Raw genomic sequence first — 70,708 nt, 5'->3', positions numbered from 1 at the left:
GACTCTTTGAAACTTTGCTTTGTTCTGATGAGTCATTGTGTCAGTTCCATAAAATGACAAATACCAAGCACACAGTCTCTAATGCAAGTGTTTATTCGTGATATAGACACAATTCAAGCTATTCCAGATTTTTACATTCTTTACAAATAACCACCCAAAGCCCTTTCACCTCCATATGCAATCCACAGCATCAGGAAAGCCAGAGGCCCTTGCCTTGCTATGGTGCCTCAGGGTTCGTATCAAGTCCCAAAGGAGCCAAGTTGGGAAAAGATCATTTGGCGGCATTCAGGGGACCCTGGAGATGAAAAATCACAACACTGATCTCCCTCCTGATACAAAATGCAGAACAATTCAAAATGAAGAGGAGCCAGTCATGGGCTTGGCATGTCACTAAAAGGAGAAGAGGGGTATCCAAGAGACTCCCATTTGCGTCTTTCACACCGCAGTGATTTCAGTGAGTGGAAACCGTTGACTGGGGAGCCCTTTCACCTCCCGCCAAGCGTCTCCCTCCATCCCCAGCTTCCGCTTTGCCAAACGTGGCCCTTCCTGCCAGCATTGGCCTTTGTCGGTTGACAGCAATCCCATTTTGATATCCCGTCTTCTTGGAATATGCAAAAAAAAATCATGTGTCCAAACAGAGCAAGGATGGGCTTCATCACGGAAGGTGTGTGAATGCCTCCAGAGAGAAAGCCACCGGGAGGTGCCTGCCTTGGAGGAGCACCGGGGAGAAGATGCTCTCTGAGTCCCGCTGACTTTGGAAGCATCTTTGGCCGTTCTCCATCTCAATGGATGCTGGGACTCCCAGCGCTGTGGTATTGGGGGGGGCACTCCCGAGAGGGCAGGCAGAGAGAGCTGGGAGGGGAGAGACTCGGACTGCTGGCATCCGAGGCTGTGACTCACTCATCTGGCGCTTCGACCTGGCCTGATTATTGTTCATCCAGATTCTGGCTGTCTTTGATCTCTACTTAATGAAGCCCATTTCTCTATATTACTCTGTGTATTACTACTACTAAGGATATTTATATACCTCTTTTCAACAAAAGGTGTCTAAGTGGATTGCACAGAGAATTATAAATTATAAAAAATAAAGAAGGATCCCAGTCCCCAAAGGGCTCACAATCCAAAAAGAAACAGGAGGTAAACACCAGCAGCCGCCACTGGAGGGATGCTGTGCGGGGGATGGATAGGGCCAGTTGCTCTCCGCTGCGATATGCAACAGCTGCGGCCCAACTCACTGTGCATCGCTTGCATCATGCAATTGCTCTGCAGCCAGAGGGGACAGTGTAGTTTCCTCTGGGCTGGTGGGGCTAGCTAGGAGTTTCTCTTCTCCTTCCTGTTCCTGGGCTCTGTTTCCTGTGTGTGAGTCGGTCGGTTCTATTCTGATCTCCCCAAGTGCCTCTTTGGTTGGTCTCCCAAGGAAAGTGAGCTTAAGCCTTTCTCTGGGGCTTGTTCTGGAAACCAGGCAGACAGCTCACTTTCTTGCTGCTGCAACACTCTCCCCCAGCTCAGGAAGGAGAACCACCCATTGGGAAAGGCCCCTCCCTCTTTCCCATCCTGGTAAGAAGCCGAGGGGGGTGGGGGGAGATGGCCCGTCTCCTGCAGTCAGGTTTCCCCCACTCGCCTTCCTGCGGTCTCCCTGGGGATGACCGTGGCACCGATCCTGCACGCCATTCAGCTGCCTGCTCTTCTGCAGCATGTGGGTGGCACTCCCAGGCCTGGAGTGGAATCCTACATTTTGTGGCTGTCAGTTTCAGGGGAGGCCCCCGGGTTCGAGTATGGTGAGAGAGGGAGGGAAATGTCTCTCCGTCCACTCCTTCCACACCATGCATGGAGGATTGAAATGAATGGGCTGAAGAGAGGGATGAGTAACTTGTCTCTCTGCTTCCAGTGATGCTCAGTGGTGAACCTCATGATGTCATAATGTAGCCTGTAGCCTGTCTGGTGTCACAGTGGAGGGTGGGATTTGTAGTCAAAGCTAATCCCTGGCAACTCCCTTGTGGCGGTAGCTGGAATTCCACCATGATGATAGAAAACCTAGCAATCTGGAGATTAGGTTTCCCCATTTCTCACCTTCCCTGAAAGACTGATGTGTTATTGGTCAATGCAGTTTTGATCCTTCAGTTACAGATCAGACGTTGAACCTTTCAGGCTCGGAAATGAGAGAAGTGGCCAAGCCTGGACCCAAGGTCTCATCGGCCTCAACGTAGGAAAGAGGGCCCATTCAAAATCTTGGCCAGCTTCAGGAAGCTGGTGAGTCAATCAGAAGCAAACCCCACTGAGAACTAAGCGCGCTGGGGCAACCTTTCCCTGCACTCATCCTCTTTGCTGAAGCCTGTGGGCTTTCTCATGCATGCCCAGGGGGTCTTGGCCTGTGTGCTGTTGGAATTGGGGGTGGGCAGGTGGACATTGGACCCTCCCCTTTACTGCTATGTGGCCGCCCCCATCTCCCACCCTCCACCCTTTGAGCAGCCCCTGCCTGCCTCCACTGTCTCTGCCCCTCGCCATCACTGCAGCCTCCCCTCGCGCTCCCCGGGATCATGCAGGAAGCTCTGCCCCTCCAGCACTGGTCTGCCCATACTGGTAGCAGCAGCTTCTCCTTTTCCAGGGCAAGGTGGCCACCCCCATCTCCCACCGGGGCCAGGAAAACCCATGGCTCCGTCACGGATGGCGTGTCTTCTCTGCAGAAGGGGCCAGGGTCCATCCCGGGCATCTTCCATGAAAGGGTTTCAGGAAGCAGGCCCCAGAAGGACTTGGCTTGGCCTGAGAGCCACTGCCAGACAGAGCAGTCAGTGCTGTGCTTGCGGGACCAATGGCCAGCAGAAAGATCACCCATGCCTTGGGAGAGGCACTTCTGGGAGTGAACTCAGACAGGTGTTCATATCCCAGAGGAGGAAGTTGTCTTCTTATGGGGCTTGTCCAAGCAGTGGTAAACTTCAGGATCTAGAGAGGAACCTAGGAAGCTGCCTCATCCCGATTCATCCGTCAAGCTGCTCGGACGGGCAGTGGCTCTCCAAGGTTGCAGGCAGGAGTCTCTCCGAGCCCTGGGTGGAGGAGATGCTGCCGCCATTTATTTTCTATAGATATTATTTTGTTTTTAAAAATTTGATTTAAACCACCATGAATACCTCCCCACCCTTTTCCAGACTCTTCTAGTATTATAAATCAAAAGGAGTCATTCTGGTGCTATTTATTTATGTATGTATTTATCTATCATATTTCTATACTGCCTGATATGTACATCTCTAGGTGGTGTACAAAATTCAACACAATATTTAAAAATCAGCACAGGTGAAAATACACAAAACAATCAAAGCAGTAACATAAAACAGAAATAAAAGCAGTAGCATAAAACAATTATGAAAACAAATTATTAAAAGAATTGTATGTACATTTCATGTACTTCTCTCCAAATGTGCATGGTGACCCTGAAATCCTTAATCCCTACTACCAGTTCCCAGTACCTATTCTGGGAAGCAGAGTTTCAGGGAGGTCCCAGGTTCGATCCCTGGAAATGGGCAGAATCCTGTCCAGTCTTGCACAGGGATCCAAGAGGGCATATGTGCCATTTGGAAGGCAGGACAGAGTTGCATGAGGGGGCATCAGAAGAGGAGGGGGCAGCTTCCAATCCGAAGATGAGGGCAGAGGCGTCTCTTCAGGCAGTTAAGGGGGATCTTGACCCACCCCCACATTTTCCCTTCACACAGCCCTGGACTCAATGGGACACAGCAGGAGCCAGCAATAAGGAAAGAAAGAAGTGTTTGTGTGTGGGGGGGGCTTGTCTAAAGCAGAGGGGAGCCTTGGCCTGGGGGTTGTTGGAATTGGGGGTGGGCAGGCACAGATTGGTGTCCCCCCGTCTGTCCTGTCCCAGTCCCAGCTGCAAAGCACCATGTCTACCTCGTGAGCAGCCCCTGCCCCCACTGTCTCTGCCCCTCGCCATCACTGCAGCCTCCCCCTGCACTACCAATGATGTGGCAAGCACTTCCGCTCCAGTAATGGTGAGCCTCGAAAAGCAGCAGCGACTCCTTTCCCCATGGGGCCATCCCCAAGCATCCGATGGACACCAGGCTGGAAACTGAGGCTGCTGCTTAGCGTCGTCTCCCATCCACTCTCTTCGTCAAGCCATGTGGGCCCTCGAAGGTAGACCTCAGAAGGGCCTTGGCGCTCGTGAAAGTGGGGAGGGGTTGGCGCCCCCCCCCCGGTTGTTCTGGAGTCCAGAGCACAGAAGGACCCCTCGGCACGCCTGTCTTCTTCTTCCTTAATCCAGGGGACTCTGCGGAGGCCAGTTCTGCCGCCGCCACCCAGACTGGGACCAGCAGCACCACCCCACTACAGCTTCTGCCTCCAGTGACAGCTCCAGCCCCGCCCGGCACAGTGGACGCAGCCATTAGCACCTACGATGTGGTAAGCACCCAACCTCCAGCGCTGTTTCACCTAGACTGGAAGTAGAGCCTCTTCTCCCCCCCGCCCCGTCCCACAAAGGACCCTTGCAGGCTTTGAATGTGGCCTATGGGGAGGGGAAAGAGAACGCTCCGCCCCTTGTGCTACTTGCAGGCTTCACAAGGAGGGTGGGCAGAGAAACCCTTCTGCAGAAGCAGTTGCGGAGGCTCAAAGATATTGAAATCCAGCCTAGAAAAGCCCATTGCTAGAGGCAGCAACGCAGGCAAGATACTGATGTGTTTTAGAAAACCAAAGTAACTCCATTTTACTTAGAATACCTCACTCTAACTTAAAGTAACCCCAGCCCAGCTCAGGCCAGCTCAAGGACACGGCCTCACATGATTATCTCTCTCCACTTAATTGTATCTAAAGAAACTTGGTTCTCACCGTTCTTTGCTGACAGTTAAAGAAAACAGGATGTAACCAAATAAGGGGTGATCACCAGATGAACAATGAATCTTTCGCATGCGTACTAGATACTTAGTCCACCATTTTGTTGCCAAGTATACTATGTCTAGGGTGTCAACATCATTCAGATTGTCTGCATAAATGTAAGATGCACCTATAACCAATTTGTATTTCAATGCAGAGCAATAGCCATTGATTTACCTTGCTGGCTGCAGCAGCAAATAAAATTGCCTCTAATTGATCCCCACTGAGTCTGTTTGATTGGCTAAAAGGCGGACCCAGGGACGAATCGGTATTCACATCAATTTGGTGCCGTGACAGTCGGATGTGACTCTGGGTGGACAGTCTGACCCGTCACGGGACAGTGAGATCCAGCGCGCCCCACAGCTTTTGTCTGTGGAGGATTCTCATGGGCCCGGGATGCACCAGTCGTCACAATGCGCCACATCTGGGAATTGAGGCAAGAGTGAATGAAAGTGTGAACAGAGAGAGTGAGTGAGTAAGAGAGTGAAATCCAAAGACGTCTTTTGGTTCTCCTCAGGTGAAGAGGGGCAAAGGGGGGGGGAAGCCCAGGGAGGGGCAATTTTCAGCCCGAGAAAAGGGGGGAAATCCTACAGCCGAAGAAGGGCTGCCCACGCAGGGGCAAATTAAGCCAAAATCCCGAGGGGGGGGGCAATTTAAGCCAAAAAGTCCAAGCAGGGGCGGTTTAATCTTTCAGCTCGAGGAGGGGGAAAGAGAGAGAGAGAGAAGAAAAACAAACAAACAAAAAACAACAACCCCACAGCCGAAGTAGGGCTGCCAGGGAAGGAAATAAGCAGCCTAAGCCCGAGCAATTCAAAGGGGGGGCTATGGGTAGCAGAAATAGCAAGTACACAAAATCTGAACGGATTTCATGTACACCTTTGGAGCGTGTGTTGAAAAATTGGGTGATTATCATGGGAGCAAAGAGTGCTCTTAGAAAACATGTTTTGAAATGCCTTCGTATGAAAGTTTGGCCACTATGAACTCGAGTCGGAGGCCTCCTGACTCCAAAAATAACATCCTTTTGCACTTGCCTCTGTTTTAGAAGTGTTAAGGAAGGAAGAATGATTGTCTTTGGCAAAAATCATTTCTCTCTCTGTGTTCTGTTTCCAAGTTGCTTCCAAGCTTTGCCCGTGTGTTGCAAACAGTCTGCAAACAGTCTCTGCCACTGTCCTGTTGTAACCAAGCCAAAAGATAACACTGTTCTAGCTGCAAAAGTTTCTCTGAACAAAAGGCTGCTTTTGTTCTCTTTTTCTTCTTTTCTATCTCTCTTCAACTACTTCAGTTGGAAAAGAGGAAAGAAAATGGAGTTCTGAAGGAATGCATATGGGAATTGCAGACAAAAGGGGGGAAAAAACCTAGAAGGAAATACGTAAAAGGATTTTGGTTGGAGGTTGTTAACAACAACAAAAAGAAAAATGCTTGAAAAGCACCAGTAAGTTATAAGATTGTGATGTGGAAAGGTAATATAGAATTACAGGTTGTTTTTATGGATGGCTGTGATAAGTTTGTTCTATTTAAGCTACTTTCTTAACTGAGTTTATGGCTAACAGATTGAAAATGTTATAAAATTCCTTGTGACTCATATGGAGTTTTCTTTGTTTAGTCCTTTGTTCTGTGAAATACACAAGACAATCGTGTGTGTGTGTGTGTGTGTGTGTCTGTGCATGTTTCTGAGGGGGAGCCCAAAGCTCTGGTTCTGTATAGGAATTCAACCCACATCAATTTTATAGCTCATCTCTGTGAAGATGAGGTTTCTGTTGTATTTATTCTGTTTATTCTGTTGTATTTGTGAATGTATTTATACTAGTGACATGTTTGTGTTTTTTTCCTTTCTGTAAACTGTTCCAGACCAAACTTGCTCTGACATTGAATTCCAAAATTCACAGTTATTATATTAATTGAACATAAAATTGGTCATGGCCTGAGCAACACAGGGAACTTTCAGCGGTCAGCTGGCCAACTGAGGGCTGAATCTTCCCACCTCTGCAAAAGTGCTGCTTATGGCTAAATGCATTAGGCATGAGAGCAAGCTCTATTTCATTCATTCTTATATCGAGTTAATTGTGATATTTCTGCCACTACCGAGTATCATAAGCCTTTAGATGTTATGTTTACTGATTTCCTTGAGATGGTCTCTTACCATTTTCCGTGAGCTCAAAACTCTAAACCGGAAGTTTCCCTTTCAAATTCTTGCTCACAACTGAGCTGATCCCTGATGAACAAGGATAACTCCGCCCATTTCCAGATGGGAGGGGGAAAGAGGTTCTCTGTAAAGCAGTTTGTGTTCCAGCCAGATTAATTGTGGGTGAGAAGGAAAAATGGATTTTAAGATAAATGAGTCTAATTGTATTACTGTCATGTTTTTGCAAAATCTATGCAATATTCCTGCTAGCTGAATTTGATGTAAACTGAGAACTAATGATCAAATGGTCTAAGGTTCAAAAAAATTTTTTTAATTTGTCTCACCACCAGCCCTGCTTTGCCTTCACAGCAGCTGAATCTTAAAATCCCAGACATGAGATTTGATGAAAGGAATTTTGTTTTGCCAATCCTGCAAGTGGCAAGGAGTTCCAAAGCACCGGTTTGCAATTCACCTTGGAAATTTCCCAGCTAAAAGGGATTAGTCTGGGGCAGTAGATGGCTGACTCCCTCACACATGACCGAATATCATGTGACTTTGGTGGGGAATTCTGGGGTTTCCATGGCTATTCTTAATCCAGCTACTTTACTTCCTTTTGAGACTAGAGAAGACCAAGAACGTGATTGCTTGCAAGCTGTGGACTGCATCTATGCCAAGCCGTCCTGATCTTAAAGATCAACCTCTCCAAAATGCAGACATTGATTTGTACACAGATGGAGGCAGCTTCGTGTAAGATGGACAACGTAAGCTGGCTATGGAGAAGTGACTGACCATGCTCTTTCTCCAGGTATCTCAGTCAGCACAGCTTGCAGAGCTCATCACCTTCAAGGTAATTTTTACACAACTCATGGGGCCACTTGGAAAGAAAGAAGATTTTTAACAGTGGGAAACAAGGAAGTAAAATATGGGACACAGATATCAGAACTCTAGAATGCTGTTACACTACTAGAAGAGGTTGCAGTCATCCATAGCAGAGGTCACCAGAGGGAAATGACCCAGTGACAAAGGGTAATTGGATGGCAGATGCTGCAGTTAAAACCGCTGCTCCTTCCATTCCTGTTTCCAAGCAACTTTGATTCCTGTGCTAACCATCTTGGCACAACCCCCCCCCCCCATATTCAGAAAAAGGACATTGACTTTGCACCACAGCAGGGGGCGCATTTAGAAGAGGATGGCTGGTAAAGAACAGCAGATGGATGTGGAATTCTTGCAGAACCAATCCTTTGGTTTTTCCTAGTCAATACAAAGACACTTTTGTGCCTCTTGGATGTACCCTTTTGCAGAACATGTGGCAACAGCCTGTGTAATTTGTGTAGTAAACAATCCTACTTTACCAAGGTATAGTAGTATCTCACTGGACATACCAAGTCAGGTAATGCCCAAGCTGTGGGTAAACAGAGGGCAGGGATTGACTGTGGGCTATCTTTTTCCTTGTCTCGAGAGGTTGTTTTCGCTTTACAGAAATGTCAAACCCAAACTTGAATCCATCAGTGACTGGTTAATTATGAGGCTAAAGATGGAGAACGGGGACACCACAACTATCTACACGTTACTGACGATGAAGTCAGTTATACTGGATGGAGATTGATTGCCCTGACAAAGGACTGTAAGTATGATTGTCAGCCAGCGTGGTGCAGTGGTTAGAGTGCTGGAACAGGACCGGGAAAACCCAAGTCCAAATCCTCATTCAGCCAAGACACTTGCTGGGCGACACAGAGCCTACAACTCAAATGATTTGGCCTGCCTCACAGGGTTGTTGTAAAGAGGAAGAACAGGATGCAGAAGAGAATGTGAGATGCCACATGGAAACTGGACTTTGTTAGCAGTGACTGTGATTGACCTGAAAGGCTTTAATGCCTCCTCTAAACCCCCAACTCACAAGGGAGGTGAAAAATGTGAATGCCTTTTTCTTTTTGACTTTATTGCCTTGCTTTTGCCCAGGATTGCTGTTTTGTTCTCGTGATCAGAAACCAGCCTACAACACAAGCCAGCCAGCCTCCAAGAAGCACCGGCTCCCACACACAGCCTCCCGCCTGGCCACCAAGCCTCAAATGAAGACATCACCCCCTGTTCTGATCTTCAGGGAAAGGGGGGCCCAAGGCAAACAGGGAAACAAAAATATAAATTGTGGGGGGGGGGGGGAATTGCCAAAAGACCAAATTGAATTAGCCTCAGGTTTTGTCCATCCTTTGTATTATTTGCCTTGAAAACTTGACTATTCCTTTTGTGCTAATGGTTGGCACCCAGAGACTTAGTCTCAGGATGCTGTCCCTACATGGGGGGGGGGGGGAGGGAGGGAATTGGCAACTCACTTGCCTGTCTTTCTCTCAAGTAAACAGGTTTGCAACCAACAGTGCCTTGAATTGTCTTTCCAAGAAGGATTGGTCCTCCCCAGATGGAAGGAATACCTGGATCCATCGCCAGAATGTGATCCCAAGGGAGTCTCCATCAACAGTGACCCAGGAAAACTAACCAGCAGCAGCAGCAGCTACCCGGGGGCAGTCCCTATCTGCATTTCCAACCCAACCCAATGGTGACAGAACGTCCATCTACTACCCTGTCCTGTGTTCGAGGAAGAAGGCCTAATGCACAGTTCATCTTCCTGCTCCTAAGTGCTGTAGGAGAGGAATAGACAACAAACAAGCAAGCCAATTTGTTCACTTTTCTCTGGAGTCATACATGCAACAGCACTTCCCCAAGCTGTAAAGCCCTGGAACCATCCTACCTGGGTAAGATACCTTGCCAAAGACACTATTTCAAATTCTGCCAAAGACACGATTTCAGATTGCCCACAAGGGGAGGGAGTCAAGGCTCCCACACACATGAACATTTGAGCTTGTCTGTGGACACTAGCCAAACAAGCCAAAACAACACGGATCAGGATAGCCAAAATCCTGCAACGTTTTACAAGAGCATTTGGTTCTCAACTGAAGGACTAAAATATATTTTTCCTTACCAAGGACTTTTAGATTTTGAATTCTAAAGCTCTCCATGGCTTCCTTTTTGGCCATGACAGACTTTAGAGGACACTAAGGGGGGTGGGAGTTGATGATTTGCACCACTTTCTTATATTACTTTCTTGTAGTGACTATGTGCTATCATGATGTTGAAAACCTTGCTATCTCCTGTGCTGTAAGATCATGGGCCTCACATGCTTGCTCTCCAGTCATTTCCTTATTTGTTTCACTTATATATTGTGCCAATCATCTCATTGTTTCAACCAGAGCATTTACCTGCAAGTCTGCACCTATCCCCAAGTGACTGATCCCTTTGTGATCTAAGACATTAAGCTGGCCTAAGCTTTACCTGCAATTTTATAGACACTTGTATTAATCAGTGTGATTATACATGACTTGTCATCGCTATCGCTTTCCACAAACTGATAATCCACTAATCACCAGAAGCACCTGGTTCCACAATGCAAGACTGTTATTGATACTTTATTTGGGATAAAGATGGTTTAAAATCATCTTGCTTGCTAGAAGTTGTATAATCTTTATATGTACACTTTGCTGCTATGTGTAAAACTTTTTATCTATATCAAATCATGCCAGATATGGGTCGTTAAGGATGTGTGTGTGATGTATAGAATTATATAATTATGTTTGTAGCTCTAGAATATTGTATGCAATGTGCCTGCCATAGCACATACCATTTCTGTAAAAACTATGCTTAATGCATCACAAATGTTTAAGGCATCCCAAAACCACATGTGTCCCAAACCCTTTAGCCACACGAAACACAGAGTTCCATCTAAGAGTTTGTGTTAAAAAGGAGCTATTATTAATATTTCCAAACAGTTAGAACTTTCATCTAACTAATATGGAGAGCCTATGGATTTATAGGCACAGAAGATAATTCTAGTTATAGCATGTATTTTCTTTGTATTGATAATCAACATGTTGCTGCTTATAATGCATTCCAGCTTTAATCCAAATGTTTATGAGAACCTTTAAACCTTGCCACAATGTAAGACCCATACATATAGCTGTACCTTTACAAACCTTAATTAAGGCATCCTGAAGATTCAGGATGATGCAGTGTTTAAGGGGGGAATTGATGAGTTTTAGAAAACCAAAGTAACTCCATTTCACTTAGAATACCTCACTCTAACTTAAAGTAACCCCAGCCCAGCTCAGGCCAGCCCAAGGACACGGCCTCACATGATTATCTCTCTCCACTAAATTGTATCTAAAGAAACTTGGTTCTCACCGTTCTTTGCTGACAGTTAAAGAAAACAGGATGTAACCAATTAAGGGGTGATCACCAGATGAACAATGAATCTTTCACATGCGTACTAGATACTTAGTCCACCATTTTGTTGCCAAGAATACTATGTCTAGGGTGTCAACATCATTCAGATTGTCTGTATAAATGTAAGATGCACCTATAACCAATTTGTATTTCAATGCAGAGCAATAGCCATTGATTTACCTTGCTGGCTGCAGCAGCAAATAAAATTGCCTCTAATTGATCCCCACTGAGTCTGTTTGATTGGCTAAAAGGCGGACCCAGGGACGAATCGGTATTCACATCAATACCATGAGGGCAACCACCGCAGATTCCAGTTCAGGATTCTCCATAACAAGCAAATCGACAATCAAATCAAGCCCTCTGGACCTACTGCTGCTGTAAATACTGTGAACAGATTGCAGCAGAAGGTATTTTTCACAGCGCTTAGGTCAAACGCATCTCCGTTATAGCAACAGCATATCAACACAAGTAGGAATAGACGTAAACAAACAAACAGTCGGTTTGCACAAGTAAAGACTTGGATATATAAGAAGAAGAACTATATGTAACAATATATCCCGGGCATGAGCATGGCTTGAGAAATGAAGAAGGTTTCACATCAATCCTAGACTTGGGACAAACTCAGTTTCTCACTCTTTTTGCTTCACAGCCACAAAGACCACCTTGGAGGGCATTGATCGACCACCTCCTCAGGCTGATCCTTTCTGTGCAAGTAAAGCAGGTTTCGTTCTGGAAAGACTTGTGTGCTTGCCCAGGCTCAAAGGTATTGAAATCCAGCCCTACCTGTTGCCAGTGGTAGAAACACAGACAAGTTACCATTACAGCAACCACCACCCATTACAGTTCAGGATTCTCCGTCATAACCAAACAGACCATCCAATACTGCAACAACTCTGTATCAGCTGAACAAAGTGCATTTCTGCCCTAGTCAACCTTGATTAAGAAGCAGAAGGGAAAACCCTCCTGCAGAAGCAAATCCTCTCTGGAGCTTCTGCTGCTTGAGATCTTGGGAGCAGATCACAGCTGGAGGAGTTTCCACAATGCTTAGTCCAAATGCAGTTGCACTGTAGCAACAGAGCAATACAAGTAGGAATAGAAAATAACAAACTAATCAAGCAAATAACTGCGGCCAGCTTTTCCTCAGTCTGACCCTGCAAAGGAGAGAGGAGGAAAGGAATCAGTCCCTGCGGCTGGCCAGGGCTTGTTTTGAAATAATGACATGGGAAGACCAGGCTTCTGATTGGCCACACGATTTAACGCCGGGTGGACCAAGACTGTGTCTGTCGAAATGCGTCTGGCCCAAGACACTGGATTGTCACAGCATCTCCTTCCGCTGCGCCACATCACAGGAGCCCAATCTACATGTGCTACAGAACACTTCATTCCTTTGATAGAGACAGTTGTCAACCCCTTTGAAGCGCAGGACTCCCGTGTCGCAGGGGCATCCCCTCTCAGTGGTGGGGGCCTTTCTGTCTCTGCCTTCTGATACAGCTGAGGGGAGGGCATGGCATGCAGCAAGGAACTGAAGAACACGGCCTCAGGCAGGTCAGGACCTTGCAGATCTCCGGGCAGGGACACCAGAGCAGGAGTGGTGTTGCTCCAGCCATGTTGACAAGCCCAATGCAGGCTTTGATCTCCCACCGGCTAGTTAGGGTGGTTGTGCAGCAACCTTCCAGGAAGGCTTTGCTGATGCTCGGCATGTCAGCCACCGTCTGGGGAAACGCATGTTGCATCCTCTGGGTGCCGAGCCTGTTCTGAATCTTTCTGTCTCAGGTACGAAAGCACTGCGTGTCCGGGTGGACTATCACAGTTTACGTAAGCGTCCCTCTAAAAAAACTGAACATCGGATGCCAGGACCTGTTTACGTAAGTTTTATGCAAGCGTCACATTCCCTCCAGCAGAAGAATGGGGGTCAGAACCCATGGGGGGGTGGGCCGCATCCTTGGGCCATGGAGGGATGGAAGATCTTTCTCACATTCCCTTTGTGCAAGGGGTCCCACTGATGTGGGACTGTCAGTTACTGAGGTTTGGGGACTTCCTAACTCTGAGTCAGGGATAGGAGGACAGTGACTTGGAAACTATTCCTCCTCCTCCCCCCCCCACTTTTGGGCATCACAGCTGTGCCAGGGCACAGCAAGGAAAGCAACAGAAGGATGCTGTGGAGAGAGCCATTGACACATCTGGCACTGTCCATCTTGCATCAGTTTGTTACCTGGGAGAACCCCAGTTACCACAAACCAGACGAACAAGGATGATTGAAGGAAGCAATAGTCATCATTTCTTGAACCCAAACCAGCGCTGGTGGCTTTTCCTGGCGCCTCGCGGCCTACCAGGAAAAAACGCGCCAAATACCCAGTGCCTTGGGATTTTATACCTTGGCATTGTTAAACAGCTGGGCATCACCATTCAGCCCGAGGGACCAATTAGTTTATTACATTTACACATGTGTTTGCCTTGAGGCTGGACTTTGCCTTAAGTTTTGGTTCCTCAGCAGACAGATAAGCAAATTAAGAGAAGATACATCTACATTCCAAGAAACAGAACAGTTACAGTCTGAAATAAGCCTATCATTCGACACCTATGCTAATGCAGTTTGCAACATCCGTACCCACTTCCCCCACCCTGTCTGTCCTTGGTAGATAAGAGACTCAACAGTTTCCACAGTAGAGAACAATAAGGAATTTTCCATTCCACAAGTTGGTCCGAATAGACCCCCTCAGTGGAAAACTTTCCAGGGTGAAGTACTCCTCAGTCTTAGGACAGCGATGGGGTCCATCCGTGCAGAGCATGACGGATAGGGTGATCGAATATTCACCCATGCATTTAATAGATGGGATAAGATAATTCTCCAGAATGTTCTCTTCAGCTCTAATCAATGCATTGGTCAGTATTCTTTTCTAAGTCGGCACTTGTGATCCTTTCAGGGCAGCATTTCAAACTCGTGATCAAATGGGTCGGCTAGTGGGGTAGTGTATGCAGGCACCGCTAGTAAAGGGTGCACCTTGAAGTACAGCTCAGCCCCCAGATGCTGCTGCAGGCCTGTGTTAAGGGCCCTATTCAAGAAGCCAACACTTGTGTGCACCTTGTGAAGTTTCAATGGATAACACACCACAGAGCTGTCCTCATGGCTATTAGTTGGTGGGACAAGCTCCCAGCCTCTTTCAGGAGCTCTGCACCCTCCCAAGCGCCAATCACATACCAGTCAAAAACCTCATCAGAGAAGAGGGAAAGGAATGCATGGGAGGCGTGTGCAGACTCTGACAGTGTCATCCTACTTTCCCGGAGCATAGGAGGAGCAAAGTTGGAGGAAATGCCTTCAGAGTATCAGGAGGAATCCAGAGCTCAGAGCAGTGACCTTGACTCTGTTCCAAGCAGGGGCCATTGGGGCAGAAACCCTTCAGCCTGAGAGCCATTCCCCACTGTGCTGACCTTGGCATGGCCCTGCTCTTTTCTCAGTGCCGGCAGGGCCCTTTCAGAGAGAAGGAGCCCTCTCGGAAGAGCTCTCTGGGAAGGCTGAAGTTCCAGCATGCCTGCCAACATAGAACAGGGGCTCAAGGGGGTTCCTTTTTCCTTAGGGGAGCACACACACATATAAACACTGCGGCCTGTGCAGATGGCAGCACTGCACAGTGGGTATGGTCATCCACACATATGGGTCCAGGGGGACTGTGCAGAGTTTTTGGCTTGGGCTGAAGCTGCGCACAGGCCCAGCAAATAATTTGTCAGGGTTAGGGCTAGACAATCACATAAGGTGAAGGAGCCTGCTGCTGAAGAACACTGCTTCAGGCAGCTCTGAGGGGAGCAAGATTCGGGCAGGAAGATCAGGACCTTGGATAGCTCCAGACAGGAACAGTCCAACTGGTGGGGGACACCAGAGCAGGGTAGACGTTGCTTCAGCAATGTCGAGAAGCCCACTGCCGGCTTCCATCTCTTGCTGGCTAGTTAGAGTGGCCGGCTAGCACAACAGTTGTGCCCTTGTGCCGCATCTTTCCACCAGTGCTCTCCTGCTGCTCGGAATGTCAGCCACCATCTGAGGAAATGCATTTCCAGCCCTCTGGGTACCGAGCCTGTGCAGAAACTTTCTCTTGCAGGTGGAAGAGCTTTGGCTTACTGAGTGTCTGTCACAGGGTGACTGTTACTTTAAATGTAGACAATGGCAAAAAGAAAAACCTGCCCATCACAGGAGGAGACCTCTCAGCGTACGTTCAATGAAATCTTATCTTCCTTACCGAAGAGGAATGGGGGCCGGAACCCGAGGGAGGGGGGCTGCATCTGGCACTGTCCATCTAGCATCAGTTGGTTCGCATGTCCGCCCGCCCAGGAAGCCTTTCCAGTCTTTGGTGATCCTCTGGTAATCCTGACCAGAGCAGGGTAGAGGTTGCCTCAGCAATGTGGACAAGCCCACTGCAGGCTTAGACATCTTGCTGGCTAGTTAGGGTGGCTGTCTAGCACAACAGTTTTGCATTTGTGCAGCATCTTTCCAGCAGCACTCTGCTGATGCTCCGGATAGCAGCCACAGTCTGAGATCATGAATCTTCATCCCTCCGGGTACTGAGCCTGTGCTGAACCTTTCTCTTGCAGGTCCAAGAGCCTTGGCTCGCTCCAGGACTGTGTGGATTTCTCCCTTAGCGTGAGTGCTGGCTACAAGAATTTCCCTGTGGCATAATGAGACCTATGCTCGTACGTACACAACAGTTTTTCCATATACTGAGTGGCAGTATACCATTGGTCCACCTAGCTCAGTATTGTCTACACAGAGTGGCAGCGGCTTCTCCAAAGTTGATTTTTCAGCATCATTCTAATAGCACTCTGCAGTTCTGGATGTCAGCCACCATCTGTGGAAATGCATTTTTGGTCCTCGGGGTACTGAGCCTGTGCTGAACCTTTCTGCCTCAGATCCAAGAGCCTCAACTCACCCCAAGACTGCGTAGATCTTGCCATGGGAGTGAGCATCACTTAAGGAATCTGAACATCTCATGCCAACACCTATCCATATGCATTTTATGCAAGGCTTAAGTCTCCTATAGAAGAGGAATGGGGGTTGGAACCGAGGGGTGGACTGCATTCTTGGGCCATGTAGGGAGTGCTAGATCTTTCCCCATTGCACTTGTGCAAGGGGGTTCTGGTAGAGTGTCTGTGAAGGTTCAATAGACAACACACTACAGAGCTGTACTCATCATGGCCATTAGCTTGCTAGGACAAGCTCCCAGCCAGTCTCAGGAGCTGTGCGCCCTCCCACTATGGAGTCACGTATGCATCAAAAATTAGATCTGAGAAGAGGGAAATGAACCCGGGGGAGGTGGGCACAGACTCTGGCAGGGCCATGCTACCCAGCACACTCAGCCAGCAAATAACCCAGATCGGAGGAAATGCCTTTAAAGCCTGTGTCCGCCTCCCACGGGACCCTCCCCTCCGACGACCCAGCCCTCAACTCACACGCTAGTTGGGGAACACCAAAACCCCCAAGGAGAACAGGATTCCTGTACCATTCAGTCTCTGATTTGGACTGTGAAAACAGCAGTCCTGAGAGAACGTTGAGTATTCCCATGATGGAGCTGAGATTTCAGAAGTGGGTCTGTGTCCTTTTCTTGATGTCTTTGACAGAAAGTGCGGAAAGGCAGGATTGTGTTGGCCACTACTAGACCTGTTGTCATTTACCTTCTCACCATGGGTATTTGCAAAAAACTCCACCGAAGAATGGGGCAGACAAAGCAGCTCATCCCACAGAATACTGCAAGCCATAGAGGTAGTGTTTGGGAAATGATGCCGTTGTTAACATCGCGGAGCTGGGGAGGACCAGCAGAGCTTCAAGAGAGCTGTTCTCATGGCCATCAACTGGGTCGGACAAGCTCTCAGCCAGTCCCAAGTCCCAGTCATGTAGGAATCATCAGAGAAGAGGGGGAGACACCCGTGGGAGGCAGGCACAGACTCTGCAAGTTTCACCCTACTCAGCCAAACTTCACTAACAGCTTGCATATAAGATCCAAGAAGTGCTCGGCATTTGAGTTATTAATCTCTCAAATTCTGCCAAATCTCTGAGAATACCACCTTGCTTTTGTATTTCCTTCTGTGCTATGCTCTTGATTGGTGAATCTTGAAACCAGCCTCCACTGCAAACTCCAGCACTTTCCACAACCAAGGCCGAACGGACCCGACCCTACTTTGTGGTAAGCACCCTCCCTTTCAAGGGAATCCTGGGCTCTCTACTCCTGTGGGATGGCACTTGGAATTACCCCCCCCCATATCCCCCTATTTCTCCAGCAGAACGCCTGTTTCCGGGTTTCAAGGGTTGTTGCAGTGGTGGTGGTGGTGGTGGTGGTGATGAGAACAACAACGATGAATTACATGTGTAAACCTGACTCTGACTTGGCTGGCAAATGGCTCTTTTGTTCCATCAGGAGACAGACCCTAACCACCCCAATCTGTCCTGTGGGCCAAACCAGAGAGCAGTGCTCTTGCAGCAGGTGGGCCGAGAAAAAGTCCTGAGGCGCTTCTGCAAGCTGGCACAAACACACCACCTCCACCCTGTGGGAAGAACTGCCCCTCCAGCACGGGTGAGCCTAGACTGGGTAGAGTACTAGCAACTTCTCTTTTACAAGCCAACGTGTCCATCCTCATGTTCCACCATGGCCTGGGAAGCTCACGGCTGCCTGGTAGATCCCAGTAGACCCTCTTCAAACCTTTCTTCCTGCCCTTGTATCCATCCAGGAGAACCTATCTCCAGTTTGTATATAAGACCCAAGAAGTGCTTGGCACTTGAGTTATGAATCTTTCAAATTCTGCCAAATCTCTGAGAATATCACCTTGCTTTTGTTTTTCCTTCTGTACTGTGCTCTTGATTGGTGAATCTTGAAAACAGCCTCCACTGCAAAGTGTCACTTTCGTGTGTTCCACCAGGGTCCCAAAACCCAACATGTCTGCCTTACCTGTGGCCTCGACCCCACAACTGCATTCCCTAAAAAGAAAGGAAGGTTTGAGACATTGGAACGCTTTTGGAAGCGGAATGAGGTGAGGAAATCAGAATCACGCGGGCCCCAAACGGAGTACTAAGTTCTCTGGGAGAAACTTTTCCCTGCGCTCTGCCTCTTTGCTGAAGCGTGTGGGTATCTAAGGCAGGCCCCAGTAGGGCCTTGGCACTCTGGAAAGTGGGGAGGAGGTGAGAGCTGGTCTGGTGGGCGCCTCGGGGACACCTTGCCCCCTTGGAAGAGGACAGCAGTTCTTTCCAAGCAGAAGTGCAGATTGCTGCATTTTCAAAGTCTGCATGCCTTGGTGAAGACCAGGGAGTAAGTGTGGAGGAAGCGCCTCTTGGGAAGTGTCGCCTCGGTGTGCAGCAGCTGTGAAAAAGACAATTTCCATGCAAAGGATCACCAGGACGGGGACTGAGAACAGAGCTGCTAATATCATCACCCCTTGAGACATCCACATTTGGAGTCATACTCTGTACAGTTCTGGTCACCATATCTCTCAGAGGACATTCCGGAGGTATGAAAGGTGCAGAAGAGGAAACCGAGAGGATCAGGGGGCTGGAGCACCTCCCTTATGTGGCTCAGTTTCCACATCTGGGGCTTTTTAGTTGAGGGGAGAAGGCAACGAAGGGGAGCCACGATCGAGGTTTATCAAATGATGCCTGGTGTCCAGAACGTGGAGAGTGAGAAGAATTTCTTCCTCTCCCATTAGACTGGAACCAGTGGCCATCTCATGAAAATGATTGCCAAGTCATTCAGGACCAGCAGAAGGGAGTCCTTTTGGACACAGTGTATCATGAATCTAGGGAATTCTCTGCCACGGGATGCGGTGCTGGCCACCAGCTTGGAGGGCTTTAAAGGGGACTCTGGCCATTTCACAGAGGACAGTCCTATCCATGGCCACTAGTCTGGACAGCTGTAGGCCACCTCCAGGCTCAGAGGCAGGATGCCCCGGAGTAGCAGTTGCAGGGGAGCCACGGCAGGGGAAGGGGCAGGCCTTCACCTCTGGCCTGGGGGCTTCCCAGAGGCTGTAGATGGCCAGTGTGGGAAACATGAGGCAAGACAGGATAGCATGTCTTTCCTGAAGGATCTCCTCTGAAAAAGGGCAGGGTCAGGGAAGACCTCCTCCTTGTGCAGCCATTAAAACTTATCTTCACTCATCAATCCTTTGTCTGGGATGACATCCTCATGTCTCTCTCTTTTCTACCTTTAGAAGAAGAGCAGGAAGAGGAAAAGGCCATATGATCCAGGAGAAGGCCCAAGGTAACTTTGTTTGAAGCGCAGGAGAGGCCGGGTACGTTCCAAGGAGATCAGGGGAGAGTCCTCCGAGAAGTGTGTTGTGTGCTGCCTTCAGCTCTTCCGCCACACTCATCTCCTCTGGAAGCAACTCTTTGGATCAGTGGACCGTGGCTGTGCTTCCCATGAGAGCTTTCCTGATGTGTAAATCTCCACCTTGAAAGGAAGGCTGGGGTGGGGTGGGGGATCTGAAGCACAGCCGGAGCTTTGGTCCTCCCAGACCAGGACTGGCATCAATGACTAGCAGCAGCTCTGCAGACAGCAAAAATAACTTGGCCCAGGGCAGAAATCTCTTGTGGGGTCCTCCGCGATGCATCAAGATGGTTCATGCCCTCCGGCATCCGGATGAGTCTCCCTTTCTGGCCTGGGGTTCTGGTGTGGCCTCTCCCTGATCCACCTTTTGTCCACAAGGGGGAAACGTTCTCGGATGGGGGAGCATTTGTTCACCTGAGCAGAGCCCACCCTGCGCCATGGGAAGGGGTACAGGTTGGTCAACTCCATGGAGATGTGGGAACTAGGCCTGAGGCCGGGCCTGAAAGCCATGGGGCTGCGATGGGTGCTTTCCTGGATCTGAACGGGCGGAAGCCTGCAGAGCAAACCCTGGCCAGCCGCAGGGCCTGATTCCTTTCCTCCTCTCTCTTTTGCAGGATCAAACGGAGGAGAAGCTGGCCATCGTGACATTTGTACTTCACTTAACTATTTTCATTATATTATTTAGTATTATTTGCTTAATTTATGATTGCGTAGGAATGAGATATATAAAAACTTGTGCGAACCTACTCTTTGTGTATGTATTTGTGTTCTTACTTGTATTGATTTGCTGCTGCAAAAATGCAAATGCATTTGACCACCTCAGCCCTGTGGAAACACCTCCTGCTGGGGTCTCTTCCCCATATTTAAGGCACCTGTAGGTCCAGAGCAATTGCTCCTGTGGAAGGGTTTTTCCTTGTCTTTCTTCATCCTAGTTGGCCATCAGTCTCTTTTAGAATCTCTTTAGCGTTTCCCTCAGAGGTTGACAAGCTGCCTTGATGACGATCTTCTTTGATGCCCCTTATCATGGGCTTGTCTGTTGGAAAACTGAAGAGCAGATCTGAGTCGTGCAGAAATGCACTTGGCCCTGCTGAGACAGAACTGTTGCCTGGGATATGTTATTACATATATTTCTTCTTCGTATATATATCCAAGTCTTAACTGGTACAAACCTACTGTTTGTTCCTTTGTTGACATCTACTCCTACTTGTATCGATATGCTGTTGCTATAATGGAACTGCATCTGACCTGACCACTATTCATTATCGTTGTTGTTGATGTTCTTGAATACAATCCATGACTAAAAAAACATTTCCTTCCAGTATCTGTCTCATAGGAACATAGGAAGCTGCCATATACTGAGTCAGACCATTGGTCCATCTAGCTCAGGATTGTCTACACAGATTGGCAGCGGCTTCTCCAAGGTTGCAGAAATCTCTCTCAGCCCTATCTTGGAGAAGCCAGGGAGGGAACTTGATACCTTCTGCTCTTCCCAGAGCGGCTCCATCCCCTGAGGGGAATCTCTTGCAGTGCTCACACTTCTAGTCTCCCTTTCATATGCATTCAGGGCGGACTTAGGGGACAAGTCATGCTTGCTACCACAAGACCAGCTTTCCTCTCCTCTCTCCTTTGAGGCTTATTGTACAATATGTCACCAAGGCCATACAAAACATTCTTCCAGGGGACTGACACCATGCAGCCCTTCTGGTTTGGAGTTGGGGGGAGCTTTCTTCCACCCTGGCTACTGTTTGAAAATGCCAAACAGCTTGTTAGCACTTCGCCCCTTGCACGCCCACACTGGAGCACTTTGGCATCAGATGCTTTTCTTCCCCTCTTCTCTTTTCAGGGCCAAAACAAAGACCCCCAAATCTCAGCACCCAGTCTTTGGCAGAGTCAGGCTCAGGTGCATTCTCTCCTTCAGAAAAGGTCCCAACTGTCACATTGAGAAGCCCTGAAAAGCAGTGCAGAGGAGGCAGGCAGGGCTGTCCCTGGCTGGGCTGTGGGGCTGTAGGGCTGTGGGGCTGTAGGAGCGAGTGGGACCTGGCTGGGCTGTGGGGCTGTAGGCTGTGGGGCTGTAGGAGCGATTGGGACCTCCTTCTCTAGCTTTGCTAGGCCCCGGAGAAAGGCAGTTTTCAGAAGCCCCTATGAGGAAGCAAGATTCAACGCTTTAAAAATTCATGCCAGCCAATCTTAACAATGCATAGCCAACCCACTACTCTGTTGCCCTGCTAAAAAGCAGGATTTCCACCTCCTTGTTCTCCTGCAGCCAATACTGAGAGCCCGAGCAGTGGCATAGTGAGAGTTCTGGGGGAGACCAGGGGAGACCTGGGTTCAAATCTTCCTCTACTCAGCCCTAATACTCACGGGGTGATCTTTGGCCAGATACTCAGTCTCTCTCATCCTAACCTACCTCACAGGATTGTTGCCAGAATAGAAGTGGGGAGGCAGAACCGTGCACACCATCCTGACGGAAGGGCAGGATATCAGTGGCATGACAAAATACATGCCTGTGGACATCCCAGATACCTATTTATGTTCAGTATTAGCCACATTGCGACCTCCAATGGAAGTATCGCTTGGGTGGTCAGTGCCAAAACAGAAGGAAAAGTCACCTACTTGCAATCAATTTAGGCGAAATACAGTATATGTCCCCCAATTGGGATTTCAAACTAGACAGCAGATTGGCAGACACACCAACATTCCGTCTCGCCCAGCACCGCCCAGCTCTGACTGGCAGCAGTTTCTCTTTCCGAAAGCACTGACTCTTGGTTCTTTTCCCTAGTTCCCTTTTCTTGATCTAAAATTGCTTCTCAAGCTTCGATGAGCCCTGTGGGGCATAGAAATATCGTTTCAGCAGCAGCACTATTACATATCTGTTTCGGAAAGAGATGCAATGCTCCTCATGGAGGCACAACTGGGACACCTGTGGGCAAGGTGGATTCAAGATAACCAGCAGATACGTCTCACCAGACTCTGAAGGAAAAGAAGCCAGATGGGGGCTACTCCTCCAAACTGCCCCAATGTAACTCCCTGGAGCGGAATGTTCATGGACTCTAGGCAATTGACAGGCAACTAGCTGGGCAGAGCTCATGGGGCTCAGTGGCAAAGAGGGGAAGAGGAGGCTGTAACTGAAAGAGCAGGCAATGTCTCCGCTTGCAGAATACTCCCTCACAGCAGTCACAACCCCTTCTGCTTCTGAGGGGAAAGGGGGTCTCAAACTTCCTCCTTGCACAGCCTCAAGGCATACCAGGGATATGCTGCAACCTTTTCTTGCGGACCTATACTTGCAAGAATCGATTTGGCATAACAAGTCCTTCCAGAAACTGGGGCCCATCCATGCTTGCTGTGTGAGATGGGTGTGGCACAATATTGACCCGGAAGGAGGAAGGGGCGGAGCTCAGGGGAAGATCACCGCTTGGGTCGGCTGGAAAAGACTCCTGCCTGAAATCTTGGAGAGCTGCTGCCAGTCAGGAAGGAAAAGACTGAGCTGGAAGGACCACTGGTCTGATAGGGCCACTTCCTAGGGATGAGTAGACAGGTCCAAGCCTGGAGAAACCCTGTTTGCTGAGAAGGGTGAAGGAGCTGTTGTCTAGACTGAGGGAGAGAAACACAATGCCTCCTCTACACCCATCTGCCCAGGGTCATCACTCCTACCCAACCTGCATTTCAAGTTGAAGAGAGTTCCAGGAATCACCACCACCAGGTGGCTATTTCACCACCAGACAGATGTTCCCAATGGCATCCCATTGAAAGGTGGTAGATAAGTGTTGGTAGTCATAGCACCATCGAATTAAGGCTTTGGTGCTTCCAGAGGAGTGCCACGTAGAGGCTTTGAATCCCTGCAGTCACGGCTGGGTCTATTCCACGTGTCTCACGTGCTCACTGCATACAGCCTGGGAATCTAGCATGCATTGGGCTTTCTGCATCTCAGCAGAAAGAATGAAACATGAAGGTCCAAAGCTACCTTTGTCGCTTGAGACCGTTAAGCAGTTCAAGCGGATTTTCCAATTCCTGTCCCAAAACTGCACCCAGATGGTAGTTAAGAGCCACTTACAGTTCCTTTCCCAGAGGCAGTTCCTGGACCATCCAAATCTGCGTATCCTGCCACCTGAAGAAAAGTGTAATTACTACATTATATTTATTGTAAATCAATAAAATTTATTTTTAGTGAGTTAATGAACTTAATTTAGACCTATGTCAACCGCTTTGGGAACTTGAGAGGCGGTATATAAAGATTCATCAGCTTTGTAGAATTACTACACGCAAAAGAGAAGCCCTTATTAAAAACTATAGGGGAGGGGGAGAGAGAGAAGAGAAGAAAGCTGGAAAATGGCCCATTATGGCTAGGAAGAGACCGTTTTCTCTACCTATGGAGTCTGGCAAGATCTTCCAGTCAGAACCAATATCACCCCAATGAATCACTGTAGTTTTGGAAACTCTCTACATGACTTGCTTTCTTTCTCAAAGGTTCTCCAACTGGGTCCCCACATGCTCTTGGACTACAACTCCCATCATCACCCCTGAAGGCCACTGTGGCAGGGGATGGTGGAAGTTGAATTCAAATGACCTCTGGCAACCCAGGCTGGAGAACTCCTGCTCTAAGACAAGCAAAGCCAACTGGATTCCCACGCTGAAGCTCCCTAGGCTGATAGGTTCTGCAGGAGACCAGCATGGACAGAGCTGGATGTGCTTAGCCCTGTTTTAATGGGCTCTATGTTTTGAGACTTCAAATGCTTTTTAGTCTAAATAGAAGGTCTGAAGTAACGGCCAAAGAAGAGTTCCCTTGGAACCTTCAGACTTGCAGGAGGGAGCAACCAGGGTTTCCAGAGAGCATAGAAGGTCACGGCATTGCTGACCGACAACACGATGGGAGAGATCAACTCTTTGGTACCCAAGCTGTCACTCTTCTAGAGAGGCAACCCATCATTTTCCAGGCAAAGACACACACAGTTCTAGACTGGATGGCACAGCAGCAGATAGGCCACATCATGCCACAACAATCAGGTCTGCAGCGAGGTTGCAAAGCTGGCAACCAGAAAAGACTAAAAAGACTAAACAGGCATGTGTCTCGATGGGATGGGTGGGAAAGCGATGTCCTTTCCCTGCAGCGCCCCCATGTCCTGGGATCCTGGAATAGACACGTGGCCAATATGCCCAAGTCAGTCCATGAACCCCACCCCTAGAGCTTACCGTGCAGGGAGGGAGAGGAACGTCACCCCCCATTTACGCTCGTGGGTTTCAGACGCTCCGGACTCATTCCAATTACTGAATGCCATGACCAGCGGCAAGATGTACTCTGAGTCTGCCGAGGATCTTGCCTCACATACTCAGCAGTCTCTCTTTTCAAGCGATTGCAGCCGCAAGGGGTGTGTAGTGGGCTGTCCTTAGGTTCAGCTTGTCAAATTACTGCAAAACCCAAAGCAAACCAAAATCAACACCAATCTTGCAACCACCATGAAACAGATTCTCTTCAACAATGACACCGACCCATTAGACAAGGACTCCAAAAACCAAGCAGGCAATAAGCAAATCCAAAAGTGCTCCTGCGCTTGGTTGCAGGACTGGGCCAATTGCTTGGGGCCAGAACTACCACAGACCTCTCATCCCAGATCTCCCTCTCTCTCGGCAAGGTTTTGTTTCATGAAAGCTTGCCAGATCAAGCTTTTGAAAACGATGCACGAGTTACAAGTTGCTCGGTCCCTTCGGAGAGCTCAGTGGGGCTGGCAGTTTCTGCTCTCAGCTAAGGGCAGCGACATCTCCCCGAGAGAAGAGAAGAGCAGCCTTACTAGATCAGACCCAAGACCTCTCGAGTCCAGCCTCCCGTACCACACAGTAGCGCACCAGTGGAGCCCTCTGGGAAGCTCACCACCAGGAGATGACGGCATGCCTCCTCTCCTGCTGTTGCTCCCCTGGAGCTGGTATTCACAGGGGCCCTGCCTCTGAGCCTGGAGGTAGCCTCCAGCCATCAGGACTAGCTGCCACCGAGAGCCCCGCATGGATTGATGTCACTCTCTTTATATCCAAGGAGCCCAGTGTAGTGAACAGGGTTCTGCTTCCCCCCACAACCACCCTGTGAGGCAGGTTATGCTGAGAGAGAAGTGACTGGCCCAGAGTCACCCAGTGAGCCTCAGGGCTGAACGGAGATCCCATCTCCCTGCTCCTCGCGCAGCACTCTAACCACTACACCACGCTGGCTCTCCAAAGAACCCTTTTCACCCCAGAGGGAACGAGTTTCAAAGTTGTTTATCGCCAGCACAATTAAATGCATACATCAAAGATCGTTCCAATGGAACTTTGAAAACTAGTTCTAATTGGAAGATTTGGGTTTCTTTTTGTAAAATGGTGCGCAGCTAGAATGCAGTACATTTCATCGTGACCATTCCTAGGAAGAGATGAGTTGCCCTTCTCTTTCCCTTGAGAAGCAGAGGCCACTGCCATGTGTCCAGCTGAGCCCCTCTGGATTTGGGCTTGAGAAGGAATTATTCAAAGTCCTACAATGTCCTGGGGGAAATGGAAAAGATGGAGGATTCACGAGGATTGGCTGGAGAAAGGACGCCAGCAGCTGCTCTTGCAGGAATCCACTTGGCTCAGAACAAGCTGCCTCTCCCAAGCAAAACTGCAAAGATGCTGCCTGACCAATTCTTCATGGATGCTTTCCAGGGCCGTTCTGGGGACAATCCTTCTGAACCAATTCAGGGGTTCTGCAGCAGCCCACCAAGTGAAACAGCACACGATGCTCCTTCTTTCCCTTCACTGGAGGCTTCCCTAACTTGGGTCTCCCAAGTTGTCATGGACTCCCATCATACAAATCCTGGGCTGCCCCGGCTGGGAATCCCCACTCAGCTCGTCAGGAAAACGGGCAGTCACAACATGCTGTCCTGCAGGGGTCCGAGGACTGGGAGGGCTGCCAGGGGGTCCTCTTGCCCCGAGGTTGCCCCTCCCCAGGCTGCAGCCAGCTGGGTGCTGAAGCTCTGCATCCCCTTCTTCTCCTTCTCCCCAGCCTCGCACGGAGCACTCCCCTTGACATGGACCGGACAAGACTTCCATGAGACGGCTTCTTGGCAACTTGGGAGGGGACAGAAATAGCCACGAGCCAGTGACTGGAGTCGCCCCCACCGCACCCCCTGTTGTGTTTTTAGGAGAGCACGCACACACTCTTAGAAGGTGACAGTTGTGAGATGGGCTCCTCCAATCCCTGACTTGCATCCAGATTCAGTTCCTCATCATCTTTCTCATTGAAATGGGACATGTAAACCTGGCCCATTAATTTTAGTGAGTGTACTCATGAGTAAAGTCTGGATATCAGTCAGTGACTGGCGTCTCCTGTCTCATAACTGCCACATTTACGATCCACACACACACACTCAGTTGCTGCTATGGGGTACCTGAGCTGAAGTTTTGCCATGGGACGGGTACACTTCTTGTAGAGGGTTGGGACCCCTGCTTGATAGAACTGTACAGAACATGATTCGGCGCATGGTGGCGCAGTGGTAAAACTGCCGCCCTGTAACCAGAAGGTTACAAGTTCGATCCTCACCAGGGGCTCAAGGTTGACTTAGCCTTCCATCCTTCCGAGGTCAGTAAAATGAGTACCCAGAATGTTGGGGGCAATATGCTAAATCATTGTAAACCGCTTAGAGAGCTCCGGCTATAGAGCAGTATATAAATGTAAGTGCTATTGCTATTGCTATGTCACTGAATGCTCACTCTTCAGGTTGTTTGGGCAGGAGGAAGGGAAGTGGGGTCTGTCTATCGCAATTAGAATTGCCTTGAGATCATTCACCTTACCGAGGATAATTTGTTCAGTGCTGTGTTGTGCCCCCAATGCCTCCTCCTTATGGTTAGGATCTGGTTTCACCTCAATTGCCGCTCCTGCTTGGCTGCATCTCTTGAGTTTTGGCTTCAATTGATCTTTCCCCCAATTGGTTTGGCAGCAGAAACACTGTCTGGGAGACTCATTTCCAACCTGCCGGAAAAATGATCCATCTCTGGGTGTCCCTCTCAATACTCGTTATCTCTGGGATACCAGAAAGCCAAGATGAATATATGGGACAGTGACCTGCAAAGAGACCTGAGCATGGCCCCAATGCTTTGGAATTCTTTGGAGAATTCTGCCCCCAGCAGGTTTACTGCTGTGCTGCTAGAGATTTTGCGCATCTCACTGCCTTGCCTCATCGAAGAGCCTTCTTCAGGCTGGCCTGCTACAAGAATGGGCAACCCTGGAGGGAAGATTGCGGGACATCCCTGACCCTGTGCACACATCTGTGTGTCTCTGGGATTCAGCTATGAGCTCTGGCACTGTAAACACTCTCCTTATCCCACCGATTATAACCAATTATTATCATCCGGGTGGACCAGGTGAGTTTGACTTTACCTGTTGTGATCATCCTCATCAGACTGCGGGGCTCCTCCTTCCCCTGCTCTTCTGCTAGGGACAGAAAGAATCGTGGGCAGCTGCTCCTCTCAGTGACCAGCACAAGAGGAGGAAGTGGGTCCCCTCCGGAGCCCCCACCACCAGGGGATGGATGAGGCCTCTCCTGAGGTCTGTGGCACCCGGCATCCTGAGTCCTTTCCCTGCCGGCCTCTGGCCTGCCCTCCAGGCTCTCCACTCAGGCAAGGACCCAACAGGCAGCAGCAGCCCCACAGCCGGGCTCGACTGAACGGAGGGAGCGGGAGGGCGACGGTGCACAGACCGAGGAGGGTTCGCAGCCCCAGAGCACGTGGGGGCGGCCGCCAGTGGGGCACCCATCATGGGCTGCAGAGCTCTTTTCCTGCCGGCTTTGGCTGCTGCTTGCTGCTGAGCCCCCCTCCTCCAGGCAGCTGTCCGGCCGGTGGGGCGGGGCGAGCAGGGAGCCTGAAGCGGGGATCGCTCTGTCCTCCTCCCTCCGCCCAGCTTCTTTGCTGCTGCTGCCGCTGCTCACCTCGCAGGGGGGTGGCCGAGTGGGCTGGGCTGGGCGGCGAGGAGGGAGGGAGCCCGGCACGGCCAGCCCCGCCTTCTCCCCACTGCCCCGCCCTCTCTTGGCTGCTCCTCCACCCCACCTGGCAGAGGGGGAAACAAAAGAGCAGCCTCCGCACCGGCCCTCCCCAGAGAGAGGCGGGCTGAGCGGGAGTCTCCCTGGGGTCTCCCCAGGGGCGTAACTAGGTTGGAGTGGGCCCTGAGACAAGATTCTTAAATGGGCCCCCCCGCTGAGAAATTTAATAATAATAATAATAATAATAATAATAATAATAATAATAATAATAATAATAATTCGATTTCTATACCACCCTTCCAAAAATGGCTCAGGGCGATTTACAAAGAGAAAAAGGTGCCTCTTTGCCCAGTAAGCAGGGGGCTTTTCTTCTCACATTTCTGTCCACATTCAAAACATACAAAAAACAGATGTACAAAATTGAGCAAATGAGAAGAGAAGAATTATATGGGAGTAAAACCTTTTTTAAAAGGAGTCAGGAAGCGCATCTTTGGAGGCTCAAATGGATACCTTTCAGGCACAAGTATTTCCAAGTCAAAAATTCCTTTTTCATATGGTGTATTTGCAAAACCAAGGATTTGAGCTTGAAGTTCATCTAAGCAACTTCCAGTCTGCCAGCAAGTAATACCCGGTGGTGGCTCTGTGGACAGCAGATGCAGCTCCCTTTTCAATCGTGAAGCTCTCTGCATTGTGCTCCGTTTTCGAAGTAGAGCTCGAAGAGCGGAGGCGAATGTGCTCAGGGGCGTAGCAAGGTTGGAGTGGGCCCTGAGAAGAGATTTTAAAATGCCCCCCCCCCCCAAGTCCAGGGCCTCCACACACCCCAGGCTTCCAAGGATTTAAGTCTGATATTTCAAAATAAGTATGCTGCCAAGAAATACATTTCACTGAATACACACACACACACTTCACAATAGATAGTGATATACATTGAATACTATATATTTGTGCTACTTTTCATGCCTAGAACACACTAGAAACACTAATGATTAAAATGGGCCCCTTGCTGCAGATTAGCAAAGGAGACTTTCAACCATGCAGGGTGAGCCTATGTCTGTTTTCTCAGAATTCTGAACCAATTCAGTCAAGTTTGATTCCAGGAGGTTTTTCACAAGAGGCTTTGAAAGCCCTTTAACACACATCTCCTCTGGAATGGAGGTGCTGCATTCCCATGTTGGCCAGATTGACCCTAAGGGGAAAAAACATAAAAGCACAACACATGCGTCACAGTTCTCACTCATGTCTCAGTTCTCACTCAGACCTGGGGTGCAAAACAACTTGAACATAAGTGTATTTATGAATGAATGAATGAATGAATGAATACATAAATAAATTTGTTCCAGAAGTTTTTGTAACTTCCTGCCATGAAACAAGCCACTTATCGGGCTTTTTAGAGGGTTTTTTGAAGCCAGCACATTTCCCAATCAGTTTTAAATGAAATATTCAGAGACTTCTCCGTCTCCCCACCCCCCATCCAAGCCCTATGGCAAGCAGATCCCTACCTGTAGGGGGTGGGGGGGGGTGGGGGGAACCACATCAAGGGATTCCTCTTCTCCCTGGCCAAGGCTGAGCTGTCTGGCCTGGGAAGAGGGTCTGCTGCAGAGAGCTGTGGCGGCCACTCGGACTGCCAGCCTTCTTCCTGGGGCTGGCCAGCCTACTCGAATCCAGGCTTCACGGAGGCCTACACGGAGGCCTCCCTGCAAGCCCCGCCCACCCGCCCATCAGCTGAGAGGCGCCCGGGAGAAAAGCAGCCTGCCTGCTGCTGGGATGGCCGACCAGGAGGAGGAGCAGGAGAGGGGGCCAAGAGGGCCAGTGGCTGAAGGGTCTGGGGGCTGGGCAGGGGGCAATGGGGAGTCAGGTGAGGGGTCTCTGGGGGGCCCCTCAAGGCAGTGGGGCCCCGAGACGACTGCCTCCCCCTGCCTCATGGTAGTGACGCCCCTGGGTCTCCCTCTTAGCCCCCCCATTGCAGAGGGCGGGGCTCTCAGGACGGGGGGTGTGTGCTCTGTGGGGGGCGTGGCTCCCCCTCCTTCCCCTCCTCTTTCTCGGGGGTCTTGTCTCCCACTCCCGTGAGGGGCCGCCTGACCGGACTGAGAAGGGGGCGTGGCTTCCTTCCTCCTCGTGCGGGGATGTGCCCCGCCCCCAGAAGCCCCGCCCCCTCCCGCCCCCACCCAGCCTGGGCAACTGGCTGCGAAGAGGGAGGACGCTCTAACTCCTCCTCCCGGGGCCGAGTTCCCGCCCCGCTGGCTCCTCCCATTGCCCCGCCCACCCCAGCTTGGCCTCGGCTGCAGCAGTCCCTCCCCTCCTCATTCTCCTCCTCCTCGGGGGCGGGGCTTGCTGCCGCTGCCGCTGTGGGAGAGCAGAACCGCTCCCCAAGTGGTGGTGCTTATTCTGCATGCAGGTGGCGTCCCATCCCCTAAGGGGAAAGTCTTGCCCTGCTCACCTGGAATCTCCCATGCAAATGCAAACCAGGGTGCACCTTGCTTAGCAAAGGGGACCAGTCATGCTTACTACCCCAAGGCCTCCCATATGCCATGCAGTGCATCCGCCACCCCCCCCCCCCCCAATTTGAGATGTCTCACCCCTGGCTACAACTCCCCCAATCATCCACTGCCACAAAGGACATTGCGGCAGCAGAAGATAATGAGAGTTGTAGTCCAGCCACATCAGGGGACCCAATTCAGGGAACCTCGGCCATTGTGTATGGGGTGAGACCTGGAAGAGAAGTTCCACTTCCAGGGAGGGAGGATGGAGACCCGCTGAGAACTGGAGCTCTCCCCTGGAGAACTGAAACGCATGTCCTGCTGCTTCCATTTTCCGCCTTCAGCTTTCCCTGCTCTGGATGCTGATACTTCATGCAAGTGGAGACTTCCTGCGGTGGCCCTAGACCAAAAGCCAGACTGACTTGTATTCAAATATCCCCAAAGCTGGCTGTCCAAAAGCAAACTGAGAGCTTTGTGGGAAGTGCAAGCATCTGCTTAGCCTTCGATGAATTTAGACTTTGGAAGAGGCTGTTTTCCTCATGGCGGAAAAGGGGGTGCCCTTTCGGGTGGGTCTCCTCCCCAGACCTTCTGCTGCTGCTGAGTAGAGCCCCTGCATGATCTCAGTCAGGCCCCCCCCTCCACATCTCCTCCCCTCCAGCAGCACCCAGAGCAGGGAATGGATGGGAAGGTCCTTTTGGGTTTTGCAAGCAGATGGGCGAGTGGAGGGCTCAAGTTCTCAGGGAGCATCTTTCATCTGTGCAAGTGGAACAGGTTCACCAAATACTCCGTCTGGAATCGCCAGCTCTCCGTCTCCATCTGGGAATCTCCAAGATCCACATGATCGGGGCAGGCCAAGCAGCCCACCCTAGTTGGGAGCTGTGGTGGGTGCTCCCATTTGGTGATCCGGTCCTCTTGATGACCAGCAAGGTCGGAGGGGGAGGAGCTTCCTCTGGCGGCATTTCCGCCCACCTGGGTAAAGTGCTGGGCACCAGAGCAGGGTGGGACAGCACCATCCATGCCAGCGCCTCTCTCCCAAACCGACCTGGCTTGTCCCCTCGCACAGGCTCACCGAACTGGAGCACGCACAGCTCCTGAACAAGGCTGGGATGCTTAATCTCCCTGAATCGGCATCGTGCAATTGATTCTTCTCATGATTCCAAAGGGAGGGCTCGCCAGTTTGAAAAGAAACACTGCTATTTTTCAGTATGCAGAGCCAGAATTCTTTCTCTCTTGCCTTTTGTGAATGCATTTTTCAGAGGGGAAAGCAAGGAGATTTCTGGTCCTGCCATGGCCTCTTCCACCAGAAGGTCTTTGCAGAGCTCTTATGGCTGGGATTCTCCGTGTTGGCCATCTGGGAATGCGAGAACCCCAGATCTCCTCTGGCCATTGTGGCTGGGGATTATGGGAGTGATGGTCCAACAGTGTCTGGGGACCCAAGTGGGAGAACCCTGCTTTGTGGGGAAAGAGCATAAGCACAGACCCCATTGGATCTAGGCCACATTTGGCTGGATATTCCAGCATCAGCCAGCAGGGGGTGCTGGACTGAAGAGTTAATACAACTCTTGGAGGAGAATAATGCAGATCTGGTAGAGGTGATGCCATTGGCCAGATGAGGAGGGCAGATGAGAAAGCCTGTTTCTCTGGGTCAGCACCAACAACAGCTCCACGGCTGTACCAGGGAACCCATCCTTGATTTCACTCCTTCTCCCTTCTCGGCATCCAAGGTTTCTCCTGTCTGTCCTCTCACTCCTACCAAGCTGCCCTATCAGACCACTGGTCCATCCAGCTTTTCAGGAAGACGCTTTCCCAGCCTTCCTGGGGATGCTGCCGGGGATGGAACCTGGGACCTTCTGCCTGCAAGGCAGATGCACTCCCACTCAGCTACAGCCCTATGATCCCCCAATGCTTGGTCCATCTAGCTTGGGATGGGCTACACTGACAGGCAGCGGCTTTCCCAAGGTTTCCGGCAGGAACTCTTCCCCAGCCTACCTGGAGAATACAGCAGGGATGGGATCTGGGACCTTCTGCATGCCCAGAGCCACCACTGAGCTAGGACTCCATCCGCTCGACCACTGAGCTACGACCTCATCCCTTCCAGCTCCCGGAGCAATCTTTTCGCATACCCATCTCACACAGCAGCCATGTCTGGGCCCCGGCTCCTTGAAGCACGGCCTTCTGCCAAGTGAAGCTTCCCAGCACGCAAGATCAGTTGGGAATACCCTGCTCTATGTGCCAAGCCCTGCTGAAGTTCAATTGTCGTACACGCAGGACGGGGCCTTCTCTGTGCTGGTTTTGGGGAAGGTCTGGGGAGGGTGGGGAGGGGAAAAGACATCCTTTGCCCACCAGACCTCTGGAAGTGTCCTTGTCACTCCAAACAAGGGTCCTGCCCCACGCGGGCTGCAGCCTTGGATGGCCTCGTTAGGGACTGGGGAGACCCTGTGGCAGCCTCTTCCTCCCCCAGATATGTGGTGCATTCCGGCATATGATGTGGTTTTGCAATTCATTCTAATTTCTGCAGCTATTTTGAAGAGACTCGTTTTTTCGTTTCTTGTAGGGTGCATGGCCGTCCCTCACCCCCACACCACATACCTTTCTCCCCATTATCCACATGATTAGGGCAACCCTGGTGCTTTATTCTGCTTTGGGGTTTGTTTGTTTTTTACACCATCCATTTCTAATAGAAATAACCACACTGCAGTTACCCGCAACTTGCATGTGCGCAATGAATGCAGGCCAGTGTTTAACCTAGACCCAAACCACAGACGCTTCTCCTGCGCAGAGATCTCAGGGAGGTTTCTCCGGCTGAATCTGGACAAAACAACCTGCCAGATGCCCTGAGCCTGACTCTCTGCCCAAGATTGGGTGCTTGAATTTCGGGTCTTTGTTTTGCCGGTCCAAAGAGAAGAGAGGAAGAAAAGCATCTGATGCCAGAGTGCTCCGGTGTGGGTAAACAAGGGGCAAAGTGCTAAAAACCTGTTCGGCATTTCCCAACGGCAGCCAGTGTGAAAGAAAGCTCCCCCCATTCTAACCCAGATGGGCTTCATCATGTCAGTCCTTCCGGAGAATGTTTTTTATGGCCCTGTGCTTTACCTTGAGTGACATACCATACTATGAAGCCTCAAAAGAGACACATACTGGAGGAAAATGTTTTTAGTAACGGATTTTATTCAAGAACAACAATACCTTATTAATACTAATAGTAATAATAAATAAATAATGAAATATATTGAGAGAAACAAGTCTATCAAACCAGGGCACAAAGATGTCCTTAGAAATTAAGCAGGCTTCACCTCGATATTAGCATAGGAGCCAATTCAGTTTCTTCACATTTGGCTTCATGCCCACAAAGACCACCTTCAAGGACATTGATGAACCTGCTCAAACTGATCCTTTCTGTGCTAGTAAACCAGCTTTCTTTTTGAAAAGACTTATACAGGTACTATAAAAAGTGTGGATGGTCAACAAGGATGAAGACATAGAAGCAAGTCCTTTGGAACTACTTGCTGCTTTAAATATGGTGAACCAATGGCAGCGGAAGGCAATTTCACAGTGGTCAGGTCAAATGCAGTTCCAGTATAGCAACAGCATATCAATCCAAGTAGGAGTAGACGTAAATAAAGAAACAAATAGTAGGTTGTCCCCAGACCCCAGCCCAAGAAGACACGTAGACTTTTTATGGGTGAAAGGACCACAATTTTATTAAAGAAACAACAGACCTGGCGGACTAGAAGGCCAGGTGATTAATCACCCTTAGAGAACAGTGCGGGCCCTTAGGCTCGGGCTAGGACTCTAACGTCCTACCCATCGCCTCACTGGGCGACACACCCTGGCTCAGGAAACAGGCAGGTACGCCCCGCCTAATTCCTTCAGAGCCAACCGCCCCCTTTAGAAGAGGGGATCTGGATACTTCAAGGTCTTCACCCACCCTGGACTGCACAGCCCAAAGGTTGGTGCAGTCCTGAAGCAGGTTTCATGGCAATCCATTCTCCCCGTGCCGCACAGGCCACAAAGGAGCAATTGACCAATCAACCTTTAAAGATCCAAGGGTGCTCACCGATATTCTAACCCTCAACTTACCCCTCAGCCCGCACTGTTACTGCCAACTCTAACTCTAACTAAACACCTGAGTACAGAACGGAGTAGGCGAAAAAACCCCCAACGGTGGCCAATGCGTTGAGAGCAAAAAATTCCTACTCGGCCCCCGCAGGCGACCAGCCGCTAGACCCGCTCTGCATCAGGGAAGGAAGGGAGGGAGGGGATTGCCAAGGCAAAACTGAAGAGCTTGGGGCGTGGATCGGCCGATTACGGCCCATACCACGCCTCCAATTTCAAGGGAGCCAATCGGCCCGCTTCTTGGGCCTCGTGCGGGGCAGGGCTGGGACAAACTCCCTCCCCTCCGCACGAGGCCAAGGGGAGGGGGATTTTGTACAAGTTGACTTGGATCTATAATAACAAGAAGTATATGTAATAACATGAAATACAAACGTCACTAGGGCCAGATTCTCCTCCGTTTGATCCTGCAAAAGAGAGAGGAGGAAAGGAATCAGGCCCTGCGGCTGGCCCGGGTTTGCTCTGCAGGTTTCCACCTGTTCAGATCCAGGAAAGCACCCATCCCAGCCCCATGGCTTTCAGGCCCGGCCTCAGACCTAGTTCCAACATCTCCGTGGAGCTGACCAACCTGTACCCCTTCCCATGGCACAGGGTGGGCACTACTCAGGTGAACAAATGCTCCCCCATCCAAGAACGTTTCCCGCTCGTGGACAAAAGGTGGATCGGGGAGAGGCCACACCAGAACCCCAGGCCAGAAAGGGAGACTCGTCCGGATGCCGCAGGGCATGAACCACCTTGATGCATCGCGGAAGACCCCAGAAGAGATTTCTGCCCCGGGCCAAGTTATTTTTTCTGCCTGTGACCCTGCAGAGCTGCTACTAGTCGTTGATGCCAGTCCTGGTCTGGGAGGACCAAAGCTCTGGCTGTGCTTCAAATCCCCCACACCACCCCGGCCTTCCTTTCGAGGTGGAGATTAACACATCAGGAAAGCTTCAAACAAAGTTACCTTGGGCCTTCTCCTGGATCATATGGCCTTTTCCTCTTCCTGCTCTTCTTCTAAAGGTAGAAAAGAGAGAGACATGAGGATGTCATCCCAGACAAAGGATTCATGAGTGAAGATGAGTTTTAATGGCTGCACAAGGAGGAGGTCTTCCCTGACCCTGCCCTTTTTCAGAGGAGATCCTTCAGGAAAGAAATGCTATCCTGTCTTGCCTCTTGTTTCCCACCCTGGACATCTGCTGCCTCTGGGAAGCCCCCAGGCCAGAGGTGAAGGCCTGCCCCTTCCCCTGCCGCGGCTCCCTGCAACTGCTACTTAGGGGCATCCTGCCTCTGAGCCTGGAGGTGACCTACAGCCATCCAGACTAGTGGCCATGGATAGGCCTGTCCTCTGTGAAATGGCCAGAGTCCCCTTTAAAGCCCTCCAAGCTGGTGGCCAGCACCGCATCCCGTGGCAGAGAATTCCCTAGATTCATGATACACTGTGTCCAAAAGGACTCCCTTCTGCTGGTCCTGAATGACTTGGCAATCATTTTCATGAGATGGCCACTGGTTCCAGTCTTATGGGAGGGGAAGAAATTCTTCTCACTCTCCACATTCTAGACACCATCATTTGATAAACCTCGATCATGGCTCCCCTTCGTTGCCTTCTCCCCTCAACTAAAAAGCCCCAGATGTGGAAACTGAGCCTCATAAGGGAGGTGCTCCAGCCCCCTGATCCTCTCGGTTTCCTCCTCTGTACCTTTCATACCTCCAGAATGTCCTCTGAGAGATATGGTGACCAGAACTGTACAGATTTTGACTCCAAATGTGGATGTCTCAAGGGGTGATGATATTAGCAGCTCTGTTCTCAGTCCCCTTCCTGGTGAACCTTTGCATGGAAATTGTCCTTTTCACAGCTGCTGCACACCGAGGCGACACTTCCCAAGAGGCGCTTCCTCCACACTGACTCCCTGGTCTTCACCAAGGCATGCAGACTTTGAAAATGGAGTAATCTGCACTTGTGCTTGGAAGGAGCTGCTGTCCTCTTCCAAGGGGACAAGGTGTCCCCAAGGCGCCCACCAGACCAGCTCTCACCTCCTCCCCACTTTCCAGACTGCCAAGGCCCTACTGGGGCCTGCCTTAGACAACCCACACGCTTCCACAAAGAGGCAGAGCGCAGGGAAAAGCTTGTCCCAGAGAACTTGGTACTCTGTTTACTTCTGATTTCCTCACCTCATTCATCTTACGGAAGCGTTTCAATGTCTCGAACCTCCCTTTCTTTTTTAAAAATGTTGTTGTGGGGTCGAGGCCACAGGTAAGGCAGACCTGTTGGTTTTGGGGAGCCTGGTGGAATAAAAGAGCCATTCGTCAACCAAGACAGAGACTAGAAGTTTGGGCACTGTAAGATATTCCCCTCCGGGGAAGAGAATGCTGCTCTGGGAAGAGCATCTAGGTTCCAAGTTCCTTCCCTGGCATCTCCAAGGTAGGGCTGAGAAAGATTCCTGCCTGCAACCTTGGAGTAGTTGCTGAAAGTCTGTGTAGATAATTCTGAGCAAGATGGACCAATGGCCTGACTCCGTATATGGCAGCTTCCTATGTTCCTAGTCTGTTATATACATGAAATCAATCATCATCATAACTGCAGGAGCACTTGAAACCCAGAAACAGAAGCAAGCAGAGATCCCCTGCATGTATGGAAACTGAAGAGGAAGGAAGATGAAGTTTGAAGCTAAGCCAGATCTTGCAGTAGAGAATGGGAAGATAGAGAGGCATTGAAAACGTTGGAGAGATAAATAAGTGTCTCCAATACTGGTTGAGAAATAGGGGGCTATACTTCAAACATGTGGGCAGATGAGGTCTGTGGCATTTCTTTTGAGAAAGAGAGAGGGAGGGAGGGAGAGATGCCAAATTCTGCCCCAAAGAACTAGAGTGCCCAGGATTCCCTGGAAAGGGAGGTTGCTCACCACAAAGTAGGGTCGGGTTGGGTCGGTCCTGCTGGTGGACAGAGCTGGAGTTTCCAGTGGAGGCTGGTTTCAAGATTCACCAATCAAGAGCACAGTACAGAAGGAAATACAAAAACAAGGTGATATTCTCAGAGATTTGGCAGAATTTGAAAGATTAATCACTCAAAGGCCGAGCACTTCTTGGGTCTCATATACAAACTGGAGATACGTTCTCCTGGATGGATTCAAGGGCAGGAAGAAAGGTGTGAAGAGGGTCTACTGGGATCTACCAGGGAGCCGTGAGCTTCCCAGGCCATGGTGGAACATGAGGATGGCCATGTTGGCTTGGAAAAGGAGAAGCTGCTAGTACTCTACCCAGTCTAGGCACACCCGTGCTGGAGGGGCAATGCTTCCCACAGGGTGGAGGTGGTGCCTTTGTGCTGGGACTGGGAGAGTATGGAGGGGGGCCCCAATCTCCTCCTGCCCACACCCAGTTCGAACGGCACCCAGGCCAAGACCCCCTGAATTCTGCCTTAGCCAAGCCATACAATTCAGCAAAGGGGCTGAGCGCAGGGTAAAACTTGCCCCATTGCTATTGGTTCTCAGTGGGGGTCTGTGTATTTCTGATTTCCTCACCTCAGCCAGCTTGCGGAAGCGCCTCAGGACTTTTGCTCGGCCCACCTGCTGTAAGTGCACTGCTCTCCGGTTAGGGCCACAGGACAGATTGGGGTGGTTAGGGTCTGTCTCCTGGGGGAACAAAAGAGCCATTTGCCAGCCAAGTCAGAGTCAGGTTGACACATGTAATTCTTCGTTGTTGTTCTCATCATCATCATCTCCACCACCACCACTGCAACAACCCTTGAAACCCGGAAACTGAAGCAACTAGAGATCTCTACATGTATGGAAAGTGAAGAGGATGGCAAGATGAAGATGATCTTGCAGTACAGAAGGAGAAGATAAAGAAGCATTGGAAACGTGAGAGTGATAGATAAGTGTCCCCAATACTGCTGGAGAAATAGGGGGATATGAGAGAGAGAGAGAGAGAGAGAGAGAGAGAGAGAGAGAGAGAGAGAGAGAGAGAGGAATGCCAAACTCCATCCCACAGGAGTAGAGAGCCCAGGATTCCCTGGAAAGGGAGGGTGCTTACCACAAAGTAGGGTCGGGTCCGTTCGGCCTTGGTGGTGGACAGGGCTGGAGTTTGCAGTGGAGGCTGGTTTCAAGATTCACCAATCAAGAGCATAGCACAGAAGGAAATACAAAAGCAAGGTGGTATTGTCAGAGATGTGGCAGAATTTGAGAGATTGAGAACTCAAATGCCGAGCACTTCTTGGGTCTTACAGTGGGTATTGGAAAGAATCACCCCCTTTGATAGACCTTAAATTCTGGTTCTGGTTCTCTAAATTCTCTAAATTCTGGTTCCCTTAAATCCTGAAATGAAAACACAAAGAAAATTCCCTTCACCAGCTGTACTTATCCAATGCAACCTATAACATCCAACTGAAAAACATCACAATTACAGTCCAGAAAAAGTGTCAGAAATAAAAAACAAGAATGATTGAGATCGAAAAAGGATCACCTTTTGAACTTAAACAGTTCTGTATGGAGGAGTGGGCAAATATTGCTCCGTCTAGATGTGTAAGGTTGATAGAGAAGTATCCCAACAGACTCAAGGCTGTTATTAAAGCAAAAGGTGGTTCAACAAAATATTGACATGGGGAGGGGTTGATCCTTTTTCAATCTCAGTAATTCTTGTTTTTTATTTCTGACACTTCTTCTGGACTGTAATTGTGATGTTTCTCAGTTGGATGCTATAGGTTGCATTGGATAAGTACAGCTGGTGAAGGGAATTTTCTTTGTGTTTTCATTTCAGGATGTAAGGAAACCAGAATTGAAGGTCTATCAAAGGGGGTGTTTCTTTCCAATACCCACTGTAGGTGTTGGCATGAGATGTTCAGATTCCTTAGGTGATGCTCACTCCCATGGCAAGATCTACCCAGTCTTGGGGCAAGCTGAGGCTCTTGGATCTGAGGCAGAAAGGTTCAGCACAGGCTCAGTACCCCGAGGACCAAAAATGCATTTCCGCAGATGGTGGCTGGCATCCAGAACCGCAGAGTGCTACTAGAATGATGCTGAACAATCAACTTTGGAGAAGCCGCTGCCACTCTGTGAAGACAATACTGAGCTAGATGGACCAACGGTATACTGCCACTCATTATATGGCAAAACTGTTGTGCTAGCCAGCCAGAGATCGAAGCCTGCAGTGGACTTGTCAAGACTGCTGAAGGAAGGTCTACCCTGATCCCGTTTTTCCCTCCAGTGCAACTGTCCCTGCCCAGAGCTATCCAAGGTCCTGATCTGCCTGCTAGAATCTTGCTCAGCTGCCTTTTCTTCAGTGGCACTCCCCATCACCCCAATGTGTCAGTCTAGCTCCAACCCTAGCAAATTGTTTCTTGGGCCTGTGTGCAGCTTTGGCTGTGATGCACAGCAGTGTGAAGCCCCCCAGGGTGAAAAGGAGAGGTGGGATTCTTTTCTGATTAACTGCCCTGTCCCATAAAAAGTACCCATATTTAGACCCCGATAGCCCCACTTTACCGGTCCCCCTGGCACCAGTGGAATGGGTGGCAGATTTAGCACTCCCACCCTATCCTGAGGATGCGGGCCATCCCTTGGGTTGTTACCCCCATTCCTCTTCCGTAGGGAATGCATAATACGTACCAGCATAGGTCTCATCGTGCCACAGAGAAATTCTTGCAGCCAGCGCTCATGCTCCGGGAGAAATCCACCCTGTCCTATAGTGAGCCAAAGATCTTGGACCTGCAACAGAAAGGTTCAGCACAGGCTCAGTACCCGCAGGGATGAAGATGCATGATCTCAGACTGTGGCTGCTATCCGGAGCGGCAGCAGAGCGCTGCTGGAAAGATGCTGCACAAACGCAAAACTGTTGTGCTAGACAGCCACCCTAACTAGCCAGCAAGTCATCGAAGCCTGCTGTGGGCTTGTCCACATTGCTGAGGCAACCTCTACCCCTCTCTGGTCTCTCCGTCTGGTTCAATGGTCCCTGCCTGGAGCAACCCAAGGTCCTGATCTTCCTGCCATAATTTGCCCCCCCCCCGAGATTCCTGAGGCAGTCAGGAAGCATCTTTTGTGTACGGCCCCATTGACCCCCATGTGCTTGTCTAGCCCTGACCCACCAGGGGGTGTGTGTGTGCTCTCTTAAGGGAGAAGGAATCCCCTTGAGCCCCTGTGCCATCTTGACTTTGTCTCAACTTCTAGAAGAAATCAAGAAAAGGACACAGACCCACTTCTGAAATCTCAGCTAAGTCACAGGAATGATCATGGGACTACTGCACTGACCATCCCTAGATTTGGCCTAAGGCAGAAGATCACCTCAGCCTGACAAGGCTTCCAGGGTGGGAGGACATGCGAACCAACTGATGCTAGATGGACGGTGCCAGATGCAGCCCCCCTCCCTCGGGTTCTGGCCCCCATCCCTCTTCTGTAAGGAAGGTAAGATTTCATAGAACGTACGCTGAGAGGTCTCCTCCTGTGGTGGGCAGGTTTTTCTTTTCGCCATTTTCCACATTTAAAGTAGCAGTCACCCTGTGACAGACACTCCGTAAGCCAAGGCTGTTCCACCTGCAAGAGAAAGGTTGGGCACAGGCTCGGTACCCGAAGGGCTGGAACTGCATTTCCTCAGATGGTGGCTGACATTCAGAGCAGCATGACAGCACTGGTGGAACGACGTGGCACAAGGGCCCTGGACCCATATTTGTGGATGACCATACCCAATGTGCAGTGCTGCCATTTGCACAGGCCAGAGTGTTTGTGTGTGTGTGTGTGTGTGTGTGTGTGTGTGCTTCCCCAAGCAAAAAGGAACCCCCTTGAGCCCCTGTTCTATGTTGGCAGGCATGCTGGAACTTCAGCCTTCCCAGAGAGCTCTTCCGAGAGGGCTCCTTCTCTCTAAAAGTGCCCTCCCAGCACTGAGAAAAGAGCAGGGCCTTGCCAAGGTCAGCACAGTGGGGAATGGCTCTCAGGCTGAAGGGTTTCTGCCCCAATGGCCCCTGCTTGGAACAGAGTCAAGGTCACTGCTCTGAGGTTTGGATTCCTCCTGATACACTGAAGGCATTTCCTCCAACTTTGCTCCTCCTATGCTCCGGGAAAGTACTGGGTAGGATGACACTGTCAGAGTCTGCACATGCCTCCCATGCATTCCTTTCCCTCTTCTCTGATGAGGTTTTTGACTGGTATGTGATTGGCGCTTGGGAGGGTGCAGAGCTCCTGAAAGAGGCTGGGAGCTTGTCCCACCAACTAATAGCCATGAGGACAGCTCTGTGGTGTGTTATCCATTGAAACTTCACAAGGTGCACACAAGTGTTGGCTTCTTGAATAGGGCCCTTAACACAGGCCTGCAGCAGCATCTGGGGGCTGAGCTATACTTCAAGGTGCACCCTTAATTCACAGTGTCTGCATACACTACCCCACCAGCCGACCCATTTGATCACGATTTTGAAAGGCTGCCCTGAAAGGATCACAAGTGCCGACTTAGAAAAGAATACTGACCAATGCATTGATTAGAGCTGAAGAGAACATTCTGGAGAATTATCTTATCCCATCTATTAAATGCATGGGTGAATATTTGATCACCCTATCCGTCAGGTTCTTTCCCAAGCTATTTCTGTAATGTCTTGAAAAGAGAGACCTGTCTTACTCAGAGTGTATGAATTGCTCCATGACCTGCCGAGGCAATGCTTACACAACCAAACAAAAATTTTGCTCGGGAGTGGGGGCGCGGTAGGAGGGCCATGAAGATTGATCCAACCAAAGTCTGTGGGGTAAACAAGCTCTTATCACAAGCCTTACACCAGATTCTGCAAGTAGGCCTGGGATGAGCCCAAGGAGCAGAGACATGCTCTGCACGGATGGACCCCATCGCTGGCCTAAGACTGAGGAGTATTTCATCCTGGAAAGTCTTCCACTGAGTGGGTCTCTTCGGACCAACTGATGCAATGTATCAATGGCTCTCTACACAGCATCCTTCTTTTGCTTTCCCTACTGTGCCCTGGCACAGCTGTGATGCCCAGAAGTGCGGGGAGGAGGCATAGCTTCGTCGTCCTATCCCTGACTCAGTGTTAGGAAGTCCCCAAACCTCAGTAACTGACAGCCCCACTTCAGTGGGACCCCTTGCACAAGGGGAATGGGAGAAAGATCTTCCATCCCTCAATGGCCCAAGGATGCGGCCCACCCCCCATGGGTTCTGACCCCCATTCTTCTGCTGGAGGGAATGTGACACCTGCATAAAACTTACGTAAACAGGTCCTGGCATCTGATGTTAAGTTTTTTTATAGGGCCGCTTAGGTAAACGCCGATGGTCCACCCGGACACGCCACTTCTTTCGTACCTGAGACAGAAAGGTTCAGAACAGGCTCTGAACACAGAGGATGCAACATGCATTTCCTCAGATGGTGGCTGCCATGCAGAGCAGCAGCAAAGCCTTCCTGGAAGGATGCTGCACAACCACCCTAACTAGCTGGCAAGAGATCAAAGCCTGCAGTGGGCTTGTCAACATGGCTGGAGCAACACCACTCCAGCTCTGGTGTCCCCTCCTGTTCAACTGTCCCTGCCTGGAGATCTCCAAGGTCCTGACCTGCCTGAGGCCGTGTTCTTCAGGTCCTCGCTGGATGTCATGCCCTCCCCTCTACTGTATCAGAAGGCAGAGACAGAAAGGCGCCCACCGCCAAGAGGGGATGCCCCTGCGACACGAGTCAGGTGAGAACCAGGGAGCCCGTCCTCCTCTTCGAGCCCTTCTAGAGAGACTGCAGGAGGGTGGAGTGGGCTGGGGAAAGAAGAGAAACGCAACCCCACCTTCCTCTCCCTGTCTTTGCCACATCAGAACTTGCAGGACACATGTAACGTTGTGTAGCAGGTGAACAGGAGAGACAAGTACAAGAACCAAGGCTTTCCTTTCAAAGGGACATTGTGAGAAAGACATCCATGCAGCCCTTAGTAAGGTGTCCGTCTTGACCGCGGATTGGGGAGTCCCCAGTTCCAATCCCCATTCAGCCATGAAACTTACTGGGTGCTTCGGGGCCACTACCTTGGCTCTCAGGCCACCCTACCTCACAGGGTGGTTGTGAGGATAACCATAAGCATGTAGACCACACCAGACCCCGCAGAGGAGGAGTGGGATAGACATGTCCAAATGCTTGGCTAAAACGATCCAATTGCATGCAGAATGGCATGGGACTACAATCTGCAGCTAGGGCTAAATGCAGGCTTGTCAAACAAAGCAGTTCCAAAGAGAACACAAGGAATGGTTGGGCACTTTGGTTTTTAAAACAGAAAGAGGGGGATCCAAAGCAAAAGCTAAAACAAAAAGGGAACCAAGAAGCCTCAAGAACAGTTCATTGTCTCTCTTTTTTTAAAAAAGAAATGTTATTTACAAAGACAGAGGCAAGCAATATCTTCTGACACTAGTTTCACTATTTCAAGACTTCTGAGGAAATTGGTTGAGAAAACCTTTGTTATGCATATGTCAGATGATAGTTTAGAGAGAGTGTATCAAAAAAGAGAGGACACCGGAAAAATGTTCTAGAGTAAAGCTTCAGAAGCACAAATGGTACCACAAAAAAGGGGTGCGCGCTTCTTTCTAGTGATGGAAACCCTCCAGGAGGCAGGGGACATGAATTAGAATGCAGCAACACAAAAAGCCCGAAACCCCTGCCAAAATGGATACAAATTCTTTGATTTGCCATTGGCTGATGTCCAGCACGAAATGATTTTAGGAAAAGAACAAGTGAACAAACAATTAGGAGAAACCTCTTTTGACCCACCACCCAGGGTTCACTTGGCAAAACGCGACCCTTCTTACCTGTCTCCTCCGCCTTGAACGGCCCTTTTTCCGGTAGATATAGACCAAGGCAATGAGGCTTGTAATGGCCAAAGCCAAAACCCAGAGGAAGAAGGCCATCTCGCTTCAGGTCAGCAAGCAGGCAGTTGGCCAACTGTCTTCTGGAGCATCTTTTGCGTTTCTCCATCTCCATGGATGCCGGAACTCTCAGCTCAGTTCTAGGGGGGGATGGGAGCCGGCCAGGCAGAGACAGCTGGGAGGGGAGAGATGCTGACTGCTGGCAGCAGAGGCTGTGGACTGGGGTGCTGGAAGTGGGGTAGGAAAGCGACTCTTGGAGCCTTGGTGTCTCCTAAGAAGAGGCATCATGGGAAAGAAAGAGTGACCACTCCAACATCTCTCATGGGGGGAGGGGTTTGCATTTGATACAGTTGTGGAGCCCGAGGGTTAGGCCCCATCCTGTTTCACTTTTCTGCAACCTTGTAGAAACCCAGAGGACCCACAGGCCTACCAGCCGCCCTCACGGCACGCCACTGCCATTCAGGGTGGCCAACTGCTTTTCGTAGCCACACTCCTGTGTCTTTAAGAGCAGCCCCAACGGGCGCACCAGAAATTCAGGATGGTGAGGCTTTCCCAGGTTAGGAGACAGGCCGCCATCAAAGAGGTGTCTGCTAAAAAGTGTTGAGAGCTAATGATGACCACACAAAACACCCCAGTTGGTGCAACTTAATGAGGAGCTGGACATGGAAAACTGACCCTCTCTGATAAGAAGAGAGATCTGCACACTGAGCAACCGCTTCCTCTATGCAGAAGCCACACATTGCTTCGCTCTGATTCCATTCCTCTCCTTGGCCTGTTTTTCCGAAAAGAGAAGCTGGCTCATTCCCTTGGTCCTGCATTCTCTGGCCATCAGAGCACATGCAAGTCAGACCGGCAAGAATCTGCCTCTGCACCTGGGAAGAAGCCGCAAGGTGGCCTTGGTGAGCAGGGCACCTTCGGGCTGTGTTCATTTCCACCTCACCACAGCCAGCTCTCCTGAGGCCACTTGGCAGAACCAAGCACTGCCCTTTTGCCCCCTTTCCCCATGCCGGGCAAGCACGGAGGAAGTTTCTCTTTGGCCCTAAACAAATAGCCGTAGACACCACTTGGCATAAGCATCTGCGCGACCCCTTGTGCGGAACTCCTGGCCCCAGACATGAAGTGTACAAGCAGCACACTCTCAAGGGCAGACAAGAAACCGGCCAGTTTCCGAGCAGAGTTCAGGCCATCTCGTTTGGGCTCAAGCTCTACAAAGGCGGGAAATGGGAACCGGAGGCTGACGCTTTGACAGAACTGCCGCCACCACCTGATCAGTTGTGATGTTGTGCAACGTCAGCAATTGTGCTGCCCTGCAACTTGCCGTCTGTGCACCCACACTCCTCCTTGGTCTTGGAGGCCCAGGTGAAGATGAGGAAGATGGAGATGCTGGCCCCAGCCATGATGCCCCATGGTGTCCATGTGGCTGCATCCAGGCAAGAATCCACGAGGCGAGGGGTTCCCAACCTGTGGGACTCCAGACTGCAACTCCCATCATCCCCAGCCACCATCAATTGAAGCTGGGGATGATGGGAGTTGTAGTCCAGCAACATCTGGAGTTTTACAGGTTGGGAACCCCTGCACTAGGCATTTGGTGGGTCAGCCTTCGAGCTTCATTGCAGGACGAAGGATCCCCACCTCTTTCTTTCTCAAGGGACTTAATAAACTGGGAAAGAAAGTTTACTCAGAATACTGAGTCCCATTATCTCTGCCCAGCTGGTTGACTGTAAACTGCTCTTGGAGTCCATGAACATTCCGCTCCATGGAGTTCCATTGGGCAGTTTGGGGTGAATTGCCCCCTTTGGATTCTTTTCCTTCACAGGTTTGTGAAACCAATTTATCTACTGGTAATTCTGAGTCCACCTTGCCCACAGGTGTTCCGGTTCTGCCTCCATAAGAGATTCCATCTCTTTCAGAAATAGATCTGAGATGCTGTTCCTGAAACTCTATTTCTGTGCCCCACAGGGCTCATCGAAGCTTGAGGGGCAATTTTAGATCAAGAAAAGGGAACTCGGGAAAAGATCCAAGAGTCATTGCTTGAGGAAAGGGAAACTGCTGCCAGCCAGAGCTGGGCGGTGCTGGGTGAGACGGAATGTTGGCGTGTCTGCCACTCTGCTGTCTAGTTTGAAATCCCAATTGGGGGAAATAGATATCTTTGGCCTGAATGCAAATAGGTGACTTTTCCTTCTGTTTTGGCATGCACAGCACATGTAATGCTTCCATTGGCTAATACTCAACATAAAGAAGTAGATGGCATGTGTACAGATGTGTATTTGCTTAGGCCCCTGATATCCTGCCCTTCCTTCAGGATGGTGTACACAGTTCTGCCTCCCCACATTTATTCTGACAACAGTCTTGTAAGGAGGGTGAGGATGAGGATGAGAGAGAGAGAGTGTAGTGGCCGAAGGTCACCCAGTGAGCGTTAGGGCTGCATAGAGAAAGATTTGCACCCAGGTCTCATCCAGCCCTCTAACTACCCCCCCCCGACTCTCAGTTGTGCGGGGAATTGGCTGCAGGAAAACAAGGAGATGGAATTCCCTCATTTTAGCAGGGAAACAGGGTAGTGTGTTGGCTACATGTTGTTAAGATTGGCTGGCATAAACTTTTAAGCAGTTGAATCTTGTTTCATCTTAGGAGCTCCTGGAAACTGGTCTTGCTTGGGGCCGAACAAATGTTAGAGAAGGAGGTCCCACATGTTCTAATTGGTGCACAGCCCCACATCCCCCCAGGGACGGCCCTGCTGCAAGCTCTGCACTGCTTTTCTGGGCTTCTCAATGTCACCATTGGGAACCTTTCTGAAGATAATGCATCTGAGCATTACTCTGCCAACGACTGGGCACTTGGATTTGGAGGCCATGATTCAACAGCCACCAGGTGTGGATCACTTCAGCGTGGACGAAAGCTCACCCCAGCCCCAAACTTGATGGGCGACATCTTGTAGGTCCATCAGGAGAATGTTTTGTATGGCCCTAGTGATGTATAGTAGTATCACACCTCAAAGGAGAGAGATACTGTAGGAAAATGAGGTTTGAAAATCTGTCTATAAGGCTAAGGCCGGATGTGGCAAGCCCCTCCCACACAGGGCTTTGCCAGTTGGAAAAGAGAAGTTGGCTCATTCCCCGGGTCCTGTATTCTCTGGACATCAGAGCACATGCAAGAGCTGCAAGAATCTGCCTCTGCACATGGGAAGAAGCTGCAAGGTGGAGTTGGTGAGCAGGGCATCTTCTGGCTGTGTTCATTTCTGCCTTACCACGGCGCTCATCCCCTTTGCTGAAGCCTGTGGGCTGTCTCATGCATGCCCAGGGGGTCTTGGCCTGGGTGCTGTTGGAATTGGGGATGGGCAGGCGGACATTGGTGCCCTACCCTCTACGGCTAGGTGGCCATCCGCATCTCCCACTGGGACCAGGAAAGCCCACAGCTTGGTCGCGGACGGTGTGCCTTCTCTTCCGAAGGGTCCAGGTTCCCTCCCTGGCAGCATCTCCAAGATTTGGCTGAGGGAGATTCCTGCCTGCAACCTTGGAGTAGTCCCTGCCAGTCTGTGAAGACAATACTGAGCTAGATAAAGCAAAGGTCTGACTCAGGATATGGCAGCTCCATGTGTTCCTAAGCAGGCAAAACCTAGTTCTAAATGACTCCTTAAGGGGAGGTCAATATCCACTTCACTGCAGTTGCCAGAGCACCCGCAAGCAGCTCCCAGAGCTTGGCCCCGAGAGCGAGCCCAGGCATGCCGAAGGCAGGAGATGTGCACCCAGCACCTGGACATGGCTGCATGCTTCCCACTCGCCCATCTCTCCCCACAGTGGCGCTCTGAAGCTCTCCTCCCGTCCCTCACAAAACCAGGCCTCCGTGGCTGAGCTCTCTCCAGTCCAGCTCTTCCGACCCGGCGGCAGCTCCACAGTTCAGCCCCAAGCGGCGTAGCTCATGGTGCCGTTCTTGGATGGGCGGTTGGGCTTGGGCTGCTTTTGAGGGAAGGGGATTCGGGGAGGCTACGTGATTCTGGGTCCGTGCACACAACAGACTCCCTCTGCATTTCACATCCTACCCCCAAATGTCGGAGCTTGTGCCAATTTCCAGCTCAAAGGCTTCTCCTGGATGTCATAGAGCATTTTTAGTGGGGTGAATCGGTTGTCCCAGAACTGGGTCCTTGCCTGGCGTGTGTTGAGCCAATAAAACACAGCCAGGGTGGAGATCTCGAAATCAGCTTTTATTCTGCAGAATAAATGGTTCTCAAGGGAATCATTTCCAAAGCAAAAAGCACACCCAGCACATTCAGCCTCAGCGTTATATAGGAAAAGCCACACACATCGCACTCCGCTAGTCCTCCTCCCTTTCTGCTAGTCAGGCAAACATGCTTGAACATCCAGGATCCCTCTGCCCTCTTAGCCTAACCTGCTTTGCATTGATCTCTGGCAGTTACAGAACCAAGAACCAGGAAGAAAGAACCATTTTCTTCCTTCTTTCGCAGGGGAAAGAGAGGTGATTCATACAGGGAGTCATGGTGAATTTGTTGCAAGCAGAAGGCTAAGCTAAGCTGGCAGTTAAAGCCCTCAGCTGACTTAGTGGCCTTACATCCAGGGGAGGGCCAAAATGGCTGCACCCTGGCTCTTCCAATCCATTCAGCAGCTCCCCGTTAGGCAGGGTTGTGCTTCCCCCACCAAGCCTCCTGTTTTAAGAACTTCTTTTAAAAAGATGATCTACTTTTCCCCGGCAGAGTCCAAACGCTCACCCATGGGCTGAGGGGATTTCCATGACGGGAGAGGCCTGGCTGAGTGGTGTGGACTTGCTTTGCCATGAGGGCTGGGAAGTGGTTTGGAAAAGGACATGCAGGAAACCTGCCCTCTGGACCTCCCTGCAGGACTGATCCCAAGTTTCTATGCTGGCCAAGAAGGTCACGCTGCAGGGGAGAGAAGAAGACCACGAGGTCCGTGTAGCTGGAGCTGGTTCTAGGACGCAAAATAAACTCTCCCAGCCCCAAAATATTGCCCTCCTGCATGGTGTGCCGGTATGGGGGGCAGGGGGCTTATTTTCCATTTTTCTCCCCCTTGCAGAAATGGTAGTGTGGCTGTCAGAAGAAAGGGAGGGAGCGGGGAGCTCTTTCTTGCTTCTTTAAAGACTTTTTCCTCAGAAACCGTTGGGAAGAATTTCTGACGGGGCTGGAGAGATCTGCCCCACCCGCACCCCAGGGATGGAGAAAGCTCTTGGCCAGAGAAGGGCGGCCATTCTGGCACTGGAGTGATGATGTCCCTCACGTCTCTGAGGTGACGAGGGAGACTGGCTCGCTCACAGAGGCCTGGGCTCCATGGCCTCCTCCCTCGTCCCTCCCAGCGGGCAGTGGCCTCTCCCTTCCTTTGACCTCAGCACTGCCAGGCCTCAGTGCTCCTAGTGGGCGAAAGGAAGTCTCTTCTTAAGAGTGCAGAGGTTCCCAGCCATGTTACTCCAGGTGTTGCTGAACGACAAATCCCATCCTCCTCAACCATGAATTGTAGCATGGGGGTCATGGGAATCGTAGTTCAACAACATCTGGTTCAGCACTGGCTGGGGACCCCCATCTGAACCGGTTCCCCAAAAGATGGGCGGCTTATTTCAGCCCAGCGTATCGGGACGGATGCTCTGCTTTTCTGTTTCTTTTTCCCAGAGTGGGGAGCTTCCTGTACGGAGCTCCAGAGGAGCAGCTGACGGACATTTCCTCTGAGGCTACACCTGTCCTCAGTTTCCGGTGAGAGACATCCCTCTTACGACTTTGGAAAGGTATCCTCCATCTTCCTGCTCCTTGTTCAGACCTATCCCATGCCCCTCAATCCTCTAGTCATTCCTTGTCCTTCTTTAGGCCGATTCAGACATTATGCTGTACAACTTGTACACATGTTGGTGTGAATTACTGTACCGGGGTTCATTACAAAATTGAACCTCGTTACAGGACCTTCAAATGCATTGTACAGATCGGAATTACACTGTACCTGTGTTCAACATAACATGGGAATGACTGTAGCTGTGCACAGAATTGTACCTGTGTGTATACTCATTGTATGAGTGTTGAACATCATGTGTGAATGGGCCTAATGTCTTTGCACTTGGAGAGAAACACCCAGACACCCACAAGGGCTTGACTGTGTATGTGAGTGCTGTATATTCACCACCTGCAGAATAGGATCAGGCCTGTTCTCTCTCATCCCCATATACTGCTGATAAAAAAATTCACAGAATATCATTAGGGGTTATGATTAACATTCATGGTGATGATGATATCTTTGACCTGTGTTCTTTTGGAAAATAAACTGGTTAAAGAAAAATAAAACACAAGCCAGTTTAAATGGAAAAAATCAGATTTTTTTAAATTAACAAACAAACAAACATGGGTTTCTATCAACTCTGGATGCAGCCTGAATTCTATGCAACATGTAGTTTATGTGATTTGAAAATTAAGCCATATAGATCACAGACCTGACCAAATCATGCATGCGGAAGATCTCTCCTTTCAATACAACAACAAGCACAAAATATTTATAAACTGCTTTTCAACCAATGTTTCCAAAGGGGTTTACATGCAGAAATAATAAATAAAAAAGATGGATTTCTGTCTCCAAAGGGCTCACAATCTAAAAAGAAACATAAGACGGACACCAGCAACAGTCACTGGAAGTATTGAGCTGGGGGTGGAGAGGGCCATTTACTGCTCAATAAAGCAGAATCACCATGTTAAGAAGGTACCTCTTTGCCCAGTTAGCAGGGGCAAAGGATTAATTCCTCTTTAAGAACCTGGGTTTTCAACTGTTAATGAAACACAGAGAGAGAGAGAGCTATTTAGAAATCTTTGTCCTACACATCAGTGAGCATCAACGAGAGCAAAACAAACTCACTTTTTGACTGAGAACGTACGTAGCATATTGGTCTGTCATCTTATTGTGATCTTCCCCTTCCCCTTAGGTTGTAAGTAAGTGTGATACCGCAACAGGGTTTGGGTGGGTATACCTGCTCCTGATGACAAGCTGGTGAAGCAGGTCAAGTCACAAAGGGGGAAAGAAAATGATGGCATCAAATATGAGAAGAGAAAGAAGAGAAACCTGCTCCGTTCCACAAACACTCACACTGACACACAGCATCAGAGTGGGGCAGACAAGACAACGGAAACCATGTGGCCCTTCTGCACAGGAAGAATTCCTCTTCCTCCTTCCTGAAACTCCAGGAAGCAGCAGCCGGCCTCTGTAAGTAGAATGCCATGACCACATGGTGCCTGGGGGACTGTGTAGAGTATTCCGCTTTGTCCAAAGCTGCACACAGGCCCAAAGAAAACTCTGTCACAGTCAGGATTGGACAGCCACTTAGGCTAAATGGGCCTGCCGCCAAAGAACACTACTCCGAGGGGGAGCAAGATTTTGGCAGGAGATTCAGGACCTTGGATAGCTCCAGACAGGGACCCTTGAGCCGGTGGGGGAGATTAGAGCAGTGTAGACATTGCTTCAGCAATGTTGACAAGCCCAGTGCAGGATTGGATCTTTGGCTGGCTAGTTAGGGTGGCTGGCTAGTGCCTCCGTTTTGGACTTCTGCAACCTCCTTCCAGCAGCGCTCTGCTGCTGCTCTGGAAGGAAGCCACCACCCTCTGAGCAAACGTGTTTCTGGCCCTCCTGGTACTGAGCCTGTGCTGATCCTTTTTTTTTCAGTTCAGAAAACCTTACTTGGTACGGGCACCTGTGACGTTTCACATTGAATGTGAGATGCAGACCGAGCAGCCAGGACCTGTCCACGTAAGTTTAATGCAAGCCTTATGTTCCCTATGGACTAAGAATGGGGGCAGGAACCCGAGGTGGGGGCTCCATCCTTGGGCCATGGAGGGAGCACTAGATTTTTCTCCCATCCCACTTGTGTAAAGGGTTCCAGTGAAGTGGAGCCGTCTCCGTCTGAGCATGGGGACTTCATAAGTCAGGGATAGGACAGTGACTTGGAAGAGATCTTTCCTTCTCTTCCTCCTCCCCCCACTGCTTGGTATCACGACTGTTACAGGGAGCAGAAAGAAAAGCAAGAGAGGGATGCTTCAAGGTGAATCACTGCCGCATCTGGTACTCTCCGTCTAGCATGACTTGGTCCAAATATCCCCCCTCAGCAGAAGCCTTTTCAGGCTGAGGGACGCCTCAGCCTTAGGCCAGCTAGGAGAACCGTCAGTGCCGAGCATGACTCTCTTTCTTTGGCTCATCCCATGCCCGCTTGCATATGTCTGCGTAAGGCTTGCTATTGGAGCTTGTCTACCCCTCCACACTTCAATGGGTTGAATCTCCCGCCATCCCCCGGAGCAAACTTTTATTGTGTTTTCTTTGCATTGCCACTGCAGGTCAAGCAGCAATTCATACAATGAAAAGAAGAGAGATCTCTCCTTTGACAACATTACAGAAATAGCTTGGAAAAGAACATTATTTACAGGTCTGGAAAGAATATTCGCCAATGCACTGGATAGAATAGAAAAAAGAATTCTCTTAAGAGAATAGAGAGCCAGTGTGGTGTAGTGGTTAGAGTGCTGGACTAGGACCGGGGAGACCCAAGTTCAAATCCCCATTCAGCCATGAAACTAGCTGGGTGACTCTGGGCCAGTCACTTCTCTCTCAGCCTAACCTACTTCACAGGGTTGTTGTGAGTAGAAACTCAAGTATGTAGTACACCACTCAAGGCTCTATGGAGGAAGAGCGGGATATAAATGTAGTAGTAGTAGTAGTAGTAATAATAATAATAATAATAATAATAATAATAATTATTATTATTATTATTATTATTAGTCTCCGAAATATTCTCTTCATTTCTAATCAATGCATTGATGAATATTCTTTTCCAAGTTGGGGGCTGTTACACTTGCAGGGCATACTTTCAAACTCTCTCTTCAAGAGAAAATGGATAGGCTAATGTGCTGGTGTATGCAGGCACAGTGAGTTAATCATGAAGCCTGAAATATTGCACAGCCTCCAGATTTTTCCTCCCCTCTCTTTCCTCGGGGAGCAGGAGAAATCCTGCTGCAGGCCTGTGTTAAGACCCCTATTCAAAAAGCAACACTTTTGTTGTGTCCCTTATGAAGATTCAATAGACAACACACTACAGAGCTCTTCTCATGGCCATTCGCTTGATTGGACAAGCTCCCAAGCCTGTCTCAGGAGCTGTGCGCCTTCCCAAGACTGAGTCATGTATGAATCAAAAACTAGATCAGAGAAGAGTGAAATGAAGCCGTGGGAGGTGGACACAGACTCTGACAGTCTCATCCTACCCAGTATATTACCCAAGGGGGAGGAAATAACTTTCAAGTCTCAGGAGCAATCCAGAACTCAGAGCAGTGATCTTGACACTTTTCCAAGTAGGGTCGATTTGGCCAGAGACCTTTCTCCGTGAGAGCCATTTCCCTGCACAGCCATTTCCCTGCACAGTCCTGTGCTTGTCTCAGTTCGTGGAGGGCCGTTGCAGAGAGAGGAAGCCCTCTCTGAAGAGCTCTCCGGGAAGGGCTGCCCTTCCCAGCCCTCTCTGCAGGCCTTCCCAGACAGTGCAGGGGCTCAAGAGGAATCTGTTCTCCTTAAGGGAGCCTCCACCTTCGGGCCTGCACAGATGGCAGCACTATCCTGTGGGGATGGTCGTTCCAGGCTTTTCAGCTTTTGCTGAATCTGCACACAAGCCCAATCAACAATTGGTCAGACTTAGGGCTAGACAGGCACCAAGAGTTCAAGGAGCCTGCCGCTGAGGATCGGCTCTGATGGGAGAAAGATTCTGTCAAGAAGACCAGGAACTTGGATATCTGCGGGCAGGGACAGTTGAACTGGAGAGGGACACCGGAGCAGGGTAGAGGTTCTTTCAGCAATGTTGACAAGCCTGCTGAAGGATTTGATCTTTGCCTGGCCAGTTAGGGTGGCTGGCTAGTGCAATGGTTTTGCACTTGGGCAGCCTCCTCCCAGCAGTGCTCTCCTGCCACTCTGGATGTCAGCCAGCATCTGAAGAAATGCATTTTCAGCCTTCTGGGTACCAAAGCTGACCTGAACCTTTCTGCTACAGCTTCCAGAGCCTTGGCGTGCAAAATGGCTAGTTGGATTTTTCTGTGAATATCAACACTGGCAGAAAGAGCCTACATATCGCACGGCAGAATCTGTCCATGTACCTTTGATGCAAGCCTTATGTTCCCTATGGAAGAGAAATGGGGGGTAGGAGCCCAAGGGGTGTGCTGAACGCTTGAGCCATGGAGGGAGTGCTGGATGCACTTGTGCAAGGGGATCTGGTGAAGTGGGGCCATCTGAGCTGAGGGGACTTCCTAGCTCTGAGTCAGGGAAAAGACAATTCCTGGGAAGAGAGCTTTGCTCCCCCTCTCCCTCTTCCTCCTCCCACTGCTGGGCATCATGACTCTCCCAGGGCACAGAAAGAAGAGCAGCAGAAGAATGCTACAGAGAGCGTCACTGCTGCATCTGGCAGTGTACCTTTAGCTTCAGGTGGTCCAAATATTCCCCCTCCACGGAAGTCTGTTCAGGCTGAGGTACTCCTCAATCTTCGCCCAGCCCTGGGGACCATCAGGGCAGTATTCCTGGGATGTAGCTGAGATTTCAGAGTTGGGTCTGTCTTGTTTTCTGGATTCCTTTTAGAAGTGGAGACAGTTTGTGGCCATGGAGGGTTTCAGGGAACTCCGCAGTTCGGCCTGTAGGATCCTGCAAGCGCTGGAAGCCACACAGGTAATGTTGAATCAAAAACTTCATCAATAAAGAGGGAAAGGAATCTGTGGGAGGCGGGCGCAGATTCTGACAGACTGTGACTTCCTACCCAGCATGTGGTCTACCCAGCAAATAGCCAAAGTAGAAGAAAATACTTTCAGAGTCCCAGGAGCAGTCCAGACCTCAGAGCAGTCATCTTGACTCTTTTCCAAGCGGGGGCCATTTGGGCAGAGACCCTTCAGTGCGAGAGCCATTTCCCTCTGTGCTGACCTCTGCACCGCCCTGCACTTTTCTCAGTGTGGGGAGGGCCCTTTCGGAGAGATGGAGCCAAGGGATGTGCACGGAACCATGGAGGCTGTGTTAGGGCTTTAAAGGCACATAGGATTGATGGGACCTGGCGTGGAAGAACACCATCAGCTGCATAGGACAAGCTCCCAGCCAGTCTCAGGAGCTGTGTGCCCTCCCAAGCCCCAGTCATGTATGAATCAACAACTACATCAGAGCAGAGGAAGAGGAACCTGTGGGAGGTGGGGGCAGATGCAGCCAGGGTCATCCTACCCACCACTTTCACCCAGCTTATTATTAAGTAGGAGGAAATGCCTTCAGAGTCCCAGGAGGAATCCAGACTTCAAACCAGTGACACCCCCTCCCTTTTTAAAAAGAGATTATTATTTAAAAACACCAGACACCATTACAATACATTTATAAAAACTATCATTAAAAAGAAAAGCAAGAAGAGGCCCAAGCCGATGACTACAAAACATTCAACATATAATACTCTACAATGTCGTTCTTGGGTAGTCCGCTCCTTACGATAATCTTTCTAGTTCAAAAATAATCATAGATTCTGCTTGGTCCTAATAAAAGACTGGGATGGAATTACACCTTTTCGAATCTTTAAAGAAAGTTAAAAGTTGGAAATGATAAGGAGGAAAACAAAGTTGGACTGCATGGCCTAGGAAACAGAAATGAAACAGGAGAATGACTTCTTAGTTTCTGCCAAGCCAATGATCTCTTCATTGTTAACACATTCTTCAAACAACCAAAGCATGCCTATACAAATGGACTTGACCAGATGGAATACGCAGAAATCAAACTGATTATGTTCTTGGTGCAAGGAGGTGGAAGAGCTCAGTTATAACAGCAAAAACGTGGCCGGGGGCCGATTGAGGACCAGATCACTAACTGCTCATGTGCAAGCTCCAAGTCAAGCTAAAGCGGAAAAACCAAAGCTATCCAGCTTCCACGATATGACCTTGGGAAGGTAGCCACCATTTTCAAGGAGCACATCAGGAACCACTTTGAAGTTCTGAACCTCATTGATAGGGAACCAGAGGAACTGTGGAATGAAAAAAGAAGTTGCTAAGGACGAATGTGAAAAGAGACTGCCAAAGACCAAGAAACAGAAGAAAGCAAAATTGCCCAGAAGAGGAGAGAAGCCAAAGTCAAGAAAGAGAAAGACCTCAGGAAGGAACTTAATAGGGAATTTCAGAAAGCTGTAAGAAGAGATAAGGAACAGTACTACTATGACATCTGTCAAGACCTTGGGGATGGAAATAGACACGGAAAAGTGAGGAAAGTTTTCCAAAAGATCTCTGAACTCAGAAGCTGGTTCCAACCTTGAATTTGTATGTTCAGGGATGCCAAAGGACAGACAGTCACTGATTCAGAGAAGATCCAACAGAGATGGAAGGAGTATACTGAAAATCTGTACAGTAGGGATGACAACATCCAAGATACTCTAGAAGATATCCCCTACTTGCAAGAAGCTCTAGTATGGGAAGATGAAGTTAGATCAGCATTCTAAGAACATAAGAACAGCCCTGCTGGGTCAGACACAAGGCCTATCTAGTCCAGCATCCTGTTTCACACAGTGGCCCACCAGATGCCTCTAGAAGCCTACAGGCAGGAATTGAGGACACGCCCTCTCTCCTGCGCTTACTCCCCTGCAAATGGAACTCAGAGGCATCCTGCCTTTGAGGCTCGATGTGGCCTATCGGCCTCCAACTAGTAGCCATTGATAGACCTCTCCTCCATGAAGTGATCCAAACCCCTCTTCAAGCCATCCAGGTTGTTGGCTGTCACCACATCTCATGGCAGAGAATTCCACAAGTTGATTATGCGTTGTGTGAAAAAATACTTCCATTTTTTGGTCCTAAATTTCCTGTCAATCCATTTCATGGGATGACCCCTGGTTCTAGTGTTATGAAGAATTCCTCTCCATCCACGTTCTCCACACCATGCATGACTTTATAGACCTCTACCATGTCTCCCCACAGTTGTCTTTTTTCCTAAACTAAATAGCACTCTGGACATTACCAAATCAGAAGGCTACAGGAATTGTTAGAATAGCTACAGAAATATGGCAAGAAACAGAAGAAGAATCAGTCAAGGCTCTAACCAAACCATGCCAGCAAATTTGGAGAACAACACAATGGCCAACAGACTGGAAGAGGTCAGTCTACATACCCATACCGAAGAAAGGAGCCTGAAGAGATTGCGCAAACCATCACACAATATCCTTAATTTCACATGCTAGCAAAAGAATGCTCAGGATCATCCAATGCAGATTAGAGTCCTACATGGAAGGAGAAATGCCGGATGTTCAAACTGGTTTCAGAAAAGGCCGAGGAACAAGAGACATCATTGCTGACGCACGCTGGAGAATTGAGAAAGCCAAAGAATACCAAAAAGAAGTCCATGTGTGCTTTATTGACTACAGAAAAGCCTTCGATTGCGTCGAACCTGTCAAGTTGTGGAATATCCTTAGGAAAATGGGTGTCTCAGAACATCTCATTGCTCTCAAGAGAAACCTATACACAGGACAGGAAGCCACAGTCCAGACAGAACATGGTGAAACAGACTGGTTCCAGATCGGCCAAGGAGTAAGACAAGGCTGTATACTTTCTCCTTCTTGATTCAACTTACACGCTGAACCTATAGTGAGAGGAGCTGGATTGGAAGAAGATGAGTGTGGTTTTAAAGTTGGGGGAAGAAACATCTGTGCTATGCTGATGACACCACTCTGATAGCTGAGAATGTGGATGATCTTTTCCTCTAGTAGGGAAAGTCAAGGAGCACAGTGAAAAAATGGGACTACGACTAACTGTAAAGAAGACTAAACTAATGACAACGGGTACAGCAACCAGACTCAGAATTGACAATGAAGACGTTGAAGTGGTGGATAGCTTCTGCCTTTTAGGATCTACCATCAGCAGTCAAGATCCAGCAGTCAAGAAATACGCCACAGAGTAGCACTTGGTAGGATTGCCATGAAGGCCTTAGAAAGAGTATAAGGCATATGCCAGATGCAGGGGGAGAGCAGCTGGCCCTATCCATCCCCAACAGCACAGCATCGCTCCAGTGGCAGTTGCTGGGGTCTATCTTATGTTTCTTTTTTAGACTGTGAGCCCTTTGGGGACAGGGGCCCGTTTTATTGATATCTATGTAAACCGCCTGAGGAACCTTTTATTGAAAAGCAGTCAATAAATATGCACTGAATTCTTATTCGTAAGTCGTGCCTCGCCTTCCGGAGGGCCAGGATGCAGCAGGCACCCTCCTCACACCTTTCTTCCTGTCCTGGAATCCAGGAGACTCAGCTGCCGACCAGACCCAGACCAGAAACACCACGGCAGCCCCTGCCTCCAGCACCAACTCCAGTCCCGCCCAGCACTGCAGGCTCCCCCGAGAGCACCGGAGAGGAGGTAAGCAAGCACTGCCCCTCCCGCACGGCCGAGCCCAGACGGGAAGGAGCGCCCCATCTTCCAAGCAAACGTGGCCAGCCAGAGGTCCCCCCCCCAGGCCAGGAAAGCCCACGGCTCAGTGGTAGACTGGGTACCTTCTCTGCAGCAGCTCCCAGCTTCCATCCCTGGCAAAGGGCAGAATCCTGTCCAGTCTCTCCCAGGGACCCATGAAGGCGAATGTGCCATTTGGAGGGCAAGGCCGAGTTGCAGGCCAGAGTGGGAGACAGTAGAGGAGCGGGGAGCTCCCCATTCAAAGATGAGGGCAGAGGCACCTCTTCCGGCCATTAAGGGGTCGCCTTGTGAGTAATTCGGGCTTGTGTTGTTCTCCGCAGATGGAAAGAGGAAGGCCCAAGAAGAGGTTGTGGTATTCTACTCCCCTGCTGTACAAGGTGAGGAGATCTCATCACCCCCACAGAGAGGCCTGCACTTCAGAAAGGGCAGAGCCCCACATTGGTGCCCAGCATGGCCGAGAAGCTCTTCTCTGCTTCCTGCCTTGTCCAAAGAGGGGCGGCCGGAGGCCTTGCGGTGGTGCCGGAGGGAAAGGGCCAGAGGCTGCCTTGCCGCACAATTCTGGTGGCTTTGGTGCGTCCAGAGGAGGGCCACGTAGAGGCTTTGAATCCCTGCAGTCAAGGCTGGGTGTATTCCACGTCTCTCACGTGCTCACTGCATACAGCCTGGGAATCTAGCATGCATTGGGCTTTCTGCATCTCAGCAGAAAGAATGGAACATGAAGGTCCAAAGCTACCTTTGTCGCTTGAGACCCTTAAGCAGTTCAAGCGGATTTTCCAATTCCTGTCCCAAAACCCCACCCAGATGGTAATTAAGAGCCACTTACGGTCCCTTTCCCAGATGAGGTTCCTGGACCATCCAAATCTGCGTACCCTGTCAACCTGAAGAAAAGTGTAATTAGTACATTTTATTTATTTTAAATAAAATTTATCTTAATTTAGTTCATTACTAAATTAATAAATTGTCAACCACTTTGAGAACTTGTGTTGAGAATCAGTATATAAAGATTCATCAGCTTTGTAGAATTACCACACACAAAATAGAAGCCATTATTTAAAACTATATGGAAGGGAGAGAGAGAAGAGAGCTGGAAAATGGCCCATTATGGCTAGGAAGAGACCGTTTTCTCTACCTGTGGAGTCTGGCAAGATCTTACAGTCAGAACCAATATCACCTCAAAGAATCACTGTAGTTTTGGAAACTCTCTACATGGCTTTCTTTCTTTGAGGTCCTCCAACTGGGTCCCCGTATCCTTTTGGACTACAAATCCCATCATCACCCCTGAAGGCCACTGTGACAGGGGATGATGGAGTTGAATTCAAATGACCTCTGGTGACCCAGGCTGGAGAACTCCTGCTCTAAAACAAGCAAAGCCAACTGGATTCCCACGCTGAAGCTCCCTAGGCTGCAGGAGACCAGCATGGTCAGAGCTGGATGTGCTAAGCCTTGTTTTAATTGGCTTCATGTTCTGAGACCTCATACGCTTTTTAGTCTAAATATAGGGATTGAAGTAACGGCCAAAGAAGAGTTCCCTTGGAACCTTCAGACTTGCTGGAGGGAGCAACCAGGGTTTCCAGACAGCATAGAAGGTCACTGCATTGCCGACGGACAACAAGATGGGAGAGATCAACTCTTTGGTACCCAAGCTGTCACTCTTCTAGAGAGGCAACCCATCATTTTCCAGGCAAGGACACAAACAGTTCTAGACTGGATGGCACAGCAGCAGATAGGCCACATCATGCCACAACAATCTGTTCTGCAGCGAGGTTGCAAAGCTGGCAACCAGAAAAGACTAAAAAGACTAAACAGGCATGTGTCTCGATGGGATGGGTGGGCAAGCGATGTCCTTTCCTTGCAGTGCCCCCATGTCCTGGGATCCTGGAATAGACACGTGGCCAATCTGCCCAAGTCAGTCCTTGAACCCCACCCCCAGGGCTTACCGTGCAGGTAGGGAGAGGAACCTCACCCCCATTTGCGCTCGTGGGTTTCAGACGCTCTGGACTCATTCCGATTACTGAATGCCATGACCAAGTTGCAGGAAAAACACAGCGGGGGCAAGATGGAGCCTGCCGAGGATATTTCCTTACATACTCAGCAGTCTCTCTTTTCAAGGGATTGCAGCTGCAAGGGGTGTGTAGTGGGCTGTGCTTAGGTTCAGCTTGTCAAATCCCTGCAAAACTCAAAGCAAGCAAAAATCAACACAACCACCATGATACCGACCAGTTAGACAAGGACTCCAAAAAGAACCCGCCAATAATCAAATCCAAAAGTGCTCCTGCGCCTGGTTGTAGGACTGGGCCAATTGCTTAGGGCCAGAACTACCACAGACCTCTCATCCCAGATCTCCCTCTCTCTCGGCAAGGTTTTGTTTCATGAATGCTTGCCAGATCAAGCCTTTGAAAACGATGCACGAGTTACAAGTTGCTCGGTCCCTTTCGAGAGCTGGCAATTTCTGTTCTCAGCCAACGCTATTCAATATCTCCCCGGGAGAAGAGAAGAGCAGCCTTGCTAGTTCAGACCCAAGACCTCTCGAGTCCAGCCTCCCATTCCCCACAGTAGCGCACCAGTGGAGCCCTCTGGGAAGCTAACCACCAGGAGATGACGGCATGCCTCCTCTCCTGCTATTGTTCCCCTGGAGCTGCTATTCACAGGGGCCCTGCCTCTGAGCCTGGAGGTAGCCTCCAGCCATCAGGACTAGCTGCCACCGAGAGCCCCGCATGGATTGATGTCACTCTCTTTATATCCAAGGAGCCCAGTGTAGTGAACAGGGTTCTGCTTCCCCCCACAACCACCCTGTGAGGCAGGTTAGGCTGAGAGAGAAGTGACTGGCCCAGAGTCACCCAGTGAGGCTCAAGGCTGAACAGAGATCCCATCTCCCTGCTCCTCGCGCAGCACTCTAACCACTACACCACACTGGCTCTCAAAAGAACCCCTTTCACCCCAGAGGGAACGAGTTTCAAAGTTGTTTATCGCCAGCACAATTAAAAGCATACATCAAAGATCGTTTCAATGGAACTTTGAGAACTAGTTCTAATTGGAAGATTTGGGTTTCTTTTTGTAAAATGGTGCGCAGCTAGAATGAAGTACATTTCATCGTGACCATTCCTAGGAAGAGATGAGCTGCACTTCTCTGCCCCTTGAGACGCAGAGGCCACTGCCATGTGTCCAGCTGAGCCCCTCTGGATTTGGGCTTGAGAAGGAATTCTTCAAAGTCCTACAATGTCCTGGGGGAAATGGAAAAGATGGAGGATTCACGAGGATTGGCTGGAGAAAGGACGCCAGCAGCTGCTCTTGCAGGAATCCACTTGGCTCAGAACAAGCTGCCTCTCCCAAGCAAAACTGCAAAGATGCTGCCTGACCAATTCTTCATGGATGCTTTCCAGGGCCGTTCTGGGGACCATCGTTCTGAGCCAATTCAGGGGTTCTGCAGCAGCCCACCAAGTGAAACAGCACACGATGCTCCTTCTTTCCCTTCACTGGAGGCTTCCCTAACTTGGGTCTCCCAAGTTGTCATGGACTCCCATCATACAAATCCTGGGCTGCCCCGGCTGGGAATCCCCACTCAGCTCATCAGGAAAACGGGAAGTCACAGCATGCTGTCCTGCAGGGGTTCGAGGACTGGGAGGGCTGCCAGGGGGTCCTCTTGCCCCGAGGTTGCCCCTCCCCAGGCTGCAGCCAGCTGGGTGCTGAAGCTCTGCATCCCCCTCTTCTCCTTCTCCCCAGCCTCGCACCGAGCACTCCCCTTGACATGGACCGGACAAGACTTCCATGAGACGGCTTCTTGGCAACTTGGGAGGAGACAGAAATAGCCACGAGCCAGTGACTGGAGTCGCCCCCACCCCACCCCCTGTTGTGTTTTTAGGAGAGCACGCACACACTCTTAGAAGGTGACAGTTGTGAGATGGGCTCCTCCAATCCCTGACTTGCATCCAGATTCAGTTTCTCCTCCTCCTCCTCATCGACTCATTAAAATGGGAAATGTAAACCTGGCCCATTAATTTCAATGAGAGTACTCATGAGTAAAGTCTGGATATCAGTCAGTGACTGGCGTCTCCTGTCTCATAACTGCCACATTTACGATCCACACACACACACTCAGTTGCTGCTCTGGGGTACCTGAGCTGAAGGTTTGCCATGGGACGGGTACACTTCTTGTAGAGGGTTGGGACCCCTGCTCTCTATAACCCCTACAGAACATGATTCGGCTGCATGCCACTGAATGCTCCCTCTTCAGGTTCTGTTTGGGCAGGAGGAAGGGAAGTGGGGTCTGTCTATCGCAATTAGAATTGCCTTGAGATGGTTTGCCTCTCTGAGGGCAATTTGTTCAGTGCTGCGTTGTGCCTCCAGTGCCTCCTCCTTATGGTTAGGATCTGGTTTCATCTCAATTGCTGCCGCTGCTGCTTGGCTGCATCTCTTGAGTTTTGGCTTCAATTGATCTTTCCCCTAATTGGTTTGGCAGCAGAATCACTGACTGGGAGGGTCATTTCAAACTGGCTGCAGGAGGCCCCTGCCGAAAAAATGATCCCATCTCTGGGTCTCCCTCTCAATACTCCTTATCTCTGGGATACCAGAAAGCCAAGATGACTATATGGGACACTCTGTGGGGGTGTTGAGATCTCCTCACCTTGTACAGCAGAGGGCCTTTGACCGCATACCACCCCCTCCTTTGGGGCCTTCCTCTTTCCATCTGCGGAGAAGAACACAAGGCCGAATTACTCACAAGGCGACCCCTTAACAGCCGGAAGAGTTGCCTCTGCCCTCATCTTTGGATGGGGAGCCCCCGTCGCTCCTCTTCGGACTCCCACCCCTGCAACACTTCCCACCTGGGCAAGGCCATGCAGGAGGGGCAGTGCTTGCTTACCTCCTCTCCGGTGCTCTCGGGGGAGCCTGCAGTGCTGGTTGGGGCCGGAGTTGGTGCTGGAGGCAGGGGCTGCCGTGGTGTTTCTGGTCTGGGTCTGGTGGGCAGCTGAGTCTCCTGGATTCCAGGACAGGGAGAAAGGCGTGAGGAGGGCGCCTGCTGCATCCTGGCCCTCCAGAGGGTAAGGCACGAATTACGAATAAGAATTCAGTGCATATTTATTGACCGCTTTTCAACAAAAGGTTCCTCAGGCGGTTTACATAGATAGAAATAAAACGGCCCCCTGTCCCCAAAGGGCCCACAGTCTCAAAAAGAAACATAAGACAGACCCCAGCAACTGCCACTGGAGGGATGCTGTGCTGGGGATGGACAGGGCCAGTTGCTCTCCCCCTGCATCTGGCATATGATGTGACTAAGAGAGCGGGCGGGACAAAACGCTCCGCAGCACCCTCCCGTTTCTGCCTGAAGTCCAGCTGATCCCAGGGGATGGCCACGTTGGCTTGGGGAAGGAGAAGCTGCTTGCAGGCTGCCCAGTCTCCGCTCACCAGTGTTGGAGGGGCAGAGCTTCCCACTGGACTGGGGGGGGGGGCTCCAATCTCCACCTGCCCCCTCGCAACTGCAGCAGCACTGAGGCCAAGACCCTCCTCCTCTCTGCCCGAGACAACCCACAAGGGGCTGAGAGCAGGGGGATCGTGTCCCAGAGAACTGGGTTCTCCGTGTGGGGCCCACGTGCTTCCGATTTCCTCACCTCATCCAGCTTCCGGAGGGACCTTAATCTCTGGAAGCGGCCCTCCTTCCTGTATTTGTCCAGGATGCTTTGTTGCTGCAAAGCCTTTTCCTTTGGACCCTGGTGGGGAAAAAGAGCCATTCACCAGCCAAGGCCGAATGAGGTATCTGCATGAAATTCATCATAATCAACATCATCCCCAACGTGTTCCCAATATTGCTTCTCCAAAAGGAGCTAAACAGCACCCTCCGTTTTCAGTGTGATATCCATCTGACCCCTCCACCTGCCAGATGTGTGTTCTCCGGACCCTGGTGGAACAAACTGCAATTCTCCAGCTAAGGCACGAAAGATTGGCTACTTGCTGTGAAGGATTCTTCCTGCTGCTGGAGATGATGTGAAGGTTTGGCACAGAAAGAATGACCCACCTTGAATCCACTCTCATTCCGACCAGAGAATCTACTCTCAGAAGAACAGCTCTGATACAACAAACCCCCGTGCCCCATGGGTTTTGGGTTAAGGGGTGGTTGGAACCCTATGTGCACTACACCACCACTCGCTCAGAGCATCCCTGGTGCCCCCCAAGTGGAGTTATGGGGCTGCTGAAATTCCCCATCATTCCCGATGGGGGGGAAGCTTAAAGATGCACAAACTTCAGAAATTCTTTTTAAAATCACCCCTTTCACCAATTTCTTTGAAATCTGGGTGGTAGCAGGCACCCATTGGGACACTACCACCTGACCCACTCTTCTGCCCCCTCTGACACTGTCAAGAGTCAGCGCCCACCTCCCACGGGTTCTTCCCCATCTCCTCTGATCTAGTTTCTGATGCATCCAAGACTGGGGCTTGGGAGGCCACACAGCTCCGGAGACTGGCTGGGAACGTGTCTGCCCCCCCCCCCACCACCGCCCTAATCTGTTAGGAATTTTTCCCATACATTACCTGCACGGCTTCCATGGCTTGGAGGATTCTTGTTGGGAAGCTCCTGAGCCCGCACCATCCTTCAGGCCAGTTGTTTTCAGTGCCCTGTAGCGAGAAGGTTGACCACAGGGCAATGAGTGCCCCATTCAAACCTGCATTATCTCATTTTGTAACAACTTCTACAAGACATCCAAGGTCCTGATCTTCTTGCCAGAATCTTGCTCCGCTGCATGAGGCAGTGTCCTTCCGCGGCAGGCCCCATCCGTTCTAGGTGCCTTTGAAGCCCTAGCCCCGTGTGCAGCTTCAGCCCAAGCCAAATACTCGGCACCGTCCGGCAGGTGCCATGTGGGGATGACCATTCCCAAGGTGCAGTGCTGCCATCTGGGCAGGCCCGGGGGTCGGAGCATCTTAAGGTCAACGGAGCACTCTTGAGCCCTGCATCATCACCTTGGAAGGCCTGCCGAGAGTGCTGGGCAGTGCAACCCTTCCCAGAGAGCTCTCCAGAGAGGGCTCCATTTCTCTGAAAGGGCCGTCCCGGCACTGAGGAGAGCGCAGGACTGTGCAGAGGTCGGCACAGTGGGGAATGGCTCTCGCGCTGAAGGGTTACTGTCAAAAGGGCCCCCGCTTGGGAAAGTCTCAAGATCACTGCTCTGAGGTCTCGATCCCTTCTCGGACTCTGGAGGCATTTCCTCCGACTTGGGTCATATGCTGTGCTGGGTGGCCGGACCCTGTCAGTGTCTGTCCCCACCTCCCACAGGTTCCTTTCCCTCTTCTCTGATCTAGTTTCTGATCCATACATGACTGGGGCTTGGGAGGGCGCACAGATCCAGAGAGGGACTGGGAGCTTGTCCCACCCAGCTGATGGCCAAGAGAGCAGCTAGCGTACCCTCGGTTGAAGCTCTGCTGGTCCTTCCCCCTCTTCTGTTAGGAGTAGGAGGTTACCCAAACAATACCTGAATGTCTTCTGTGACTGGCAGCGACCCAGGATCACAGTTGCGATCAGATCAGAAGGCCTGCAGAGAGTGCTGGGAAGTGCAATCCCTCCCAGAGAGCTCTCCAGAGAGGGCTCCATCCCTCTGAAAGGGCCCTCCCAGCACTGAGAAAAGAGTAAAACTATGCAGAGGTCAGCACAGGTGGAAACGGCTCTCATGCCATTTCCGCCCAACAGGCCCCCACTTGGAAAAGAATCAAGATTACGGCTCCTCTGAGGGCTGGATCCCTTCTTGAACCTGGAAGTCTTTCCCTCCTACTTGGGTAATCTGCTGGGTAGGAGGACACGGTCTGAGTTGGCACCCGCCTCCCATGGGTTCCTCTCCCTCTTCTCTGATCTAGTTTTTGATTTCTTCAGGACTGGGGCTTGGGAGGGCGCACCGCTCCGGAGACTGGCTGGCAGCTTGTCCTACCCAGTCAATGGCCATGAGAACAGCTCTTTAGTGTGCTGTCTGGTGAAGCTCTGCTGGTCCTCCCTATCTTCTGTTCATAATTACTAGCATTTTCCAGACATTACCTGCATGGCTTCCATCACCTTCATGGTTTCCATAATTCTCTTATGGAAGTTTCCTGGCCCATAGAATCTCGCCGTAGGGTTTTTTGCAAGGAATTCCTATGGCAAGAAGGTTAACAACGTGCCCATTAGTGGCCCATTCAAACCTTCATTTCCTACCTTCATGTCCACTTCTAAAAGCAAACCAGAAAAGAACACAGACCCACTTCTCCTACTTGGGTTATTTGCTGGGTAGACCATATGCTGGGTAGGATGAGCTCAGACTGAGGAGTAGCTCAGCCTGAAATGTCTAAAGGTCTCCGTCTGTCTGGGTCTGCACCTGCCTCCCACACAGGGGCGTGACTACCATTAGGCAAGGGGAGACAGTCTTCTCAGGGCCCCACTGCCATTGAGGGGACCCCCAGAGGCACGTCACATGACCCCCTGCCCGCCCGTGTTGCACCCCCTATGAATTAGGTTGGTTCTCTTGGATATCGGCAGTAGCGGAGAGTAAAAAAACCTAGATTCAAAGTGAACTAGATCTTCATCGTATTCATAATGCGGATGTGAGTGTGAGTGCACTATATCTTGTGAAGTGTGTTTGTGTGTGTATATCAGCAAAGGACCCATTTTGAAATCTTGTCTCTGGGCCCACTCCAACCTTACTATGCGCCTGCTCCCACGGATTCCTTTCCCTCTGCATTGATGGAGTTTTTGATCCAACATTACCTGTGTGGCTTCCAGCGCTTCCAGGATCCTACAGGCCGAACTGCGGAGCTCCCTTAGACCCTCCGTGGCCACACTCTGTCTCCACTTCTAAAAGGAATCCAGAAAACAACACAGACCCAACTCTGAAATCTCAGCTACATCCCCGGAATACTGCCCTGATGGTCCCTATCACTGGCCAAAGAGTGAGGAGTACCTCAACCTGAACAGGATTCCACGGAAGGGGAATTTTTGGACCACCTAAAGCTAGAGGGACCCTGCCAGATGTAGCAGTGACGCTCTCTGTAGCATCCTTCTGCTGCTCTTCTTTCCGTGCCCTGGAAGAGTCGTGATGCCCAGCAGTTGGAGGAGGAAGAGGGGCAGGGGGAGCAGAGATCACTACCCAGGAACTGTCTGACTCCCAGCTAGGAAGTCCCCTCAGCTCAAACGGCCCCACTTCACCCGAACCCCTTGCACAAGTGGATCCAGCACTCCCTCCATGGACCAAGGACGCAGCACACCCCGTGGGCTCCTACCCCCCATTTCTCCTCCATAGGGAGCGTAAGACGTACCTGGACAGATTCTGGCCGACACGTCCATTCTCGGCGAGATTCTGGGGTGCGCCGAGGCTCTTGAACCTGCAACAGAAAAGTTCAGGTCAGGTTTTGTACCCAGAGGGCTGAAGATGCATTTCCTCAGAGGGCAGCTGACATCCAGAGCAGCAGCAGAACACTGTTGGAAGGATTCTGCATCCACGCAAAACTGTTGCACTAGCCAGCCACTCTAATTGGTCAGCAAATGATCCAAGCCTGCAGTGGGCTTATCAACATTGCTGAGGCAACATCTACCTTGCTCCGGGCTCTCCCTCCACTTCAATTGTCCTTGCCTGGGGCTGTCCATGGTCCTGATCATCCTGCAAGATTCTTGCTCACTCTCCAAGCTGCCTGAGGCAATGTCCTCACAGCTTAGACAAAGATAGCCCCACTTGACTGAAACCCCGGGACAAGTGGAATGGGTGGCAGATCTCGCACTCCCTCCTTTGCCCGAGAATGCAGGCCCTCCCTGGGGTCCCGACCCCCCCCTTCCTCTTACGTAGGGAACTTACGGGAATGACTTGCATCATACATACGGGTTTTGGTCTCAGCCTGTGATGGGGAGGTTTTCGAATAAAACCTCCCATTCCTGGAGGAAGCTGAGGCTCCGGGACCTGCAACAGAAAGGTTGAGCAAAGGCTCAGTACCCGGAGGTCCAAAAATGCATTTCTTTAGATGGTGGCTGAAATCCAGAGTGGCAGGAGAGCACTACTGGGAGGAGGCTGCCCAAGTGCAAAACCGTTGCACTAGACAGCCACCTCAGACGGAGACGGCTCCACTTCACTGGAACCCTTTACACAAGTGGGATGGGAGAAAAATCTAGCACTCCCTCCATATCCCAAGGATGGAGCCCCCACCTCGGGTTCCTGCCCCATTCTTAGTCCATAGGGAACATAAGGCTTGCATTAAACTTAAGTGGACAGGTCCTGGCTGCTCGCTCTGAATCTCACATTCAATGTGAAACATCACAGCTGCTCTATGAAGCACGGTTTTCTGAACTGCAACAAAAAGGATCAGCAGAGGCTCAGTCCCAGGAGGGCCAGAAACACGTTTGCTCAGAGAGTGGTGGCTTCCATCCAGAGCAGCAGCAGAGCGCTGGTGGAAGGAGGTTGCAGAAGTCCAAAACGGAGGCACTAGCCAGCCAAAGATCCAATCCTGCACTGGGCTTGTCAACATTGCTGAAGCAACGTCTACCCTGCTCTGGTCTCCCCCACCAGCTCAAGGGTCCCTGTCTGGAGCTATCCAAGGTCCTGAATTTCCTGCCAGAATCTCTCTCCCCCTTTGAGTAGTCTTCTTCGGCGGCAGGCCCATTTAGCCTAAGTGGCTGTCCAGTCCTGACTGTGACAACTTGTTCATTGGGCCTGTGTGCAGCTTCGGACAAAGCAGAATACTCTACACAGTCCTCCTGGATGCATCTGGGGATGAACTTCCCCACGGTACAGTGCTGGCATCTGGACCGGCTGGGGGTGGGTGGGGATGCTCCCTGAAGGGAAAAAGGACCCCTTTGTTCCCTGCACCATCTTGTTAGGCCTGCAGAGAGTACTGGGAAGTGCAGCCCTCCGCAGAGAGCTCTTCACAGAGGGCTCCATCTCTCGGAAAGGGCCCTCCCAACACTGAGGAAAGAGTAAAACTGTGCAGAGGTCAGAACCGTGGGAAATGGCGCTCAGGCTGAAGGGTTTCTGCCCAAATGCCCCCAACTTGGAAATGTGTCAAGGTCACTGCTCTTAGGTCTGGATTCCTCCTTGCACTCTTGCCTGCACCCTGACCCCTGAGACTGCTGCAACTCCACCCTGGCCAATGACCCAGCAGGGAAGAGGATCCTCTTGGAACCTTTTCCCCACCCCCTTGCTATAACTATACCAGTGGCCTCCCCATTGGCCACAACTGCCATTTCCAAAATTGCACCAGCAATACAACTCAACTGCAGTTGCTTTCTGCTAATGCATGGATGAGACCAAGCCGACGAGTATTCCGTGTTGTGTCTTGACCAAACCCCACGGAAAAGGGTGCTCAAAGAAGGGCAACCTTGTTTTCCAAACCCCTTGCTTAAGGGGTTGGGTGGTCTTCCACTCTAGGCTGGACGATGCCATGCAAGATGCTCCTCACCTCCTTCCGAGCAAG

The 70,708-nt window shown here is 50.4% G+C and overlaps 1 protein-coding gene across 3 annotated transcripts; it reads right to left on the bottom strand.

Moving 5' to 3' along the window:
- Positions 1 to 34,764: 34,764 nt before the first annotated feature.
- On the bottom strand, positions 34,765 to 64,988 carry LOC128347055 (uncharacterized). Of its 3 annotated transcripts, XM_053301100.1 has the most exons (14): positions 64,910 to 64,988; positions 64,165 to 64,278; positions 63,928 to 63,990; positions 62,391 to 62,527; positions 61,244 to 61,473; positions 60,130 to 60,184; positions 41,503 to 41,610; positions 40,690 to 40,788; positions 39,122 to 39,184; positions 38,611 to 38,721; positions 37,996 to 38,058; positions 37,265 to 37,375; positions 36,060 to 36,109; positions 34,765 to 35,520 (listed from the first exon to the last, which is right to left on the bottom strand). In XM_053301100.1, exons 5-14 carry the CDS (start codon positions 61,273 to 61,275, stop codon positions 35,493 to 35,495), a joined length of 720 nt encoding a protein of 239 aa, XP_053157075.1. In that variant the 5' UTR covers positions 61,276 to 61,473; positions 62,391 to 62,527; positions 63,928 to 63,990; positions 64,165 to 64,278; positions 64,910 to 64,988; the 3' UTR covers positions 34,765 to 35,492. The 3 variants fall into 3 exon arrangements, with proteins under 3 accessions (XP_053157075.1, XP_053157082.1, XP_053157092.1); XM_053301107.1 differs by lacking the exon at positions 62,391 to 62,527; XM_053301117.1 differs by lacking the exons at positions 60,130 to 60,184; positions 61,244 to 61,473; positions 62,391 to 62,527; ... (1 more) ...; positions 64,165 to 64,278; positions 64,910 to 64,988 and adding exons at positions 43,280 to 43,372; positions 44,843 to 45,318.
- Between the last annotated feature and the right edge of the window lie 5,720 nt (positions 64,989 to 70,708).

This window comes from Hemicordylus capensis, chromosome 1 (genome assembly GCF_027244095.1).
Source record: "Hemicordylus capensis ecotype Gifberg chromosome 1, rHemCap1.1.pri, whole genome shotgun sequence".
NCBI classification, from domain to species: Eukaryota; Metazoa; Chordata; class Lepidosauria; order Squamata; family Cordylidae; genus Hemicordylus; species Hemicordylus capensis.
The sequence above is the reverse complement of the archived record's forward strand: the minus strand, read 5'-3'. Positions and strand labels throughout refer to the sequence as shown.

Excerpts from the sequence above, each read along its gene's own strand:
- LOC128347055 (XM_053301100.1), bottom strand. The coding sequence starts at position 61,275 with ATGGGGGTGAGGTTCCTCTCCCTACCTGCACG. Across the intron at positions 39,185-40,689 it reads GCACGATGAGACCTATGCTG|CCTCCACTGCAAACTCCAGC; the intron begins GTACGTATTATG and ends TCTTGAAACCAG. Across the intron at positions 37,376-37,995 it reads CAACCCGACCCTACTTTGTG|GCTCCCCAAAACCAACAGGT; the intron begins GTGAGCAACCTC and ends TTATTCCACCAG.